This window comes from Lissotriton vulgaris, chromosome 6, assembly GCF_964263255.1.
Source record: "Lissotriton vulgaris chromosome 6, aLisVul1.2, whole genome shotgun sequence".
Classification (NCBI taxonomy): domain Eukaryota; kingdom Metazoa; phylum Chordata; class Amphibia; order Caudata; family Salamandridae; genus Lissotriton; species Lissotriton vulgaris.
This window is the reverse complement of record NC_141694.1, coordinates 1,435,042,844-1,435,114,932: the sequence shown is the minus strand read 5'-3', so window position 1 is coordinate 1,435,114,932 and position 72,089 is coordinate 1,435,042,844.

Sequence of the window (72,089 nt, the reverse complement as noted above, 5' to 3'; positions counted from 1 at the left end):
AGGAGAGGAACTAGAACGGCCTCCTTAAAAGAGCCAGGCACCGTGCCCGAGGAAAGAGACGAGTTCAGCAATGAAAGAATGCTTTCGGGAAGAGAGAGACAGATGTCTCGCAGTATAGACGGGGGGGCAACAGTCATCCGGGGAACCAGACTTGACCCGAGTAGCTAGTTTTGCTAGGGTGGTCGAGTCAAGAATAGGGAAGTGTAGAAGTGAGGAAGAGTTATGGGGGGCCGGAGTGGTAACAGCGTCAGGAGAGGGGGTGGTGATAGAGTCCTTAATCATAACAATTTTTTCAACAAAAAAGGAGCTAAGGGCATTGCAAGATTCCTGGGTAGGGGCCTGGGTAGGAAGGGTCCTGGTGTCAGTGGTTAGTTCCCCAATCACTTTGAAGATTTCTTTGGATTGAATGGATGCAGAGAGAATTCTTTCCGCGATATATGCAGATTTGGCCGCAATGATGGCTTTCTTATACTTGTTGCGCGCAACCAAGTAAGACTCCCTGCTTGAAGTGTGATAGTCCCTTCTCCACCTACGCTCCAGTTGGCGAAGTTCAAGATGTTGCTTTTTAAGATCGGGGTTATACCACTTATGGGAGTGATTGTGCCGTGACCGAGGGAATTTGGTGAGGGGGGCTAAGATGTCGCTAGCCGAGACAAGCCAGTGAGAGATGTCATGAGCTAGCTTGTCAGTGCTGAGGTCAGACGTGAGGGAAGGGCGGGATTTCGAGAGGAGGTCAAGAAGGACCTGCGTGTCTACAGCCTTCCATTTTCGTGCCATGCCGCCCTCTGAGGGAGGGGCTCTGATATGGCCAGTAATAGTGAGGGTGGCGTCGACCAGGAAATGGTCGGACCAGATCCAGGCCCTGGTCACCATGTGGAGCCACAAGCACCTCTCACTTCATGCAGGGGCCTCCAACGTCAGCGTGGACAGCCAGCTCCGGGCATGGTCATTTCAGAGACACTATACGAAGGAATTTAGCCATGCAGCCCTATAAATCAGTATTGTTCAGCCCGGCCTCAGAGAGCCGACACAGTGCTGTTGGTGGCACCAACCGCAATGAAGTATGCAGAAGGGTTTGGTATTGTTGTTTTGCTCCACGGTGCGGAAGATTACATTTGGGCTGCAGAGCTAGTATCAACTATGTGCTGTTGGCCATGTTCCCTGGCCATGCCCCCACCATATTTAGTATTTATTAAATGCCAAACTTAATGATGAAGTTGTTTTTTGATAAATATTAAAGAACATTGACTTTTATACAGTTACCTTTTACCTTCCTGAACCTGCTAGAGGCTAATTTACGTTATCATCCAACTGCTACCCAACTGGTAAATAGCCTTAATGAGGTTTGAAAACTGCTCTCAGAGCAGAGACAAAGGCCTGGTTGTAGTGAGATTTTTTTTATCCTCGGAAGGAACTTATTTACTTCAGATGTCAGGTGTTATCTGAGCAGACCCCTTCCTTTGTCTTCTCAGTAAGGCAGGCTCCACACCCAGTGGGGAGAAACCTCTGGGTGGTCACAAAGGCTCTGCACAAAGAAGAGAAGGATTTCTACATCTTGTATTTAGTGAGTGAGGGGCACTGTGGGAATGTTTAGAGTAGGGCACAAAGTAATTACAGTAAAAGTTGGTAGAGTTACTTCAGGGAACCTTTACCTTGTTGTGTAGAGAGGGGCCAGGAGTCATCCCACTCACAATCTAGTGCCAGGCATAAATGTGGTACCCAAAGACACCTTGTTCAGAACATGCTAGGCCTGTGGAAGAACAGAAGAAGGACTGCACTTGCTGTTTGAGACCTTTCAGGAGACCCGAAGGGCAGAATCTCCTCACACATGTGCCTAGTACAAAGAAGTGGACTCAAAGTTCAGTAAGCTGACCTGCGTGGCTACAGGGACAAAACAAGTTTCAAGAGGCCTTTTTCAAGTGCCCAGCAGATCAGTAACAACAGGACCTGACGACCCTGTTGGTGGCCTCTGCTTCAAGGACCCCCAAGTGCTGTTCCTGAAGTTCTGGGACCCTTGACCATGCCTCACTAGACTTCTCCTAACATCTCTGAAAACCTCGAGCTAAGAATATTTTTGGGCTTCAAGACCTCCGTAGGACCGCAACAAACTTTCCCAGCCTATTGGCCAAGATGCAACCTTGCAGACCTGAAAAAATAGGTTTCCCCCACTCTGAGCTTTTCCAAAGCAGCAAATCAGTTTAACCAGGACTTTGTCAAGAAGGTTTCTGACCTCATGGAGCCCTTGTTGGACGGAGCCCTAGGCCTTGACCCACATGTGGATTTCAAGTTTCAAACAAGAGACTAAGACTACAAGTAAAAATTCTGACTGGGTGAAGGTGAAAGGTATTCAGCTGACAAAAGGAATTCCCTCTGCACAAAATTGGAATTTTCTGCCTAGTCCAATGTCATCACCGGAACCTCATCCAGTGCTTATCCAACACCGCAGAGTCCTCCCCAGATACTGACTGCTACTTTGCCCTGCTGAAAGCTTTTGACCTGGTTAGTGTATCTGGCCTGTGCTCTATCACATTCAGCCTACAATCATGCCTGGGTCATGGTCTACAACAACCATTGACTACCGTTGGTGCTTTATGCTTTTCAACATTATTTTTACTTAAATATTTAAAAATTCATGTCTCTGATTTCCCTTTATGGAATTTTGTCATTTCTGTGTCATTATGGACATTAAATTATTCTCTATTTTCATACATTGCAAGTTTTTATTGTGCTGTGATGTCACTTTTTAACTGTTTTGGTATTACTAAATGCTTTACACATTTTCTCTAAGTTAAGCATGTCTGCTCTGTGTAAAAGCTACCAAGGGCTGCGTTCAGGTTTAAATGACTGTAACCTTTTACTAAACATAACAGGATAGTGCATTTATTAATTATAGTGGACCTCAATCCATCCCAACTAGTAAAACACGTTCTCACACTGCAAAAGAATACTAACATGTACAATTAGAGAAACCGGTGATATTGCTACTGCAACTTGAGATTTCTGCTAACCCATTCTCTTTATCTGGCTGTCCCTTGTCTGATAAAGGTTAAGCAGGTTCCCCAGAAGGATACAAGTCTGTGCCTCATAAATCATAGCTCATGTGCAGATGACACCTGTCCAGCATGCATCGCATGCAGTTCTACATAGTTTCCTTTCGAGTCCCACCAATTCCAAGTCTCGATGTTCAAATCAAAGCTAGCAGGAAACCAGCAACAACCGTCTTCATTTGCTTCTTCTTCTTCAGGGAGGGGAAGCACTGTTTGCATCAGCTGCTTTTGTGGGGTCAGGCAGGCCAAGGCGAGAGACAACACCGGGGCAGCCACCACAGGTCCTCTCCAACAACAACAAGATGATGGATGGAATGCTTATACTAATCTCAGCCACGAGCAATTGCTCTTGGCTACTTCAAAATCCATTGTTTATTGTCCACCATACCTCCTTGGTTTGGAGCCAGCCATATGCAAATCAGTCTTGACCCTGTTGCAATGGTAACTGTCAAGCTAGACCAGCCAAAACAGGTCCTCCCTGAACCACAATACAAGCAACCTAGTTGGTCTCACCATGATACGGGCTCATCAGCCAGGTATAGCTTAATTCTAATGGCACAGTAAGCATGGGACCCACGTCTGGGCATATCCATCGCACTTAGGTTATCAACTGCCATGACAAGGTGGTGGATGGACTGCTTGAATTAATCTCAGCCACTGGCAATCGCTCAGGGCTGCATCCTAATCCATATTTTTTGACCTACCGTGCCACCCCAGGTTGGACCCAGCCATATGCAAATCAGTCTTGACCCTGCTCCAGTGGGACCAGTCCAGCTAGAACTATCAAGCCAGGCCCTCCCTGAACCAGAATACAAGCAACCTTGGAACAGTTTCACCACGATAAGGGCTCAGAAGTGAGGTACAGATTGATTCCAGTGGCAAAGTGAGCACAGGAGGCTCAAGCTGCTGGTGTCTTCCCCCAGGTGTCAAAAGGCATATGTGAAAAGATACAATCAAACACTAAGACCATCTGTATCATTTAGCAAGTTGTATGTTCTTTTACAGGGTGATAACTCCATTCACTGCATATATGTACTTAAAGCAGCAGCCATCTTACCACCATCAATAGCCCACTCGAATTCACAGCATCCAGGATTGGGACGATGGAGAGCAGGATATGGGCAATATCTTCTGGTCTAGTAGACTTGTGCACCCCATCCTTAAAGGTGGAGGAGACTGGCCTCCCACATTTTAGCAAACACGAAGAGTGTAAAACTGTGCAAAGGTCAGCTTGACGTTCATGTTCGGTCAGGCAGCCATGCACTGTACATGCCCTAAATGCACAGGCACCTATCAGCTTGAGCTGAAATTTACTAGGCTGAAGATTTCACAGCTCTGTGGGTGTGACTACTTCAGTCTTGAAAAGTGAATGGAAGTCCTCCCGCTAATAAACAGGGGGCATATCACAGATGGAATCGAACCTTGGATCTGGTTTTAAGCCCAGGAGTGCTCTGGTCCAACTGTCCATTAGTGACACCTCATCAGAGAGTTGGGTGGGGTCAGCAACTCTCATTAACCCCATCCCACAATGTGATCACAAAGTCAGCCAATGAGAGGTGGTGGCAGTCTCAATCGCCAAAGAAGCACCCACGCTTCCCTCCCACTACCTGATGTCACTGCTAGCAGCCCTGTAATTTGTTTTTTAATGTTGGGTGGGTGTGTGCATGTATGAATGTATGTGTATTTGTGCATGCTTGATGTGAATGGGTGTGTGCATTTATCTATGCTTGTGAATGGTGGATGTGTGTGTGCATACTTGTGAATGTGTGGGTATGACTTAGTGTGCATGTAGATGGGTGAATGAGTGTCTAAGTGTGTGCATGTTCAGCCCACCCACCTGATGAAATTTCCAGCTGCCACTGCTAGTAAATACATCATCTCCTGCTGCGAATTCAGTAGCTATGCACTCCCTCTCCAACTTCAAAGACCAGTTTAAGGATTGTTGAACACCTATTAAATGGAACATACTTTCCATCATGTCTGTAGAACATGCCCTTCACTTCCTTTACCGTCCCTTTATCATTCATCCTTCTTTCATCTATTACATGCTCCTCACACCCTAATTTCTTGCACACTTCTTGTGTACCACAATCCAGCTTTTCTTTGCACCCTCCTGTCTCACGTCTCTTTCACACTTCTCTCATGTCCTTCTTCCTCCAAATTCCTTGTAGTTCAACACCATACTCGCTTCCCACTCACTTTTCCACACAACTTTGACTCGCACCCTTTTCTCTTAACTATCTTCTCTCAAACACTCTCCTCTCTCCCAAATACCCTGTTTGCCCACTTCACTCCCAAGCTATGCCAAATCTTTCTGCAATAAATGTTTCTCACAAGAATATTGAGTTTTAAGCATCAGTCTATAAAAATATCAACACCTTCCATAATTTTGTGAAGTTAAGTATATATAGGGACGAATAGATTTACTATGTTTAAAATATACTTATATGTCCCTCTATACTTAAATGTACACACCTTCATAATGTTTTCAAAGTCGATATGCTAATCACAATTGTTCTGTAGACTGTTATTTTTGTACTTAATTTTCTAACATACAACCACACAGCTATTCCTCACACAGCTTCACTCACACACTTTTCCCTATTACAGCCGCCTTTCAAGCCATAACTATTTCCTTATTGGCACTTTCCTGGTACTATTTCTTGTTTGTTTCTCCCTTGCACACATTGTTTTCTCTCAATGAGCTCTCTCCATCTTTTATTCTGTCTCGTTCTTTCACTAGTTTCTCCCATGTACTTTGACACTTTCACTGTGTCTGTCACTCACACTAATACATAAATGCTTTCACCTGTGATGGATGAGTTTTTAAACTTTTATCACCATGGCAATTTTAAAAAGATAATTTTATAACTTATACTAGTGAAAAAAGCTGTAGTCCACCATGATTCCGCCTCCACCGGAGACATTTGTGGGGGAATCCCTGTGCAGGATTGTAGGTTTAAATGAGTGCTTTAATGATTTCAAGATGAAATGGGATTGTCTTACGGCCATTTCGCTCTAGAGAAGAAGCAAAATAAAGTTTAGAAATCTTTAAGAAACTACTAGGATTTGTGTTGAGCTTTTATTTTAACATTGAAGAGTGTTATTCACGAAAGATCGGTACACTTGCTAACCTTTTCCAAAAGGTTTTCACCCCTCGTGGTCTGTGCACCGAAAACCATGGTTTCTCTGTCTTGTTCAAACTGTTAAAATTCTAGAGAGCTGCCAGCAGGAGAAAGGTTGGAGTCATTCCTTTGTAAGGGCCGAGCTCTTGTATAGAACTATGAATCCTAGGCCAGTAGTCATACTTGCACTACCTCCAAAAAGGAACAACAGAATTTTAAAGGACCTGCTTACTTCAGAAACACAGTCAGGGGATGATGTCATCAGTTATATCATCAGTGAAGTCATTTGAGATGTCATCAGTGATGTCACTGACCATGTCATGAATGATGTAATATGTGACTTCATCAGCAGTGCAATGCAGGGGAGCGAGTTATACTGCAGAATTTCTATGGTTTTGTAAGAGTGAAATGTCCAACTAACTGTAACGTCTCTGAAACCTATGTTTTTTTCTGTGAATTCAAGGTTTTTTTCAATGCTAATTTCTAACTATAACGTCCCTGAAACCTATGTTTTTTTCAGTGAATTTCGAAGACTTTTTAAATGCTAATTTCTAACTATAACATGCCTGAAACCTTTGTTTTTTTCAGTGAATTTCAAACGTTTTTCAAATGCTAATTTCTAATTATAATGATTTAAATTATCATTCCATTCTCAACCTAGTGAAAACAGCCGGTTTTCCAGCAATAGCTCCCGCAAAACAAATTGACACAAATGAGAGCGACAACTAACGCTAATAATATGCAAAGTAGGCGTTCCCATGCAAAAATAACACGAAAACACCACTTCACAATATTTTCAAAGCGCAGCCAAATCTGGGGGGTGATCCAAAATCAGACGATAAACTGCGCTAGCAGTAGGAATTTAACATCTGCCTTTTACTGGTGTAAAGCAGGATGCCTACATACAGTGTGAAAGGGAGCCCAGCCCAGAATCACATGTAAAGACCAACACATGTCATAGAGTTACTGATCATGCAGCTCCAACATCCTAAAAGGCCACAACACCCACTTCCACCAGCCTCCAGACCTCTCCCTGGACCACCCCCCTACCCTACTACCACAGAGGCAGTGCAGAACAGGACAGCAGACATTCCAAAAATGGCATGGTCCCTCAGCCACACAATAGCTGAATTTTGTGAGATGTGGCAACCAAGTATGTGTGAAGGACGCAGGTCAACCATCAATAATAATGCACACAATACCAAGTGTAGCGGTAATGTGCTGGTCAGACCTCACTATGCAGAGCACAAACCTCTCCATGTGGACATATACTGCTGGTACTTGTAGTGTTGTGGACAATAGAGGCAACCATGTTACCTCAGGCAGTGGGGAAGATCTCGGTCATGTAGCTGTGTCCCCCCTCCTGGAAGCAGAGTGGGCTGGTCCAACGTGCACCACTCTAGAGTAGGAGAATTAATAAATAGGCTGGGGCTCTGGGCGTGGTTCTCTTGTAGGAAGGCCTAAGCATCTGCCAAGGCAGCAGCCCTCACCCTGCCATGAGGCCTCCGCTATGAACGCCGGCCTTCTCAACATAGGCCCCTTATGAACCCAGCAGCACAGCACCACAGACTTATATCTGTACAGACTACTGCCTTTGATCTACACTGCAGGCAGCAGGGCTCACAATTCAGATCGAGTCACGATTGCAGATGACGCAGTCCAGTAGGCAAGAGACATTGCTCTCAGTGCGGCACGCCTGGACCATGCATCATCACAGGCTCCTTTCATGCTGGTTGCTTCAGGTGACACTAATTGTGCAGCTCAACTCAATGCCACGTGGCTGTGGGCCCCTGCTGACCGCTGCCTCTGGCCTACACTGTGGTCATCGGGGCTCACCTTTAAAATTTACTCTTGATTCATTAATTGCAGAGTCCAGTAGGCAACTAAGTATTATGTCCCTAAACCCTAGATAATATCCTTTTAGTATCCTTGCTTCAAAAACTTGTTTTATATCAGTTATAGCTTTAGTACAATAACCAAATTCATCTTGCAAGTCCAAAGGAACACTCAATTGCAGTCTACACTGTGGACAGCAGATCTCCCAATTTGAATTCACTCTTGATTTATTAATTGCAGACAGAATTGTACTCTATGTACTCAGATTTTGTCAAGAGGAAGTGACAAAAAGCATTCCTTGATGTCTGTGCTGACTACTGTCTTCGATCTACACTGTGGACAGCAGTGCTCACAATTCAGATCAAGTTGCGATTGCAGATGACGCAGTCAAGTAGGCAAGAGACATTGCATCATCGCTGGCTGTGGACACGCTGAGTGCCACACCTACCACTATCTCTATACAGCTCAAGTAAACGCCATGTGGCTATGGGCCCTTCCTGACCACTGCCTCTGGCCTACACTGCGGTCAACAGGGCTCGCAATTCATATCGAGTCATGATTACAGACGACGCAGTCTAGTAGGCAAGAGAGATTGCTCCCAGTGTGGCCCGCCCACACCATGCATCATCGCTGTCTGTGTGCACGCTGAGCACCACACCTACCACTAACTCTATGCAGCGCAAGTCAATGCCACGTGGCACTGGGCCCTTCCTGACCACTGCCTCTGGCGTTCACTGCAGTCAGCAGGGCTCGCAATTCAGATTGAGTCGCGATTACAGATGATGCAGTCCAGTAGGCAAGAGACGTTGCTCCCAGTGCAGCCTGCCTGCATCACGTATCACCGCTGGCTGCGCACATGATGAGCGCCACACCTACCACTAACTCTATGCAGCTCAAGTCAATGCAACGTGGCTGTGGGCCCTTCCTGACTGCTGCCTCCGGCCCACACTGCGGTCAGCAGGGCTCATAATTCAAGATTAGTACCGATGCAAATTGTGTAAGAGACTATATTCGGTAAGAAAACCAAATGCTCCCAATCTTTGCAGCTCAAATGAACTCCACGTGTCTGTGGCCTTTTGGTGACTGCTGCCTCCGGCCTACACTGTGCTCAGCAGGACTCATAATTCAAATTCAGTCTTCATTCATTAATTTCAGAGTCCAGTTGGCAACTAACTATAATGTCCCTGAAACATATTTCGACAGTGTATTCCATAAATGTTTCATCTTTTGTTCCATACACCTACACTGCGGTCAGCAGAGCTCACAATTTGAATTCAGTCTTGCTTTATTTATTGCAGAGAGAATTGTACTCTATGTCCTCGGATTTTGTCAAGAGGAAGTAACTAAAAGATTTCCTAGATGTCTGTGCTGACTACTGCCTTCGATCTACACTTCGGGTACCAGGGCTCACAATTGACATTGAGTCGCAATTGCAGGTGACGCAGTTGAGTAGGCAAACGACATTGCTCCCAGTGTGGCTGACCCGCACCACACATCATTACTGGCTGCGCACATGCTGAATGCTTCTGATGCCCCTATCTCAGTGCAGCCCAACTCCTGAACCCCTTATGATACAATGTTTTGTGTATAATTTCACATCTGCTGCCCCTACCTCAGTGTACCACAAGTCATGGATCCTTTACAATAGAATCTTTTCTGTATTATTTCACATCTGCTGCCCCTGCCTTAGTGCAGCACAAATCATTGACCCTTTAGGATTGAATCTCTGTGTCTGATCCAATGATTACTGTTGTACTTGTTGCCAGCACCAACCATTACCGGAGGGCTGGCTTACACTCACCCCACATGCATCCAGCACAGACGTCACTGGTCATGCGACTCTGGTAATAAAAAGCAGTCGAGCGCACATGCCCATACCTAGTTCCACTATCTATCTTACTGTGTCCATGTGTTCATTATGTATGCAAGATGCTGCCCCTGGGTCCTACCACATTACATCGTGCTGTGGTCAGCGTATGCAACCATGTTACCTCTGGCAGTGGGGAAAACTTTGGTTATGTAACTTTGTCTCGGTCATTGTAAAAGTACGTACATAGAGACTGGATCATTAAAGTACTGCAAGGAGAGTATATAGTGAATTTCTAAGTGCTTGGGGATTGGCGGAATGATTGTATAAGTACCTATGTTTGCGCAGCATAACCCCGTCCATGAGCCTGGCTCTAATTGGCTGCCCTCCATTTGCCAAAAACTGAAACTTGAACTTTGCATGGCCCTGTATTGTTACAGCTGCAACACTCCACTGAATGTGCAATAAACATTCATATCCACACAGATGTATCATGTCCACCTTCATTCATGTGTGGAAGTATGGATGAATGTAGGGTCAGTTATTCCCCGTACCTTGCATGTTGGCCATGTTGTGGGACTTGGCTCACAGAGTGACATATTGGTGCTTGCGACCCAGGTGATGGCAGCACTACAACAGGGACACCCGCATCAGTTGAGTCCTCATACAGCTCAGAACAGAGCCACGCCCATAGCTCTGGAGTCATTATTCACAGCCTCACACATTACTGGCATAAGGCAGCCCAGCCAATTCCGCTTACGCTTACAGGGAAGGACAACAACGCTACATGGCCCAGATTCTCATTGCAGTGATCTGCTGGTCACAGCCTAATTATCAGTATGCCACAGACACTCCCTCACGGTTGGTATACACCCACACCAAGGGCTGAGCGGGTGTTCAGTTTGCGATGGAAAGCTGGGTGCACATGATTGTCGTCTGCCATTGTGAAATCAAAACCCAGCACCAAATGTGAGAGCTGGGGGCCTGTGAAATGGGGCTGCATGATATGCAGGGTGCCCTGTCCGCGGGCCCCGGCTTGGGGCTTGCAGCGGCATGTGGTAGGCCCTCTTTTCTACACACAGGTTGCAAAAGGTGAGCAGAGAGGCTTGTTTGCGCAGCGGCGGGAAGTCATCTCCGGGCAGTGGGATTGGATTTTATGCAACATCCTGGATGCAGAGCAGTGGGCAGACACCTCTGGGCAGTGGAAGTGGATGGAATACAGCAGCCTGAATGCACAGAGGCGGGACAGCGATTTCGGTGTGCACAATTGTATGTACTGATTACTGATTCCATACTATGTTTCAGATGAGTAAGCTTGAGAGCTCCACTATGTCCCAGCACGTGGTTGGAGACACACCCTTGGCTGAAAGGTGAGCTGTGAGGAGTAAGTATGGGCGAATTTTGCAAATCAGCGGTCCGCGAATTCGCACAAAATCACATACAAATCCGCAAATTTGCGGATTTTCCCACGAAATCGCGTTTTTTTTGCGATTTGCGCCATACTTAACTGGAGTACTTTCTAATGGCTAATCAGTAAGTGCTACCTGATTACTGATTCCATACTATGTTTCAGATGAGTAAGCTTGGGGTCTCCACTATGTCCCGACACGCGGCTGGAGACACAGACATGGCTGAAAGGTGAGCTGTGAGGAGTAAGTATGGGCGAATTTTGTGAATCAGCGGTCCATGAATTCACGTGAAATCACAAACAAATCCGCAAATTCACGAATTTTCCTGCGAAATCGCTTTTTTTTGCGATTTGCACCATACTTAACTGGAGTACTTTCTACTGGCTAATTAGTAAGTGCTACCTCGTTGGGTAAATGTAGTGTGCTTTTCCTACACTACAGCTGCGTAAAGGCCCAGAAGAGTTGGCCAGTCACCACGTGTGTCTGTAACTTTGTGACCGCGCCCACAGGCGCCGAGGTCCCTCGAGTGAGCTGTCCATCACAGTGGGGGAAAGGGCGGGAAGAGGTTTCATAGCCTAGTGTGAGTGGGGCCGAGCTTCTGTGCGAGTTCACACATGCCTCTTGTTTATAAAGGGTCAGAGACCGATCAGAGCGGCAGATGAGGACAAAGCAGTAAGTGCTACCTTGTTGGATAAATGTATTGTGCTTTTCCTACACTACAGCTGCGTAAAGGCCCAGAAGAGTTGTCTTCAGTGACCACGTGTGCCTGTAACTTTGCCACCGCGCCCATAGGCGTTGAGGTCCCTCGAGTGAGCTGTCCATCACAGTGGGGGAAAGGGCAGGAAGAGGTTGCAATGCCTAGTGTGTGTGGGGCCGGGCTTCTGTGCGAGTTCACATGCCTCTTGTTTATAAAGGGTCAGAGACTGATCAGAGCAGCAGATGAGGAGAAAGCAGTAAGTGCTATCTCGTTGGGTAACTGTATCATGCTTTTCCTACACTATCGCTGCGTAAAGGCTCAGAAGAGTTGTCTTCAGTGACCACTTGTGTCTGTAACTTTGCCACCGCGCCCATAGGCGCCTAGGTCCCTCGAGTGAGCTGTCCATCACAGTGGGGGAGAGGGCGGGAAATGGTTGCATAGCCTAGTGAGTGTTGGGTTGGGCTTCTGTGCGAGTTCACATGCCTCTTCTTTATAAAGGGTCAGAGACCGATCAGAGCAGGGGATTGCCCTTGAGAAACTTGTGGATGCCTAGACCTCCATCACAGATTACAGCTATTTGTAGATGGTAGATTTGGGGAGAAAGCACACCTGCCTAGCATCGACCGTGGTCACTAGATTCTTGGGCTGATAATAATGCGTTACTGAATTTGAGCTTCAACTCGGGCACCTACTTTATTTATATCTGTGATTGCTTCCTGCTGAGGTTTAAATTTTGTGACAGGAGCCTCGTTTCCTAATTGTAACTGTTCTCTGACCCTGCTTCGAGGGTCAGAGCAGGGTCAGAGAATAGTTGCAAGTAGGCAACGAGGCGCCGCTCAGGAAGCACTTACAGGGTTACAGCAGGTACCCAAGTTGAAGTTAAATTCTTTGTAACCATTTTGTAAATGGTTACAAAGAAATTAGCTTCAACATGGGCACCTGCTGTAACCCTGTAAGTGCTTCCTGAACAAAATTCGTCCCACTCGCGGATTCGTGGATTTTGCCGCAATTTCACGCAATTCGCTGATAGCGAAATTGCGGAAAATCCACAAATTCCACGAGCGGAACTAATTTTGCGCCCATACTTAGTGAGGAGTTTGTCCACAGTGTGGGAATTCACTGCCCCTCGCCATCTCTTCCTTTCTCTCCCTTACACTTTTTCTCTCTCTCTTCCTCTCTCTCTCACTTTATCTCTTCCACTCTCTCACACTCGTTCTCTCTTTCTCTCTCTTCCTCTCTCTCACTCTTTCTCTATCCCTCTCTTTCTCTCGCACTCTTCCTGTTTCTCTCTTCCTCTCTCTCACACTGTTTCTCTCTTTCTCTCTCTCTTCCTCTCTCTCACTGTTTCTCTCTCTCTTCCTCTTTCTCTCACTCTTTCACTCTGTCTTCCTCTCACTCTTTCTTTGTCTCTGTCTTCCACTCTCTCACACTTTCTCTCTCTCTCTCTCACTCCTTTGAACGGTGCATGATGCACAATCTTATCCCACTTTTTGTCTAGCAGACTGTGATTCACAGATTGATGACCCCCCCAAAATGGACCTCCCGCCACGTGGCAATGACTTCAGTTCCACTGAGTCAGTGCCACCAGAGCTGAGCGTGTGTACAGCCTGAGATGATGGGTGGCCTTCATACACCATCCTGGCAATCAAGACCTAGTCTGAATTATGAGCTCGGCTTGACTGCATGTACGCAACGGCTGAGGAGGTTGCTTCGGCATGTGGCAGGCCCTCTTGGACACACGCCAGTGGCGGAAGGTGAGCTGAGAGGCTTGTTTCCGCAGCAGCAGGCAGTCACCTCTGTGGGGTGGGAGTGGATAGTATGCAGCAGCCTGGGTGCACAAGACCGGGCAGACACCTCCTTACAGTGAAAGTGGATGGGGTGCAGCAGCCTGGGTGCGCAGGAGCGGGCAGACACCTCTAGGCAGTGGGAGTGGATGGGGTGCAGCAGTCTGGGTGCGCAGGAATGGGTATTCACCTGCGGGCAGTGAGAGTGGATGGGAGGCAGCATCCTGGGAGCACAACAGCGGGCAGACACCTCTGGGCAGTGGGAGTCGATAGGGTGCAGCAGCCTGGGTGCACAGGGGCGGAACAGAGAATTAGGCATGTGCAGTTGTATGTACTCTGTCATTACTGATTCTATACTATGTTACAGAAGACTAAGCTTGAGGGCTGCACTATGTCCCGGCACATGGTTGGAGACACACCTGGGGCAGAAAGGTGAGCTGTGAGGATTTTCTCCACAGTGTCAACACTCACTCTCCATCTCTTCCTTTCTGTCACTCACACTCTTTCTCTCACTCTCTGTCTCTCCCTTTTCTCTCTCCCCCTCTTTCTCTCTTTCTCTGTTTCTTCCTCTCTCTCTCATTCTCTCTCTTTCTCTCTCTCTTCCTCTCTTCCTCTGTGTCTCACTCTTTCTCTCTCTCTTCCTCTCTCTCACACTGTTTCTCTCTTTTTCTTTCTCTTCCTTGTATTTCACTCTTTCTCTCTCTCTTCCCCTCTCTCTCACTCTTTCTCTCTTTGTCTGTCTTCTTCTCTCTCTCACTCTGGCTCAATTTGTGTTCCTGTTTGAGGAACACGTCCCGACAAGAAGATACTCTGTGTCCGGATCTCCGTGAATCGGAGTCTCTGCCACCCTTTGAACTCTATGGGAGTCGAACCCGACTTCATACCAGAATACTGCACCACTAATTCACTCGCCTAGATCTCTTGGATTATATTTCTCCAGTTCAAGACCATACATCTTTACTGGACGCGTTTTTAACTATTTCGGGACAACACGCACACTAGTGTATGATACTGTTTTGGAACCAGTCCTTTGATTCTCCTCTTCTCGCAACCTACGGTCACGGGCCCAGCTGGGTGGGAATTATCACCAGCAATGCGACCTTCTGGTTAAGATACAGCCATTATACCTGAGGATTCACAATAGTGGTGAAACACGTGTCGGCTGGCTGTTTGACATAATAAAGGACTCCGACGGACAACTCTCCCTCTGGAGCTTCCGATTTACTTCTGTTGTTTTGCTTCATTGTACTTTGTGTATACCTGCTCGCATATTATATGTGTTACTTTTTTGAGTGCATTGGGTAAACCCTTAATATGGGCTGTTTGCTCCAGTTTGTGAATGGTGTATTAAATTTATCACCCTTTTGGTTGCGATAAAGTGCAGTTAGCTCCGCGATGTGTCCTTGAGAATATACCCCTCGGTGTTTGAAAGACTGAAGAAGTACTCGAGTGGCACGTTGAGAGCCGTGCACCCATGGCTTTCACACGGGGCCACGCTGAGAGCTGCACTAGAGTCGCGACTCCATTTTATATATATTTGTTAAAACGTCCACTTTCACTAATTTACATTTGCCTCAGGGACTCCATCCCCCGGAGCATGTCGACATGTTCAAGAAGAGGGCCACGTCGGCCCCCTCCTGTGGCCGATTCCGGCCCGGGGACCCTATCACCCGGGCATGGCCACATATATATATTTTTTAAGGAGGTTGAGCTGAGTAGCCCCCCTCCTGAGGCCTCTATTGACCCTGGGGACCCCAACCCCCGAGGCCAGCCATTATTTATTTAATTTTTTATTTCTGGGAGCCTCCCAGGCAACTTCTAGCCCAGGGGACCCCATCCCCCGGGGCCGGCCCTATCTGTTGGGTACCTTGGGGTGAGCCCCAATGCACCCACGGTCCGGCCGGCTCCCTGCCTCCTAGGGGAGCCAACATTGCTTTTCCACTTGGGGAACTGCTGACATGCAGCTCTCCGTTTGGAAAAGCAATAGACTTTGGATTTTGGAAGAGAAAGCAGGCTCCAAAATCAAAAGCAAGTTTGCTATAAGAGTGCGGGTGCCGCGAGGCTCCCGCCCTGTTATAGCAAACGGCAGTGTCCTGGGGGTGGGCACCCTGGATCACCGCAGGAGCAGGCCCTGGGGGGTGGCAGTCCCCAGGGCCATCACAGGCTCCAGGCGGGGAGGCCGTGTGGACCCCCTCCCAACATGACTGAAGCCGCGGGGAGGTGGTGGCCCCCGGGGCTGCGGGGTTCCGCTATTATTTTCAAGAAATACCACGGGACCTAGGCCACTCAGGGGCCTCATTAAAATAAAACACGGGAACCCGCGCTATATTGTTTTAAAAAACATTTCTGCGGAATTCGCGACCCCAGCGCGAATTGCTCCGAAATAAAAAAAATGCTTTTTTTGGCCCTGGGGCTCCTTCTGGGACCCACTGAGCCGGCCTAGTGGGTCAGGGCGTTTCTACCCTGCCCCTTCTCTTGTTTAATATCTTTGTTTCTCTGTTTTCTCGTGACTCACTTCTACTGAGTCACAAGTTTACTTGCATTTTTAGGATAAGAGGCAAAGTGTACTTTTATGGTTGTAACAAACTAAATAAAGTTTTGTTTGACTGACTGACTGAGTCACAAGATGGCTGCCAACACTTCCTGGTTTGGAGTGTTGACAGCCAATTAGAATGAAGATCCTGGTCGGGAGGGGTCGCGACTCCACCGCTGCCATAGATATCAATATGTTTATTTTTTAATTTTCACAACAATTACTGAACGGATTTGCACCATTTTACAAAAGGCCGCTTTCTGAACTTAGAACTACTTTTTTGCCAAATTTGGGGTGATTCTGTTCAGTAGTTTCGCCTCTAGCCTTGTCCAAAGTTTCCTATGGGAAATTAATTTTTTTGATTTTTATTATTTGAATTTCTCAGCAACTACTGAACGGATATACAACATTTAAAAAAAGGTCACTTTTTGAACCAAGCTCCACCTTTTTGCCAAATTTGGGGTTATTCCGTTCAGCAGTTCGGGCAGTAGCCTGTCTCATATTTTCCTATGGAAATTAACATGGGGAAAACGTGTTTTGGGACCCCTTTTTTTCTCAGCCCCCGCTTGGCGAATCACCCCCAAATTTTCAGGATAGGAGCTGACCTGGAACATTTTGCGAAGATTCATCAAACGACGCCAATGTTATTAGCAAATCAAAAAATGCTTTTCCTGTGGAAACTAGGTTCTAACTATAACTACCTACATATTTATATGTAAAATGTAAAAAAATATTTTTTTTACTTTCTGTAAATGTAACGGAATTTGAAATTGGAGGCTACAAATTTACAGCCTGATTCATCAACGGGCCGTTTTGCGAGCCCCTAATAGCGAATCATAGCGATTCGCTATTAAGGACTCGCAAAACGGTAATCATGTAGGAATCGCATAATAAAATGCGATTCCTACTGATTCCTTATTTGCGATTAGCAAATTGCTAATCGCAAATAAGGAATAACTCGCCATTCATTCCTATGGGCCAAAAGGCCCATAGGAATGAATGGGGAGTATTCCTTATTTGCGATTAGCAATTAGCTAATCGTAAATAAGATTGCGATTTGAAGGGTGCCAGGGGTGTCCACAGGACACCCTGTAGCACCCCTCAAATGAAATTTCACACAGGTGTTGCACACACACATGTCCAAAGGACATGTGTGTGTGTAACATGCAACTCAGAAAAATGCATTTAAATGCATTTTTCTGAGTTTTTGCAATTTACCGCGAGGTCTGACCTCACGGTAAATTGCGGCAAGAAATTGCGAATTCGCTAATTTAAATTGGATGTTGAATTGCATTTAAGGAATCTCTAATAGAGATTCCTTAAATGTAATTCCTCGCACATTTGAGACATCGCAATTAGCGATTTTTGCATTTGGGATGCTGAATCCCAGATGCAAAAATCGCTCTCGCAAAGGGCCGGATTCTCAGAATCCGGCCCCTTGCGAGCGTAATTTAGGTTCATGAATCGGGCGGTTAATTAGTTTTTATTCTGAGACTGATTGCTGGGTGCACTTCAAGTGCATCAAACAGAATATAGTATGGACCGCATGTGCCCTCAATTGAATTTATAAAAGCTTCAACCTTCCCATTAACATTTTTCTTTTTTAATATTTGTTTGTGAATATATCGTCAAATATATATTTGTTTGATGAATGCTTGTTTCTGTTTTTTTAGTGTATTGATTTAAGATTCGAATAATTGAAATTGGTTAGGCCGGAATCTCAGGCTTCCAGTAATGACTCACTGAAGGGTTGCTGGCTTCCAGTAATGACACATTTGTGGTCTCTGTATTCCAATACTGAATCACTGGGTGCAAATAATAATTAAGATGGGGTCCACAGAAGTAAAAACGTTATTAACAACTGACCTATTGCATTACACTGAATCGCACAACTGACTACTGTAACATGGAATGCTTACTACTCCATCCTAATTCCTCCCCCATCCTCGCTACTTGTGTAATACCGATGTCTACCTCCCCTCCACACCCTCCTACTCCTAACACACCTGCCTTCCTCCCTCCCCTTCTCAAATTCCTCCCTTTGTCCCACTGGCTCCCCCCATTTCCACTCTCTCCCTCTCCCCCTTCTGCACCCCACACCTCATCCCTCCTAGCTCCTCTCACACCCTTTTCTCCTCCCTCACCAACCCCCTTATTTTCACCTTTTTGTCTCTTTCTTTCTCCCCCACTACCCCATCTCATCTAATACCCCCGGATCCACTAAACAACAAGACCCCTCCCCCGTACCAAGGATAACAGATGTTGCCCCAACTCCATTGGCTCTGTCTTTTATATCTTCTACCACAACACCAAACACTCTCTCAACTTTGTGTTTTGTGTACACCTGAGGCGGAAAGCCGGGTGTTAGGCTACTTGCACCATTTTGTTTTTAAAAACCTGAAATCTTCGTTAAACCTTTGATTTGCGCCGTATTTTAAAGGCAATTCCTGCATTCCTGCATTCCCCACACTCCCGGACACATTGGTCACAGACCCTGACTTAATAGTGGTTTTGTGGCGGCCATATTGAGGGAAGTAGGCAGTCCCAGCGCTCTAGCGCCGAGACTACAAAAGGAGGCATCGCAAGACTTTGTGTTTTGTGTACACCTGAGGCGGAAAGCCGGGTGTTAGGCTACTTGCACCATTTCGTTTTTAAAAACTGAAAATCTTCGTTAAACCTTTGATTTGCGCCGTATTTTAAAGGCAATTCCTGCATTCCTGCATTCCCCACACTCCCGGACACATTGGTCACAGACCCTGACTTAATAGTGGTTTTGTGGCGGCCATATTGAGGGAAGTAGGCAGTCCCAGCGCTCTAGCGCCGAGACTACAAAAGGAGGCATCGCGAGAACTCGCGAGACTTTGTGTTTTGTGTACACCTGAGGCGGAAAGCCGGGTGTTAGGCTACTTGCACCATTTTGTTTTTAAAAACTGAAAATCTTCGTTAAACCTTTGATTTGCACCGTATTTTAAAGGCAATTTCTGCATTCCTGCATTCCCCACACTCCCGGACACATTGGTCACAGACCCTGACTTAATAGTGGTTTTGTGGCGGCCATATTGAGGGAAGTAGGCAGTCCCAGCGCTCTAGCGCCGAGACTACAAAAGGAGGCATCGCGAGAACTCGCAAGACTTTGTGTTTTGTGTACACCTGAGGCGGAAAGCCGGGTGTTAGGCTACTTGCACCATTTCGTTTTTAAAAACTGAAAATCTTCGTTAAACCTTTGATTTGCACCGTATTTTAAAGGCAATTCCTGCATTCCTGCATTCCCCACACTCCCGGACACATTGGTCACAGACCCTGACTTAATAGTGGTTTTGTGGCTGCCATATTGAGGAAAGTAGGCAGTCCCAGCGCTCTAGCGCCGAGACTATAAAAGGAGACACTGCGAGAACTCGCGAGACTTTGTGTTTTGTGTACACCTGAGGCGGAAAGCCGGGTGTTAGGCTACGTGCACCATTTCGTTTTTAAAAACTGAAAATCTTCATTAAACCTTTGATTTGCGCCGTATTTTAAAGTCAATTCCTGCATTCCTGCATTCCCCACACTCCCGGACACATTGGTCACAGACCCTGACTTAATATTGGTTTTGTGGCGGCCATATTGAGGGAAGTAGGCAGTCCCAGCCCTCTAGCGCCGAGATTACAAAAGGAGATGGGCACTCCTCCGCGCAGCGGACGCGGACAGCGGCGCCGTAGTGGCGCCGAAGTCAAGCCAAAGTCCTGCCCGTCTGCGCTCATCCGCGCAGAGTCCGGGCCTAGGGCCAGAAACTCTGTACCGGTCATCTCCTACATGTCACCTACTAAACAACATCTATTACCGCTGAATACCCATACTTCGCACTGTCCTCAAACCATCGCGGTAGATAAGTGGATAGGACCTTTTAACTGCCCACATTGTAAACAAAATATTGTACCCATTATGACAAAATGCCCCAAAAACGCTGATAGGACTCATAAGGGAGGCCTCATAAATGCACGTTCCATGTGCAAGAACGCCCAACATGTATATGACCTTATTGCTGAAAAGGACCTCGATTGTCTAATGGTAACTGAGACGTGGCTCAAAGACTGGTCCAATCCGGATATAGTCAAAGCTCTACCCCCGGGCTTCCTAATTCAGAGATTGGACCGACCTCTTCAACGGGGAGGAGGACTAGCAATCATACATCGGGATTCCCTTAAATGTTCCACCATGGAAATACCCGAAATAAAAGAAGCAGAATGCCTGAGTTTTAGTCTGCAAGCTCATGATTCTTTTACCTTTTCCGGTCTATTAGTATACCGACCCTCCGGACAAGCAACCCGCTTCTTGGAAAGCCTTGGGGAAGCACTTGCTAACTTAATTCTAAGATTTGCTAACTTCACCCTACTAGGAGACACAAACCTACATCTGGACAATCCCAAGGACCCTAACGTCGTCTGCTTTAAAGATATCCTGAACATACTGGGCCTGACAATCAAAACAGAGGAGCCAACTCATAATGCTGGGCACATATTAGACTGCATTTGCTCGAATATCAACACAATTACAGTAGAACCATCACTGACCCAAATATGGTCAGATCACAAGTTCATCAGCTTCAATTTAAAAATAGATAACATTAAAGAAACTAATTCAACTCTCTGCAATACTAGCTCAACCCACTGCTGGAAAAAAATCACCGAACACCCGGATCTAACGAACTGGGTAGCGGCAGAAAAACCCTCACCAGTGGGAAATGTGATCACTGATAATGAACACTATAAGAATTGAATGAAAACTATTGGAGAAAGACTGACAACAGGAGGAACCAAATCAAAAAAGATACAAAGGAAAAAATCCGCTCCTTGGTACACCAAATCCTTAAAAGTCACACTAGGAGAAGTGAAACTTCTAGAAAGAAAATGGCGACGCCAATACAAGAAGGAAGACAGGGAAAACTATAAAAAGGCCAGAAGGAATTACCATACCTCTATCAAGCTGGCGAAAACCAACTATTATACCAACCTGATCGAGTCGACCAACAATAACCAAAAAGAGATATTCCAAATAGTCAACGGCTTTAGAAAACCCAAGATATTATCTCAGGAAATCCCACCGTCCCAAGCCCTCTGTGACAAAATTGCGGAATATTTCGAACAGAAAATCACAAACTTTACCAAAGAGTTCCCACAGATCAGTCAGCTAGCATTAAACATAGCTGACCCTACCACTCTAAAAGATACACTTGGAACCACAACATGGGACAGCTTCACCATGATCAACTCAGCTGAGTCCTCCCAAGCCATCTCAAAATTGAACTCAGGCTCTCCTCTCGATCCCTGTCCTCCTCTACTACTTAAGGCCATAAAAGACGAGGTCAACCCAATGATCAATTCAATATTGAACTCTTCCCTGCAAACAGGAGACATCCCCACATGCTGGAAGGTCGCAGTAGTCAAACCTCTTCAAAAAAAATCTATCCAGGACCCTACGACATTGTGAAACCTTCGACCTATATCACTTCTCCCAGCCCAGCATTATGCAAACTTACAGAGACATGCGTAAACAAACAGCTCACCGCATATTTAGAGAACAATAACCTTCTCCATCCAAATCAAGCGGGTTTCCGCTCTCACCACTCCACTGAATCTGCCCTCATCTTCTCGACGGAAACAATCAGGGCCGCTTTGGATCAGGGCAAAAGAGCAGTCCTGATCCTACTGGATTTATCCGCAGCATTCGACACGGTGTCCCACGATATTCTACTTCATCGCCTGAGTAGTGCAGGCATAGGGGGCACCGTGTTGAAATGGTTCACCAACTTCCTGAGACAAAGAAAACAGACCGTCATCCTAGGGCCATATCACTCTGAGGCAAGGGAAGTCCAGTCTGGGGTACCTCAGGGCTCTAGCCTAAGCCCTACATTATTCAACCTATACATGGTCCCATTAATGAAACTCATCTCCTCCTTTGCTATTAGTTCAATAGCCTATGCCGACGACACTCAACTAGTTTTAATTCTAGATGAGGACGCGGCAATTGCCGAACGCTCCCTTAGGGATTGTCTGAAAGCCACTTTTGAGTGGATGAACACAAATCATCTGAGATGTAACACTGCAAAGAACGAAATCCTACCCTTCGGGAAAAATAATCTGTTTTCTCCCCAGACCTGCTGGCCATCCAACGTAGAAGCCCCGCCGAGCACTATAAAGAGTGCCCGAAACCTAGGAATCAAATTTGATGAGGCATTATCCTTTAAGCAACAGACCAGTGAAGTGGCAGGCTCCTGTTTCAATGTCATCAAGAGTCTCCGGAAATTCTTTGACTTCCTCCCCCTATCAGCTAGGAAAACGGTAGCGGTGGCATTAATCACATCCAGGCTAGACTATTGTAATGGTTTATATTTAGGGGTCAACAAAGCCTCCCTACATAAGCTGCAAATGGTACAACACGCCGCAGCAAGATTAGTGCTAAAAATGCCAAGAAAGTCCTCGGCATCTGCAGCACTTGACATTCTTCACTGGCTCCCCATTCAAAAGAGAATCCTGTTCAAACTACTGATAATTACCTTTAGGGCATTTCATAAAAGAGGCCCAACATACCTGCTCAGCAATTTCAATCGTTACTACCCCGGACGTCATCTGAGATCTGCTACGGCCAACCTAATGATTATCCCAAAGTTCCGACTGGCCACTAGAGGGGGAAAGTCTCTAGCGGTCAAAGGCTCTAAAGCATGGAACAAACTTCCACCTCAAATTCGGGAAATCTCTTGCGAGAGCAAATTCAGGAAAACCATCAAAACCTGGATCTACAACCAAGCAGCCACCACCTGTAAAACCCTGGTTTACAACTGAAACGCCTTTAGGGGTCACTACATCTCCCACCTCCTTTTCTGGATTACACAAACCACATATAAGCGCCAAGATGCTCCTCGGAGTGATAGAGCGCTATATAAATTCCCAATCAAATCAATCAAATCAAATCAATAAATCATGGTTGAATCACTGGAAGCAAGGGGGGAGGACCGCTCTTCTTTACTCCTTGTACGCTGACACAACCCAGGCCTCTGCCCCATCAGCTGCCTGCCCCATCTGACCCCAGGCAACCTACTTAATTGCCCCACCATTCCTCAATAAAGGTGATGCCTCCTACCCAGGGTGCTCACACCAACACAATCTCACCCAAGAGATCTTGACCCAATAGTCCTCATTGTGTGTGAAATGTAGGGGCCAGAACTATGCAGGCCAATGGGCCACCCACCCCTCCCCTCCCCTCCAAGGATCATCACTATTGGACTGTCAGGACCATCAGGTTTCCACTGGTGCATAGCTGTCAAGGTTTCAGATTGCTTATGTGTCACATTTTCACAATTTCAGTGCAGTTAGGAGTGGCATTCAACAATCATGTGACATTAAGAGTGGCACATTCTCGCAAGCAAAATCAAATAATGAAGTCCAGGGTAACAGATAAATGTCAGAAATTACACCCATATGAGCAACAGGAAACTCTAAGAAGATTTTGAAACTACTGCAAAGCACCAGAAATGGAAGGACACTACACAAGTGTCCTTATAACCTGATCATACAGTAACACAAATGTGTAACCATATTAAACATTTAACAATGCTTACAGAGGTAGTACTTTATTAAAGTTCTGTGCACATGGGCAGACACATGCACAGTTAAATACAAAAATAAATACTTACTGGGTGCAACAGACTGTCACTTGCATTATAAAATAAGCAATGTACTCTTAAACTCCATACATACATACAGTCTAGAACGAACACAACACCTGCCCGACTGCACAAAACAGCAAATATGAAAGCACACCAAGACCAGACCTAACAGCTCAGTCAGATCATTTACAGTGTTATAGTAAGAATACCAGAGGCTGATGGTGCCATGTTCCATACATTAACCTGTAGAAGGGGGTTGGGCATTCAAATCTGAGACGAAATTAGCACACAGTTTTATTTTGTAGCTCCATGTAACTTGTTGTAGTCCCACTTCACCGTTCTTGCCTTCTTTTGGACATTTTCAGATGGAGAATATCTATAACATGCTTCACATTGAGGCCTGTTTATTTGAAACATTAATACAGAAAAAAGGTTCTATCGAGTGAGGAACAGGGTTGGAATTTGCTTTTATTCTTTGTTATTCTTTAGGCCTGTTAATTTGAAACATTAATACAGTAGAACTTGTTCTATCCAGTGATAAACTTTTAGAACACCCTTTCTTCATCAACATTGCTGTTGGGCAATGTAAAAAGAAGTTTATCTACTTTTGAAAGAAGGAAGAACATGCTTCTCTAGGTGCCAACAATAGTACATTCTATGTCAAGGGAATTCCAAATCACATCCATTCAGTAGGACACAACCTTATGAATACCACAGTTTATTTTATTAGCACACCTTTTGCTTTCATTTCTGGATATGTCCTTAAAATCAGTGACTTGGTGTCAGGCAAATTAATTTTCTAAGCAAACTATGTCATGCTCTGAAAACTTGAGGTAGGTCCCAAACCATTTCACCAAGAACAGCACACTATCAAAGCCATGTTTTTTGTTTAAAAAAAAAGTTGAAGACCCATACATGCTTGTCATGAACTAGAAATACTTTCAAAGCATACTTTACTCCATTGTTGTGAACGCTGCAAACTGCTTCATGTAACATTTCTGCGTTCCTGGATCAATTTTCCCACTTTCAAGCATGTTTCTTAACTTTCCACACACTCAATGATGCCAACACACAGACTTGAATCTTGCATTCTTCTGATGTAAAAGCAGGTAAACTGACATCTGGGCTCCTCATGAACGACTGCCTGACATTAACATGAAACACTACTCAAGACCGTAACAATTAGTTTAGTCTTTTTGATTTGATTGAAAAGCTTTATTCGAGTTGTACACTCATAAAAGCACACACATATAAATTACATACATTTCTTAAAAACATCAAACAATCTATAACAGTTAGTTTATAGTTAAAAATACATAATACACAGACATAAAAAATTATTTGTCAATTGGGATTAATATAAGCTTTTTCATACAAAGCAGAAACTACATGCATGTTACAGTATAGAAACCTCCGCGTTACGGACCATTCCCGGATTTATACAATAAAACTCATAGCATACATGTTATCCGCATTTTAAATTTAAAATTCATATATATCTCCCAGTTGCTATCTACAAATCAAAACCGTACACAGGAAATTGGGAGGATGTAGAATTCAGAAGGTACTGGTAGCTAGAGCCCTCCTCCTTAAGGACCACGCCCACCCCAAATATTTGGCAGTTCCGACTACAATGAACATTTCAGTGGAAGAACAAATAATTCTTAGCCCCTCAACACCACTTAGGACACCGAGATTCCTACAAACTGGGGCCAGCCAAGATTTCCTTGGATTTACATAAGCCACACATGAGAATAGAAAATGTGCGATGCTTTCATTGGGGGCCCCGCATGACGGGCAACACGCACTACCTCCAGTCTTCCAACTGGACGTCATACACCTCAAGGGGAGAGAGCCTGCCCTTAACTGGAAAAATAATTTCCTGTCTGTTGGGAGAGTTATAGTATCCCAATATTTTTCTAAGGATGGCTGATGTTTAATTTCCATGAATCTACCCCCCAAGGATTCCGAGGTTACGCTTCTCCAAAGTTTTTGATCAATGTGGTTCCAATATAGTTCTTTAATACTGGATTTACTGGGGAATACTTCCCCTAAGGGGTTTTCCCACAGTTTGGAGAGCCCAAGCTCAAAAAGTGCATCTCTTAACGTTTTTAGCCATGCGATTTTATGGAAAACATCAAGTTTGGCTAATGCTAAGAACCCCTCGGCGTAGTGTCTTATTTCCACGGTTGACCATAAACGTCTCCAATAAAGGATAGGCCTCAATCGAGCACGGTCAGTAAGCGATCTTCTACCTAAGTCTAAACCAAGCGGTATAAGTGGGGTGCTTTGAGGGAGACTAGTTATCCCTCTCAGGAACCTGTTCTCAGATCTCTGAAGGGTGGTGAGACTCTCAAAGCCCCAGACTTCAGCCCCATAAAGGGCTGCGCCCAGGGCCTTTGCGTCATAAACCATGAGAACAGGTTTTATGGGCCTGGTTTTAGATTTTATTTGCTCAACCCTGAGTACACCAGAAATCTGCTGATGTTTCAACACCGCCTTCTCTATGTGTCGTGACCAACCCGGTTTACTTGATATCTCTACCCCGAGATACGTGAAAACATCTACCGACTCAAGCTTGATATTGTTCAAAGAAACATTGGGTCGAGAATGGCACTTTTGCCCAAAGGCCATCAACTTAGTCTTATTTACATTAACCTCTAGGCCCCGTTCCTTGCAAAATGAGTCGAAAATGTTCAAAGCTCTCTGGAGGCCCGACGGGGTTTTAGACACGATCAGGGTGTCGTCAGCGAACATCAGAATGGGGACTCTGATGCCCGCTAACGAAGGTGCATCGACCATTGCGTCCATAATCCTGTCCACAATGCCATTAATGAACAGGGAGAACAGCAGGGGTGCCATAGCACATCCCTGCCGGACCCCCCGCTCAACTGGGAAGTTAGCAGTGGATTCCCCATTCCTCCCCCACTGGACCTTTGCGTAGTTACTTTCATGCAGACGCATTATCAGCGTGAGCAAATCAGGTGGGACCCCTAATTTAAACAAAACCTCCCACAGCGTGCGCCTGGGCACCAGATCAAAGGCGGCCCTGAGATCTACAAATGCTACATAGAGCCTTCCTTTGCCCAGGAGTACAGTCCCCCACCGCAACATGGTGAAGCGAAAAATTTGGTCGACCGTACTGGTTGCACGTCTGAATCCTGCCTGAAAGGGGGATAACGCATTATTATCATCTACCCAGGCCATAAGTTTGTCGACCAGCATCTTCCCCACCACTTTTTGCATGGTGGCCAACAAACTTATTGGTCTATAATTTGCTGGTAGTGACCGATCGCCTTTCTTAAAGATCGGTATTATTATTGCCCCCTTCCATATATTTGGGATTTTAGCCCCTTTCGCTAGGCCATTTCCCAACAAGGTCGCGTATTTTGCCCACTGGGCCTTGTCGTGTTTAAAGATATCTGAGGGGATTCCATCCAGCCCAGGGGCTTTCCCCCCCTGCAAACTTGCTATTACGTGTTCCGCATCCTTGCATGAAAATAAATCACCCTTACAGAATATCATGGGGATTGGTTCTATGGCCATTAGATCCCTACTCTCAGCATACTGGGGTTTAAAATACTCGACCCACAATGCCTCGTCGACATTGTTGTCGGGTTGATTAGAGACGCCCCCTCTTCCCCATTTCACGGTTTTCCAGAAAAGCCTGGAATCCTTCTGCCCTGAAGCAGCGAGTAACTCCTCCCAATACTCCTCATCCCACAACTTCTTGGCCAGGCGGATACTATCATTATAATGTTTCCTACTGGCGCTAATCGTAGCCCTAACCCTGCTTTTAAGTGCTCTGCCCAACTCCAGTCTGGCTACCCTGCACTGCTTGTTGAACCAGGACGCCATAGTGATTGGCGCTTTTCTGTTATACCTTGCTGGCTTGGTAAAGTGCGGTTTTATCACAGAAAAGAAGGTGTCATGTATATCAGTTAATTCAACCGAGTCTGGTATTACAGGGTCTGCTTTTGTCATGGCAGCAATAGCATTGACTGTCTCCAATTTAATGGACTCCAAAGTGGACAAATTGGCCAGGACATACGGCCATCTCACCCGTCTTAAGTCATTAGTCATGACAGGTACATTCCCATTACCTGAAACTAAATTAGTTTGTGCGGACCTCCACCATGAGTGGGAGACACAAAGGGGGTTATGATCACTTTCAACTCTCCCCACAATTTCCATGTCACCCACACCACACCATAACTCAAAACTACAGATGACGTAGTCGATCCTACTTTTGTTATACCCATTATCGAATGTGCAATTGCCACCTTGGTCGCTTTTTGTCCTGCCATTAAGAGCCCTCAAACCATACTCTAGACATAGCGCGTTCAACAAAAGAATGTCTTTTGACCACCGCTTCACAGGTACGAGGTTTAGATTTGGGACGCCCCAGAGGGCATCCTCCTCCATTCCTATTGGGTGTGCAGTATTTTCTAAAGGCTCAAATGTCCTATTCAAATCACCAGCCAAAATTACTCTGTTTCCAAGTGACTGGGAATCTAGGGAGGCGGATAAGACCTCTAAGGTGGCAGAATTCCCAAGACTCGTGCCCCTGGCATATATATTGTAAATATCTATCACGCCACCCTTTCCTACAGATAACCTTAATAATTGTATGTCCTTGCACCCTAGATCAATCACTTTTATTTTAACCTTTGAATTTTGCTTGATCCAAATTGCGAGGCCACCCATGGGTCTGCCCCTGGGGCCTCTCGTGGCTGGTATACAAAAATTTAAGTAACCTGGGAAATATATTGGGTCACAAGCCCACGTCTCTTGGAATAGGCACATTTCGAATCCACTTACAAAGTCAATCCATTGCTGTGACAATAATCTAGCCCCCAGCCCCGCTATGTTCCACGACAAAAAGTTCTCCAGGGTGTTTTCTATACAAGTCCCCTTTTCAATAGATACCATGGGCAACAAATCAACTCGCGTCCTACAATCACAGTTCTCTCCCACGACAATATCTGTACAATTAGCAACTATTCCCTCCTTGATGCTAATAGTAGTTGGGATAGCTAGTTCACCCACATAGCCCACAGGACTTGCAATATTACTCCCATCACACATATTCTCTATTTCCGAGGTTAAACTCGTTTCATCTTCATTATTTGACATTTTTCCGCCAGTGTTACTTCCCCCAACCCATTCCCCCACCGGAGGCGATTGGACATCTGGGCTCTGTCAATATCCCCACCTCATCTGTCCCTGCCCATTCTGTGGGATACATGCCGGTAAATAATACATGTTTGTACTTGCGGTGGGCACAGCCATGGGACCAGCCTCTACCCCAATCGGAATAACAGATCTCGGGTACTCCCAACAACCCCCTGACTGGGTGACAGGTCTCGGGTAGAAGAAAGTTAGGTCCACAACCCCAATCCCTCCAATACTAATATTCCATCCTGGTCCCGTTATCAGCCCCACAACCCTAGGATCCTGAAAATTAATTATGATACACTCACCCCCCTGCTTAGTTTAGTCATGGTATCGTACAGGAGGTGAATTTCTGGGTCTTCTTTTTGCAGCATGAGGTTAAAATTAACAAAAGCAGGTAACACAGCTTGAAAAAATAGACAATAGATCTCAGTCATAGGGATCTAAAAACTCTGAACAAGTCTCCTTAGCCTAACCTTGCTAATTTTGTCACTGTCTGGCGTAGATAGGAAGTATGAAAGCAGAGCATCAAACTGAATACCCAGTCTATCCAAACGTGGACATTCCTAGCCACCTCACAGAAATGTATTTTAACATATGGTGGTAATAAAAAAAAGTGACAGAATTCAGCATACACTTTCTTAAGTTTTGAAAATTAGTACAACCAGAATTAGACATTTACAAACAAATCTTCTACATCAAAATATTTACAGTAGGAACAGAAAGCAGAAGCAGCAGGGGATGCTTCATTGTGAGCCATGTGGCATAGAAAAGCCATGAAATAGACATTAGGATTTAGAAACAGTTCTCTAGTTTATATGGACTTATGCCTCCCAACATTCACTGAGGCACTATCTACACCAAAGCGGACACAATTTTCCCAAGGAATGGGATGGTCTCCAATAACATTAGATACAGCTGTGAATATACCTTCAGCTGTGCTTTCTTTGCCTAAACACTTCAAGAAACTTGCACCATACCAACGCCTTCTTCAAATCAAAAATACGTCCAGTTATGGGGTTAATTTTTTAATACCTTCATATCAAAAATACGTCCAGTTATGGGGTTAATTTTTTAATACCTTCATAATTTCTACTATCAATACATAGATAAAAGGCTGAGACTGTCATATCAGACACTAAATCAGTAAACAAGTCTGGGACATTGGCATCATTTAATACTCAGGTTGCTTTTGTTCTAGCGCAAGCATAAACCTATGCCATTTTAGAGACTCAGAAACATCCTAATGAGGCTGGCCAAATTATATAAAGCAGCGAAGGGCACATTGTGCTCTGCCAAAAATCTTGTAAATGTTATTTCTGCCGCTTTGACAGGAGAGTCTTCACTGCAATATGTCTTTGTCATTTAGCCTGAGATGGGCTTAATTTTAATCTTTGTGCCCCGAAGGCATGTATGAACTTTACCAGTCATATGGTGTTTCCGATCAAACTCTCTCTGATACCCACAAGAGACATTTTTATCACAAATCAAGCAGTGGAAGGCATATGGAACTCTCTTAACAGCAACAATTATCACTAGAGTTAAAAAGAAGTTCCACAATATGATTGTCCCCTGTGAGTTTTAGCCTATGCAGATTTTAAATTAAAGAATTAGTGCATACAGTGGATAGGCTGTCCACAAGAACCCCCTGACCACTTATGCATTGCTGTAGTACAATACAAAAGGTCTATGCTATGCATTATGACATTTGTTGAGGGGTGAACTAGACACTATTTAGGAAAGGACACCAAGCAAGAACTGAGCATACCAGAACATCCATCACACTGACATAAAATATAGAATAGAATCATTGTGTAGCACTCCCACATGATTGACTGAAAAGTAAACTTTACATAGAGAGAAACTGTAATGCCCAGGAACGCACAATGTGTGGAACCTTTTTAAAAATGTTGGTGTCCTGAATCTCTAATGGACATAGTAGAGAATATACATCTCTTCCTATAATGTGCTGCAAACAAACATCAGTAAAAACTGTTGGCATTGTGCATTCACTTGTAAAACATATCAGTCAACTCCAAACTGATAACATAAAACCAAGGTGGCAGCATAGAGATAGCAAAAAGAACAAACAAGGTAATCAACATGCTGTTGCTAATGGACCTTTGAGTATATAACCAAATTTAACTACCTTTGTATTGCTCTGCTTGCATCCAGGACAGGTCAATTTTATTTCAATAGTACCATGCCCTAGATTTCTTCACACTGGATTTCTTTTGACTAGCACCAGCCTTTCCTTTTTTGGAACTCATAGCTGAAGTGCAGGGCTCACTGTCATCAGTATCAGACATTATTCTGCCAAAACAGAGAAGGGAAATAAACTAAAATATGTCCAACATTCTGCATGAATGACTAACAGGGATAAAGCATGCTTTAGTCAATCCATGATGTTTATAGTGAAGCTGCAGTCCACCAGGTGTTGCCTTCTAACTGATAGAGCTCAGCACCTCTTCTTGTCAATCTGTTATGCTCCTGCACTGCCTCTATTTTTATTGTAAGCCATAACACTATTGTGACTGATCACAACTATCTGGCACTGAAAATATCCCTAATTTCTTATAAGTCAAACTTGTTTTCAATTCAAACCACTGATCTCTTTTACCCTTTGTAAATGATGAATATTAGTGCCCTTTCGCCGATACCAATCTGTCTGTAACTGTTGTACATAGTAAAAGCCCAAAGTTAAGTAAGTCAGTACTCACAGCCCTTATGGAAACTCATTGATTCTGTTCTGCTATGCGGAGTGCAGTGGCTAGTCCTGTTTAGTGTAGTGCTACAAAGATCCCTTGAGTCCACACCTACTCTGCATAAGTGGTGTAGGACAAATATCTATAAAGAAAACACACACATTTTAAATTACCTGTTCAAGGTTTTAAGCATACTTAAAGGATTCATGATCATACTTAATGCAGCATTATATTTAAGAATGCACTAGAAAATGTTAAATAACATATCAATGTGGTGTCAGCAAATGGAATTCAACCACAAGATCATAGTTGACATGGAAGAAAGTGTTAAAATCACTGGGTTGAAGTCTGAGCTATATTGTTAAGCCTGTGCATTGTTCCCAGCCATTGCTCCTCCACTTCTCAGCTCCCACTGTGCCATTGTCAGGCAATTTTGCTAAAAGTCAAAGCGAGAAAGAGATCAGTTAGTATGACACACCTTGGGAAGTAACACCACAGTGTAGTGATTCATCTAGCCAGTGTCCCTGTTAATTTGCAGACAATGTACTTAAAGAAAGTTACTGCAGGATTGCTGTGTTAATAACCCTTTCGATGCTTATGACGAGCTCAGCTCGTCATGATGCACGGTTGAGCTGTGCTGATGACGAGCTGAGCTCGTCATAAATCAGTAGTAATGATGAAAACTCAGCACAGGAGGGGAAAACGCCTAGCAGCCATGTGGTTAAAGTGATGAGCATTGTGGAGTCAGGCTAACAATCATTGATGCCTTCACCTAGGACTGGTTTTGTTTAGATAACAACACATTGCATTCTGGGATTTTTGGGTTTGTTCGCCATATAGAAACAAATAATATTAAATGTTAAGAATCCAGCCAGCATAGGGGTCGCAGGCAGGTACTCAAAATATTGAAACATCTATCTGTGTTTCAACAACATAGAACAAAAAGCATTTCTTGTGGACGCACTCTCTTCTCAGAATTCACCATTTTTATCAAAATCTATGGTACCTTTATCAAACAACAATAGTATAAAACATTATTGTTTTAGCACTAAAGCTTCAAGCGGAGATGTTTAAGGAGGGTGATTTATAGGGTGTAATTGCAGGGTAGTCTGTAACAATAACCACAGCCTCAGAACAGTCGCTGGACCATGGCAGCTTTTACTTTTGGCTTGCTTGCAGGATGAATAGCCTGAGTATACTTATACAAAGAACCCCCACCCCCTTAGCACAGTGCCCAGTGCCCTGTGCAGAAGTTCCACAATTAAGGAAAGGATTTCTGTGAGGAAAGCAGTAACTCACAGCTATCCTCATAAAATACAGTTTCTGCGAATATGCATGTTCATGTTCTTTGAAGCAGGCCTATTAACCCTCTGCACTACTTTGATGATTGAAAACTGCCACTAGTCCCAACGCTGATCTTTCATCATCACTCCATTATTCAACATTTTTATTGTTGCACAAAACTGCTGAACATAAGAAATTGGGCTCCACTACCAGCTGGTTTAAAACCAATGTTGTTTATGAAAAGCACCCTCTACCCCCTCAGCTCAGCGCCAGGTGCAGTGTGCAGAAGTTCCACGAGTAACAAAAGAATTTATGTGAGTAAAAAAGTAACTCACAGCTATCCTCATAAAATACAGTTCTACGAATATGAGTGTTTGTGTTCTTTGAGCAGGCACATTAGTCCTCTGCACTACTTTATGATGAGTGGAAACTGCCACTAAACTATTTGCTAATCGCACTCCGCAAGGAACAATATTCAGTTATCTTGACATTTGTATTGATGCATGAAAACTCCTGAACACACAAGGAATTCAGCACCTCAAGTGATTTTTAAACCATTTATTTATATTTATATAAAGAAGAGGAAACAATAATTCCTACCGAGAGTCAAACTGCATTGGGGAGTGAACCTCTTCCCAAAATTTGTCAAACCCCTTTCAAACCTAAATCAAAGTATTGTCCCCTCATGATCAAGGACAACATAGACATTTTCCATGAGCGAGTGAATTCCCAACTAAAGGAGTTGCAAATCAATATCTCTCTCACTCTACCAAACGGTACAACTATAAAGACAGTGAATATCACAAGCTGGTAAAGAAATTAAAGGCAAACAAACAACTAGTCATAAGACAATCAGACAAGGGGGGCAATGTCGTCTTGTGGCCAAGAAAAATGTATCTAGAAGAAGCTCACAAGCAATTGAATGATAAAGACTGCTACAAGCGGATAACTTTGGAAGATGCTAATATAGCAAAGAATGGTATTTACTTGAAGTTGTCTGCCTGGCGCAGTAAAGGTTTGTTGACCATGGAGGAGTACACATTTCTAAAAAATGAACATCCTGTAACTCCAGTAATTTACTTCATTCCCAAGGTCCACAAAAACCGTGAACAACCGCCGGGCAGACCTATTATCTCTGCATGTAACAGTCTTTTAGAGAATGTGAGCAAGTACATTGATTTCTTCCTCCAAGAACATGTAAGAAGCTTGCCCTCGTTTATCTTGGATACGACTGATTTGTTGAAAAAACTCATCGATTTCAGATGGAACTCCACCTACATGCTGGTGTCTATGGACGTCATCTCTCTCTACACCAGCATATTCCATCAAGATGGCCTAAGAGCCATTAAACACTTCCTAGGGAAGAGGGATGGATGCTTTAATGAACATTCAAAAATGGCGGTAGAGATGATATCGATGTGTCTAGATAACAATATGTTTTTGTTTGCAAAACAGCTTTTTCTACAGACCAGAGGAGTAGCTATGGGGGCCTGCTTCTCTCCCAGTTACGCATGTCTGCACATGGGGTACTGGGAGGAGCAGGTCCTGATGGTAGAACATTCTGTCACTATGAACACAAAGGTGAAACTCTGGTCTCGATATATAGATGATTTGTTTTTTGTTTGGGAGGGGACTGAGACAGAAGTGAGAGAATTTATTGACAAACTCAATGATAATAATCTCAATATCCAACTAACTAGTACTATTAGTTCCCAGTCCGTTGTGTTCCTTGACGTCGAAATCTATGTTCAGGAAGGCACCCTCCAAACGAAGTTGTACCGAAAGCCCACGGCGGGTAACACGCTGCTGCATGCGGATAGCCATCATCCCGCCCATTTAATTCGCAGCATCCCTTACGGGGAGATGCTGCACGTTAGAAGAATTTGCAGCAGTGAGAATCAATGCCGTGTAGCACAATTACAGTGTAGGGATCGCTTTTTGCAACGAGGCTACAAACCAGCTATCTTAGATGATGCCATGGCTAGGGCCAACAGGGCAAATAGTTTGGAACTCCTAGGCTTAGGAGGTGATGGCCAACCAACTGTCCACGCAAGTGTGTGTGATAATGAAACCAGATTGATCGTTGGGTATAGTAACCAGCACAGATCAATTGAAAAATAATCAGAAACAATTGGTCCTTAATCTCAACGGATCCCATACTAGGCACAATAATGCCTAAGTACCCTAGCATCACATACCGGAAAGCAAGAGCTATGAAAGATAGCCTGGTATCAAGTAGCCCAGAGGTTATAACTGGCTCCTGGTTAGACGACAGCAAAGGGTTTTTACGCTGTTCCACCGGCAAAGCATGCAGGCATGGTGTGAGCAAAACCGAGGTAGTTACACCTTTATCTCCAACACCAATCAAGATTCAACAAAAACTAAACTGCAAAACAGAGTTTGCGGTCTATGTTTTAGAATGCCCATGCGGGCTCCGGTATGTAGGCAGCACTCGACCCCAGGTCCATAAGCAGATATTACAACATCTTCGTGCAATTGCACATGCTGACCCTGCATACCCAGTAGCCAGGCATTTTGAACTAGCGCATGGTAAAGATGCATCAACATTGCGCTATTTTGTTATAGATTGCATCCCCCCACAAAGGAGAGGTGGTGATAGGGAGGCCCAACTTAGAAAGCTGGAGACCCGCTATATAATCTCCCTCGATACTAAGACACCCCAGGGTCTCAATATGGGAGAGGACTGCTACACTCATCTATAACATGTATATACCCATGCTGCCACTGTCTTCCAGTCTAACCTCAATCAATTATATGTGTCCTGTATATCTAACCTGAAATGAAATAATTATTGCGGCTATTGCTCAACATGAACCCTGGACCCTCACACTGTTTGACCTATGTTTTTAACTAAACTTTCTGAAAACTTAATGAATTAACATTACTGATTGCACAATTTCACTTTATGGTAGCACTTTTGTCATCGTTACATGTGACAGTTTTTGATATAGCTATGTTGCACAATTGATTGAAAAGCGGTTAAAATTCTATCTTGTAGCAGCCCACTTGGGCAGTATACCTACTTGAATTATCCGTTCTGTTCGACATTTCAATTAAATATGATTTGTGGCCTGTACTACATATACTGCAGTACTTGTTATATAATTCAATGGTGAAATTAGTTTTACCAACAAGTACATACTATGCCAGGGGACGATTTTAATGGCAGCATAATTATTTATAATTATTTATAGGCTTTTAACATTTGTATTATCAAGAAGTTTATTTATTAGCCATGCCATGAATCCCAATATTGTAAATCAGATGAATGTGGATATTTTCTTGTGTGCGACTTATGCATTTATGCAGTTATTTTACAACAATTTTGTAATTCAATGGAAAGTTGAATATGTTTTCGCTTTCTATCACATGTGATGACACTTCTTGCACTTTAAAAGGGGTGGTCATCCCCCGTGACGTTGTCATGTGATCAAGGCTATCTCGCGTCATGGCGGATTGGTGCTGGGCTGAACTTTAAATAAATCTATTTGCACCACGATTGGGTCTTGCCTGTTCCTGACTGACGGTGTGGCTGACTGCGCTGCGCTGCGTTGTACTGGGAACTGGACGTACCTCATTTATATATATATATATGTATATATATATATATATATATATATATATACTAACAGCCCGTCCCGACGTTGTCCGGGTATGAATTGCTGCCGGCCAGTAGTATATTGTTTTGTAGGATTTCGTTTTGATAGCATTTCTTATCTGTGACAGGCCTGTGAAACGCTGCAATTCACAGTGCACTGCTGATGCACTTAAGAGTGCGCGTTCAGTTGTGTGTGAACTCGAGTTTCCCTACTTTATTTTTCCTTGCAATATTATACAGCGCGAACTCGACAACATGGCATGAGCACAATTTACATTACATAAGAACACATTCATTTGTGGTAGGCACGGGGAGACAAAGCGATTTCCCTGGAATCACAGGATGTTGAGCTGATGCCGAGATTCGACCGTAGCTCCCCAGCTCTAAAGTTTGCAATTCTAGAACTTGTGGCGGGAGGTGTGTCTAAAAGTGTATGTCGGTGCTGGCCATCAATGAGAGAGACCTGTGCATTGTTCAAATGGGTGGTGAAAAAATATGAGTATGTTGCTGGAGATGTGGGCCGTCAAGCAACCAATGTACTTACCAGGGGAGGGTAAACACCATTATTCCGCAACTTTCTTTCCGCATACCATCACTCCGCATACTTTCATTACGAAAGTACCATGACTCCGCAATGACATTATAACGCATGGCATTACATTTTATATGCTTTTACCACGCATACATTTACAACGAAATTCGTTGTAAATGCATAAATGGTAAAAGCATGTTTTTTTAAATGTTTGGATCAGGTACGTATGGTTCTAGGGATATATGTTTTGGGGTACTGAGGTATATGTTTTGGGGTGTTTGGGTATTTTAAGGGTTCAGATATAGTTTTGGGTTATGGTGTACAGGGGTAGTTTTAGGGTTTAGGGATAGGTATGGGTTTTGGGGTACAAGGGTAGTTTTAGGGTTTAGGGATAGGCATGGGTTTTGGGGTAAGGGGTATTTTTAGGGTTCAGGGCTAGGTTTGGGTTTTGGGGGTAAACAGACAAAATATCGACTACAAAATATCGAATGTACATATTATCGAGTACACAATATAGGCTGGACAGAATATCGAATGGACAGAATATAGACATCAAAAATATCGTTTTGAAGGTAAGTAATGTAATATCGAATTTTAAAATATAGATAGTCAAAATATCGAAGTACATAATATAGGTTAATAAAAATATCGAATATTTAATAATATCGAATTTTTTATAGTGTATTTTATGAGTTAAAAGTGTTTATTTATGTTATAATGTAATTAAATAAAAATAATTTAATGTTATTTACATTTTGCGTAATTTAATTCTGTAGCGGGTTGTGGGTTTATAGGAGAATAGGGTGGGAAATAATTTCATTATAATTAATTAAATATGTAAATTTATTTATTGGTATTTGTTTATAATGAATTGGTAATTAAGTTTTTATTTTGTAATTAATTTCATTTTAATTGCCAATTAATTTTATTTAATTGATAATTATGTTAATTTAACTAATTTAATTTCTGTAGCGGGTTGTGGGTTTATAGGGGAGTAGGGTGGGGAGTAATTTAATTATAATTAATAAAATATGTGAATTTATTTATTGGTATTTGTTTATAATTAATTGTTAATTCATTTTATTTTGTAATTAATTACATTTTAATTGCCAAATAATTTTATTTAATTGATTAATTGATAATCATGTTAATTTAACTAATTTAATTTCTGTAGCAGGTTGTGGGTTTATAGGGGAGTAGGGTAGGAAGTAATTTAATTATAATTAATTAAATATGTAAATGTATTTATTGGTATTTGTTTATAATTAATTGTTAATTAATTTTTATTTTGTAATTATTTACATTTTAACTGACAATGAATTTTATTTAATTGATTAATTGATAATTATGTTAATTTAACTAATTTATTTTCTGTAGTGGGTTGTGGGTTTATAGGGGAATAGGGTGGGAAGTAATTTAATTATATCTAATTACATATGTTAATTTTTTGGGGTATCTATTAGATTTTATTGTTAAGTACATTTTAAATTACAAATTAATTAATTGTTAATTTGTAATTATTTAGTATAACTAGATAACTAATTGTAATGATTAAAATAAATTAGTATTTGTAATTAATTATTTTTATATTATATTAAATTGGTAATTACTTGTAATTAATTTTTTATATATATATATATATATATATATATATATATATATATATATATATATATATATATATATATATATATATATATATATATATATATATATATATATATATATATATATATATATATATAAATAATATATGAAGTATCTACTTTCCCTTCTGTTGCACTTTTTGGAGTGGGAATAGTAATTTTTACCCCTATGCTAACCAACGCTTTCCCTATTTTTGCACTCTCTGGAGTGGGAATTGTAATTTTTACCCCTACGCTATCCAACGCTTTCCCTACTGTTGCACTCTCTGGAATGGGAATAGTAATTTTTACCCCTACGCTATCCAACGCTTTCCCTAGTGTTGCACTCTCTGGAGTGGGAATAGTAATTTTTACCCCTACGCTATCCAACGCTTTCCCTACTGTTGCACTCTCTGGAGTGGGAATAGTAATTTTTACCCCTACGCTATCCAACGCTTTCCCTACTGTTGCACTCTCAGGAGTGGGAATAGTAATTTTTACCCCTACGCTATCCAACTCTTTCCCTACTGTTGCACTCTTTGGAGTGAGAATAGTAATTTTTACCCCTACGCTATCCAACGCTTTCCCTACTGTTGCACTCTCTGGAGTGGGAATAGTAATTTTTACCCCTACGCTATCCAACGCTTTCCCTACTGTTGCACTCTCTAGAGTGGGAATAGTAATTTTTACCCCTACGCTATCCGACGCTTTCCTTAATGTTGCACTCTCTGGAGTGGGAATAGTAATTTTTACCCCTACGCTATCCAACACTTTCCCTACTTTTGCACTCTCTGGAGTGGGAATAGTCATTTTTACCCCTACGCTATCCAACCCTTTCCCTACTGTTGCACTCTCTGGAGTACGAATAGTAATTTTTACCCTTACGCTATCCAACGCTTTCCCTACTATTGCACTCTCTGGAGTGGGAATAGTAATTTTTACCTCTACGCTATCCAACACCTTAACTACTGTTGCCCTCTCTGGAGTGGGAATAGTAATTTTACACTTCCTCTATCCTACGGTAATATTATTGGATATGTTTTAATTATATTATGTTACTATATATATATGTTTTACCAAATATGATTGTAAACATTTTTTTTATAACTTTCATTAATATTTAATTATTAATCAATCAATCAATCAATCAAAGCATTTATATAGCGCACTTCTCACCCGGAGGGTCTCAAGGTGCTAGGGGAGGGGGGGTCCGCTACTGCTCGAACAGCCAGGTCTTGAGCTGCTTCCTGAAGGCAAGGTGGTCCTGGGTCAGGCGGAGGTGGGTCGGGAGGGAGCTCCAAGTCTTGGCGGCCAGGTAGGAGAAGGACCTTCCTCCTGTGGTGGTTCTTTGGATGTGGGGGACGGCGGCGAGGGCATGGCCGGTCAATCGAAGCTGGCGTGTGGGAGCGTAGAAGTTGAGGCGGCTGTTGAGGTATCCTGGGCCTTGGTTGTGTAGGGCTTTGTGTGCGTGGGTGAGGAGACGGAAGGTGATTCTCTTGTTGACCGGGAGCCAGTGCAGATCTCTCAGGTGTCCGGAGATGTGGCTGCAACGGGGGATGTCCAGGATGAGTCGTGCTGAGGTGTTCTAAATCTGCTGGAGTCTCTTCTGGAGTTTGGCGGTGGTTCCGGCGTAAAGGGAGTTGCCGTAGTCCAGACGGCTGGTGACGAGTGCCTGGGTGACCGTCTTCCTGGTCTCGGTGGGGATCCACCGGAAGATCTTACGTAGCATGCGCAGGATGTTGAAGCACGCCGAGGAGACGGCGTTGACTTGTCTGGTCATGGAGAGGGAGGAGTCCAGGATGAAGCCCAGGTTGCGTGCGTGGTCTGTTGGTTTGGGTGCGCTGCCCAGGGCGGGGGGCCACCAGGAGTCGTCCCAGGCGGAGGGTGACGATCCCAGGATAAGGACTAATATAAGGTAATATAAGTATTTTTAAGTATATTTTAGTAAACAATTTTTATTATTAATTTAATTTAACCTTGGTTTTAATAAAGTCGATATTTAAAAAAAAAACATATTTTTGTAAACAATATTTTGTACTCGATATTTTTGTACTTACCTGTTTGTAGATACAAAGTCGATATTCTGTCAGTTAATATTTTGTCGCCGATATTTTTGGTAGTCGATATTATGTCCCTCGATATTATGTCAGTGATCCAGTTTTGGGGTATAGGGGTATTTTTAGGAATCAGGGGTAGGTTTGGGTTTTGGGGTACAGGGGTATTTTAAGGGTTCCGGGCTAGGTTTGGGTTTTGGGGTACAGGGCTATTTTTAGGGTTCAGGGCTAGGTTTGGGTTTTGGGGTACAAGGGTATTTTAGGGTTCAGGGCTAGGTTTGGGTTTTGGGGTACAGGGGTATTTTTAGGGTACAGGGGTAGGTTTGAGTTTTGGGGTACAGGGGTATTTTAAGGGTTCTGGGCTATGTTTTGGTTTTGGGGTACAGGGGTATTTTAGGGTTCAGGGGTAGGTTTGGGTTTTGGGGTACAGTGGTATTTTTAGGGTTCAGGGCTAGGTTTGGATTTTGGGGTACAGGGGTATTTTTAGGGTTCAGGGGTAGGTTTGGGTTTTGAGGTATAGGGGTATTTATAGGGTTCAGGGCTAGGTTTGGGTTTTGAGGTACAGGGGTATTTTTAGGGTTTAGGGATATGTTTGGGTTTTGGGGTACAGGTTATATTTATAGGGTTAAGATGGGTTAGTGTTTAAGGGTGTTGGAGTATTTTAAGGAGTAAGGGTAGGTTATGATTATGGGGTGCAGGGGTATTTAAAGGGAGCAGGGTGGGATTAGCACACGATATGAGACATGGCATGAAGGGCGGAACGGACCATACGCCCCCAGCGTTTGTCATGCCCCCAGCACACGCCCACAGCACAACACAGACACGCCCACAAGGGACTACTTTTCTGGCACAGTTCTTTTACCTTTTAAATGTATATGGTGGGCGTCTGCATAGCCTATGCCCTTCTGCTGCAACTGCCCTTTCCAACGCTGTATTGGGTGTTGTGATTGGTGCTGTGGTTCCTGAGATTACCCGCCTCAAAGGTTTGGGCTCTCTCTTTATTATATTAGTATATACATACTCATTCGGGATGCGGGGGGAACAGCTGTTTTGATCCTGTTGGATCTATCGGCGGCCTTCGACACGATCGACCATGCCACCTTGGTCGACCGTGTCGAGAGCGTAGGCATCCGAGGCAGTGCTAAAAATCTCCTTGCCTAATTCCTGGCAAACAGGACCCAGGTCGTCACTGTCGGACCTTTTGAATCCTCTCCCCTGTCACTGCCATGTGGAGTTCCCCAAGGCTCATCCCTAAGTCTGACACTATTCAACATTTATGTGTCGGACCTTGCCAAAGTCATCAGGGCACACGGGATGAGCCTCACTTCCTACGCAGATGACACTCAATTGGTCCTCGCCGTCAAGAATGACGGGCTTTAAATAGCCAACAATTTCAATCAGGGCATGCTGGCAATTGGGAGCTGGATGGCTCACAATTGCCTGAAATTAAACTCCGATAAATCGGAAGTTGTAATTTTTGACAACCTATCCCCGGAGTGGTCCCCCCTTTGGTGGCCTTCATCCATGGGCCAGCCCCCAGACCCGGTCAACAAGGTGAGGAACCTGGGAGTCATGTTCGACAACCGTCTGAACTTTTTACCACACGTAAACCAGATTTCCTCCTCAGCCTTTCACAAACTAAGGCTTATCAAGAAAATTCTGCCCTTCCTACCCGAGAATGCCGGCAAAACATTGGTGAGCTCCCTGGTCTTGTCTACCCTAGACTATTGTAACGCTTTGTTTCTAGGTGCCCAGGAGAGAGTGCTATTGAAAATGCAGGCTATTCAGAATGCAGCCGCCAGGCTCCTAGGGTGAATTCCCAAATACCAACCGGTGTCACCCACTATAAGACAGCTTCACGGGCTACCGGTGAAGATGAGGATCAAGTTCAAGTCTCTGTGCCTGGTATACAAGGCTCTACATAATGCTGGACCCGTGTTCTTCACCCAGAATCTAATCCCCTACTGCCCATCCAGAACACTGCGCTCATCCAGCTCCTATGAACTGGTGGTCCCCCGAACCAAATCTGTCAACTGGGGTGACAGAAGATTTCTCGTAGCCGCACCAAAATTGTGGAACACACTGCCACATTCAATCAAAACCAGCACCTCCCTCTGGTCTTTTCGCAAACAAATCAAAACCTGGCTTTTCAATCAATGAACATCAGCTCCCCTTGTTGGTTAAACACTGCAGTAACTCAGCGCAGAGATGCCCAAGGGCCTTCGTTCGCGCTTTGCAAATGTTGTTATAAAATAAATAAATATATATTGGTTACCAAGCCGCATTTCCTTCCGATCAAGGATGGCACTGATACCGTGAATTCGACTCAAGTTTCAGTTTATTTAAAAAAAGCTGCTTACAGACGCGTTTCGGCGGAAGCCTCCGGCTTGCTCACTTCATCCACATCAATGACAGTGCAAATTATATATACCCCAGCACATAAACACAAAAACAGTTACATCACTGTGATAGGTTGCTGGTTGTCATGGTTATCCTGGTTCACTTACTTGTTTATAAAACAAGGGACATAGAAGAGTTCCTTAACAAAATTTCAGAAAGTGATTTACGCACCGTCATTGTCCTAATCAATGAACATATTGTCCAAATTGCTTTCTCTTAAACATGATCAGAGAAAAAATACAATAACAAAAGCCAAACAAACAGGCCCCATGAATAATTGTATTGCGTGCCATACATAGTACTTATAAAATACGGGGATGTAGTTTACAGCCAGGCTTCATCGAGCGGCTCAGGACGGGTGGAGACATAAACAAAAGACCTCATTGATTTCAAGCGCATGAAAAGGTTTACGCATACTTGGGAGGATTAACCACATCTAAACTGTCTCACAATGTTGTGTGTCATTAGCTGTAGCATGCGAAGCATAGTGATGACATGAACATAAATTGAAATGTGAGAGTCAGTGACTCTCTTATGCAAATAATAAATGCATATACTTGAAACACATACTCAGTGTTACATATAAACCATACGATATGTAAAGAAACACTATTACTGGTCATATATAATTCACAAAACCGGAAACTCAACTGAGCCTCTTCTCCAAGTGGAGTAATTAATGTGTATTACATTGTATCCGCTAAGTATGTTGCGAAAGTTAAATAAAATGTCAAACAACATGCAGGCTCAAGTCTATCCTCCCCAATACTACTTGGGTTGCACGTCTACTTTCCACCCGTGTTTACCTGTACTTTGGGTTGTATACCATGGAACCATTAAAAAGGGATATGCAGTGATTATACAATGGTGCTAAAAGTAAACCAGACAAAAGAAAGTATTTACATAAGTGATGATGCAGATGTTAAAGGAGTGGGAAAGGGGGGGTTCGGGAGTACTACTATGCTGATTTATAGATGTACGGTCAATGCTTCATCGGCATTGAGCCCATTAGGGATCTTGGAATCTAGTAAGATGATATATCTAGATTCCAAGCGCCTTAAGGCAAGTCTTCGATTACCTCCTCTGATGCTTTTGGCAATACTGTCAATGACAAAATATTTGATGTCATTGCTGTTGCCAGAGTGCGCTTTGTTTATGTGCCTGGCCACGGGATAGGTCTCATCATTATTGCTTATGGCTCGCAAATGTTCCAGGATTCAGACATGTGCCGGGTGGATGGTGCTTCCTACATACCGCTTGCCACATTTACAAACCAGAACGTACACTGCGTACTCGGTTTTGCAAGTGTACGGACCTCTGATGGTATAGGGCTTATTTCTAAAGGGAACAATTACTTCCTTGGTGTTAATACCTTGTTTGCATGCTTTGCATTTTGAGCACTTGATGAAACCTCTCTGAGTATTTAACCAATTCGGTGGCTTGGTTACGGTCGGTGCGCTGACAACCAACTGGTTGCGCATCGATTTGACCTTCCTAAAAGTGATTTCGGGGCTTCTGCCACACCATTGTCCTATTACAGGATCATTCTGTATCAGTGGCCAATGCCTCTGTAGGATTTTTCTCACGTGGCTATGGTAGGCATTGTACCCCGTTATATATATATATATATCACCTACTGGCGGACGCCAGTAGGTAGTTATAGTTAGGATTTTTTTCAATGTTAAATCTCAAAATTCTATTTGGAATAACTTTGGCGCCGGTTAACGAATCTGCCTGAAAATTTCCTCAAAATGGCCTCGTCGAGCTCCGGTCCTTCCCTGAAAGTTTGGGGGGGATGCATCAAGCGGGGGCTGAGATAAAAGGGGGGTCCCAAAACGCGTTTTCCCAATGTTAATTTCAACAGGGTGGCCGACCTCACTTTTAGCCCGAACGGCTGAATGGATTTACACCAAACTTGGCAAAATTGTAGGGACTGGTAGCCCAATGTGCCTTTGCTATGTCTCAAGATATGTGCTCTAGTGGATTTTAAGTAATTTAGGTTAAAAAAAAATATATATATATAAGCGCGCCCCGGGACGCGCTCCGGGCGCGACACGCGACTTGCGCGCAGAAAGCTGATTGGTTCTTGGGTGTCTGTAAACATTCAAAACAGTCCGGAGCGGCCGCCATCTTGTGTCTCGGTAGGATCGAGACACAAGAGGTGGCCAAAACAAAGTGGGAATTGACCATAAGGGGGCAGTGTAGACCCCCCCCATACCCCCTAGGTGTGATGTGGGGGCTATAAAAGGGTCCGGGGAGCACACCGGGGAGAAAAGAGAATGGAGAGTTTAAAAAATGTTGGCAATATTTTATAAATGGGAGGTAGTTCTGAAAAGAACTTTTTTTAAATTCTTTTTGTTGTTTTATATTTTTTTATTATTTTTCTGAACATTTTTTTATTTTTTTGTGTTTTTGAACAATTTTATATTTTTTTTGGTTTTTTGAAGGGAACTAACAAAAAACAGGGAATTGGAAATAGCTCAACAGGAGCAAAAAAAAGAAAAGAATTACTGTTTTGTTTCCTGGCTGCATTTGTGGTTGTCTATAGCATTATTTATTAAGGTGACGCTAAATTCACCATAGCATAACGTTTTGCCACAGAAAATGCAAAGAAATTTTACGCGCTTTACTTTACGCACTCCGGGCCTCCCCGCGGAGCGCTTCTGGGCGCATTTATGCAGCGCGTCATAAGACGCATCACGCGGCTACGCGATACATCACGCTTACGCGACGCATCACAATATTGTTTTCGATCGTGACATTGGCGCTAACGGGACGCTTCCCGGTTCGTGCACCGGGGTGCTTCAAAATACTACGCTTTCCGGGGCGCTAACCGGGGCGCGCACCGGGAGCGCTCCAAGACAAAAAAATAAATAAAAAAATATATAAAAAAAAATTGAAAAATTGTAAGGACTGGTAGCCCGATGTGCATTTGCTATGTCTCAAGATATATGCTCCAGTTGTTTTTAAGAAAATTAACTTTAAAAAAATATATATTGGCCTACTTTGGGCTTTATATATGTTAGAGCCCAAATGTAGCCCAAATGTAGCCCAAAGATGGCCACCAGAGACAAAAAAATACAAATGTAGCCCAAATATCAGCCCGATGTAGAGCAAGTATAGCCCAATGATAGTATGTACCAGAGTGTTCTAAAGAACAACTAGAGCGCTAACAGTCTTACTTATAAAGTGAGACTTTTAGTTAGGAATTAGCATTAAAAAAAACTTTGAAATTCACTGAAAAAACCATAGGTTTCACACCAGTTATAGTCAGCTGGAAATTTTACTGACATAAAACCATTGAAATTCCCACGTTATAGATAGTTGGACTCACTATAACTTGCGCGTGTAATGCACTGCTGATGACATCACATATTACATCACTCATGACATGGTCAGTGACATCACTCATGACATCACTGATGACACCATCCTTGTGACAGAGTGACTGACCTCCTTTCACTGTAAAGTAACCCTTGAAACACATATTCAAAAATAGAAACTAACATTTACAAAAAAGTGGATATACCTATACCAGTTACAACAACCAATTCAGTAATTCCACCATCTATATACACATCCACTCATTCACCAACAGTTCTATATAGTCATTCATACATATACTCACTTATCATATGTAGTGAGACACCTTTACATCCGTTAACACATCAACAGTCTTCCAAAACTTGCTCACACACATACTCACACATGCAAATAAACTATTGAACATCCGTTTTTTTGCATATACAGCTATACACACACTACCACCTTACTTCTAAGGAAACTTACACATACTTACTCTCTTAAACAATCACTTATAGAAACACATACTTATTAAAACAAGAACTCTTTCAATCTCTCACTCTCACATATACTCACTTATATACATCAATACTCACATATACTAGATTAAAACATATGTAGTTACTGAGAAAGACACTAGTGAGACAGTCATTCACTTACTATCACATACATATACACACTCATTCACCCTTATAGTCCGACACATATGCTGTCTTCAAAATACATACAAATAGTGAGTCAGTCATTGATGCATCTATGTGCTAAGTAACACCCCCACCAAATCAAACAGACAATTATAAAGATACTAAAAAAAATCAAATAACCCATATAAACACACATGTAGCTACTCACCAACCCATGCAACCACTTATACACAAAGTGAAACACTGATACATATATTTAAATATTTAAACATTACTCGCTAATATATGTATTCACTAAGATACACTTAATAAGCAAGTTAACCAATCATTTAAAAAAAAACATCCATTAAGACACTTATTGAAACATTTATTCTTCCATCGACCTTTACATATACATATATAAAACATGTTTATTTTTCAGAAAGACACACATTCACTGGTTGGTGTCATCAGTGATGTCATGAGTGATGTCACTGACCATGTCATGAGTGATGTAATATGTGATGTCATTAGCAGTGCATTACACACGCAAGTTATAGTGAGTCCAACTAACTATAACGTGGGAATTTCAATGGTTTTATGTCAGTAAAATTTCCAGCTAACTATAACTGGTGTGAAACCTATGGTTTTTTCAGTGAATTTAATAGGTTTTTTAAATGCTAATTCCTAACTATAACTAGTGTGAAACCTATGGTTTTTTTAGTGAAAAAAAAAATAAAAAAAATTAAAAAAAAATTAAAAAAAAATATATATATATATATATATATATATATATATATATATATATATATATATATATATATATATTCAAGCAAATGTCCCTTGCTGGAGGAGGAGCGGCCATTCAGCTGGTGCCGGTGCCGAGTCAAGGACAAGACTCGTTCAGACTTTTCAAAGCAATTTGAAATAAATCACCGCACTCTTCTAGGATTTGATTAAGCTTTTTAATCCATCAAGGAAAAAACTTCCTCACCTACGCGTTTCAAACAGATTACTGTTCTTGCTCACGGTAGTTACAAGTCCATTTTTTCTTTTTACTATTTATACCCTTCTGCCCATGTTGCCATTAGGATGCATTATGGGAGGGGTAGTTTTAGGTGAAAACAAACCATGTCAGGTCACTTTTACAAGTTATCAAAGTCTTTTTTGGTGACTTTTTAGGATGGTATTTGGCGGCTGAGTGCCTGGCTTTAATTATATTAAAACCAATTCAAAGCAAAACGAGTTGTTATCTCGCTTGCTGCATCTATGTGCTATTATTGCACCTAGTGGATAATAGCTGAGTGCTGATTGTGAAAGTCATTGACTTGTAACTTGTTCCAGGACACTGACAAAATTTAAAATAAACGCTGTTAATAACAAACACAAAGTTTTTTTCCATATTTTTCATATGGTTTCAGTTAAACCCTATATATTTCCAAATTGTGAGCATTATGTACTAAAAGGAATCAATACGTTTGGTTCAAGTGTCAAGCTAACATTTCATACGATTATTATACTTTGGATTCAAACAGTTTTTATACGAAAAATATGTCATAGTTCAGTGGAGATCTTCCTACTTAATGTCATGTGATTGTTCAGAATATTGGTATCAGTCATAAATGTACATAAAGTTCCTCGTCCCCGTTCAATCCTTGCGGGGTCTTGGTTTTGAATTTTATTATAAGTTTTGATTCCAAGCGTCTGAGTTTTTGCAGGCGATTTCCTCCTCTCTCATTGTCAGGTATCATTGCCAGTCCTGAATATCTCACATTCAGCCAGGTTTTATTTTTGTGAGTTATGAGGTGTTTTGCCATGGCGTACGTTTGGTCCTTGTTTTGCATGGCCCTAATATGTTCTAACATCCTTTTCTTTAGGGCACAAATAGTTGATCCAATATATCTCTTGCCACAATCACACTCCAAGAGGTAGACAACAAAATGGGATTCACAAGTGATCTTTGTCCGTATTTCAAAGGGTTGGCCTTTTGGATCTGTTATTGATTTGAGATTTTTACCAATTTTGCACGCTTTGCATGATGTGCACTTAGTAAACCCCTTCTGTCTTTTTTCTAGCCATGTTTCCTCTCTTTTGTTTATGAAATGGCTATTTACCAGAATGTCACCGATTGATGGTGCTTTCCTGAAAGAAATTAAGGGGGCATCTCCTATGGTTTTTCCAATATCAGGGTCCTTTTTTAATACACTCCAGTATTTGGTGACCGCTTTTCTTATGTTTACACTTTCTTTTGAGTATGTCAAGATGAGGCATGGTTTTTCTTCTTTTGTTGTTTCAATAGCCTCTTTTTTCTTCCTGACTATCAGTGTCTCTGTTCTGGTTTTCTCTCGAGCTCTCATTTCTCCTCTTTTTATTGTTTTCATATTGTATCCCCTTTGGGAAAAACGGTTAGCTGTTTCTGCAAATTTCTTTTCCATTTCCAATGGTTCAGAACAATTCCGTTTCATCCTTAAAAACTCTCAATATGGTACATTTAATTTCAAGGATGTTGGGTGAAAACTAGTCCCGTGCAGGATGCTGTTTGTTGAGGTTTTTTTGCGAAAAAGGGTCGTGTGTATTGTATTGTTTTTGATGTATACTTTTGTATCCAAGAAGTCTATTTCCTTCTCTTGGATGTTAAAAGTAAATTGTAGGCCCACATTGTTCTGATTCAAGATACTTATGTACTCTACCAACTCCTCCCTGGTTCCATTCCACACAAGGAAGAGATCATCGATAAATCTCAGCCAGAGAATAGTCTTGGCAGTATATGGTTCGTTTTCTTCTCTCCAAGCTATGTGTTTCTCCCACCATCCCATGGTGAGATTAGCATAGCTTGGAGAGAAGGAAACTCCCATGGCGGGTCCGCAGTTTTGGGAATATATTCCATTATTAAAGAGGAACACATTGTTTGTTAGGCATATACGTATCATGTCCAATAGCATAGCAGAGTGTTTGAGTTCCCCTATTGGTCTTTGTCTTAGAAAATAAGCAATTGCTTCAAGGCCCATTTGGTGGTTTATCGATGTGTAAAGTGAAACTACATCAATTGTAGCTAAAAGATAAGTCGGTTGCCATTGTGTGTCCATTATTATTCGAAGAAAATCTCCAGTGTCCTTAATGAAGGAGTTGAGTGTGGGTACTATGGGAGCTAAAAAATGATCCACATATGAGGCAATATTTTCATACAATGATCCGCAGCTGGAAATGATCGGTCGAGCTGGGGGTTTGAACAGTGTCTTGTGAACTTTCGGCAGAAAGTAGATAGTTGGTGTTATAGGATTTTCTACTGTCAGAAATTTGGTTTCTTCCTGACTTAACAACCCGCTTTTTTGCCAAGTTCTTATTTGACGATGTATTTCCGTTGTCATTGTCGCCATTGGGTTGGCTTCCAATTTTGTATAGTTTTTGGTATCTTGCAGTTGTCGATTGGCCTCTTCTATGTAGTCAGTTTTATTTAAAACCACAATATTCCCACCTTTGTCAGCTGGTTTTATTTCAATTTTGAGGTTTGATTTTAGAGAATTCTAATATATATGTATATTACCTACTGGCGGTCACCAGTAGGTGCATATAGTTAGGACCTAGTTACCATAGAATATTCCGAACATTCTATTGGGGGTCTGCCTGTAATTTTCCTTAAATTTGCCTCGCTTTGCTCTGCTCCTTCCCTGAAATACTTACTCTCTTATACAATCACTGATACAAGTACACCAGGATCCATACAGCCACTCGCACATTCACTGGCTCTCATGTATAGTCATTTATATATGCAACTCTCACATGCACCGTGTTTTACATATGTACTTACTTGGACATGTAGCACTGAGATATCCATTCACTCACCAACACACGCATGCACACAGTCAACCGCCCATATAGCTGTTTCCACATGCACTCTTGAACTCATACACCTAGTGAATCACTGCTCACACATCTATGCACAGAGTCACACACCTCCCAGCCACCCACACACACACTCGGTCTCCCATTCAAATACTTGGGCAACCAATCAATAACCCATATAGCCACTCATATAACTACTGATCAACACATGCAGCAGCTTTCACAACAACAGACATACTGATGCACACATTCAGACAGTTTAGTCACTAACCCATGCATTTAGTAAGACACATTTAATCACTCACTCATACAGTCAGTCACGCACCTACTAAATCCTTCATCCAGACAATTATACATCCACTCATTCTTCAACATATTTAAACTTTACAGAAACACACAGTCACTGGATGATGTTATCAGTGATGTCAAATGAGATGTCATCAGTGATGTCATCAGTGATGTCATTTGAGATGTCATCAGTGATGTCACTGACCATGTCATGAATGATGTAATATGTGACATCATCAGCAGTGGATTGCGGGAGCGCAAAATATAGTTAGTACAACTAACTATATAGGAGCAATTTCAATGGTTTCAATGTTTTTTTAAATGCTAATTCCTAACTATATAAGGCCTGAAACCTATGTTTTTTTAAGTGAATATATATATATGTATATATATATATATATATATATATATATATATTCCAAGGAAGTTCTTTGGCGCTAAGCTGATCTGGCCCCTTGCAGCGGCGGGCTTCGGACGGGATCGCCAATCCCACAATACTCCAACTTTTCGTCCACAGGTTGAAAGAACGATGTCCAAGCCTCAATTGTATGCAAAATGGATTTTAATTCACATCCCACTCGACGCGTTTCGGGAAAGCCTTCCCTTTGTCACGAGTACATTGGTCAGTTACATCCATACTTTTAAAGCAAAATCACATGACTTAATTGCATGATAAACATAGCCAACAGACTACCAACGCGTCCTATGTCTGGAGCTATGCATTGCGCCTTCAATTTCATTATTAAAGCTAAAGTATGCTAATAACATGTAAATTCAATTAAATGCTTGAATCCATCATTGTGATCCATAATCTGTAACGGATGATTAATATTCAGGCAGTATATGTCACGTATAATATCCAGTCATACTTGTATCCTGTATTGCGCACCTCAAAATTACTCCATTGAGCATTCTGCGGAATTAATCATAGCGCTGCTTTGTTTAAATAAACATTATACTTAAACACATATCATTTAGAAGAAATTCATACATGAAATAAAATGAATGAAGATTAATAAAATGAATGAAAAATTGACATGGCAGCTTAGCAGCCTCGAACCCGTGGTCAGGCATGCGAGGTTTACTTGTATTTAGTGAAAGCTTTTAATACAAGTAAACCTCGTGTAGGAGCACTAATGCAACTGTATCCTATAAAATGTGGCAGAGAGCTGTGAGTCACGTTAGCTCAACCCATAGCGCGTTATCTTGCATGCAAATAGTGAAAGCTTTTAATACAAGTAAACCTCGTGTAGGAGCACTAATGCAACTGTATCCTATAAAATGTGGCAGAGAGCTGTGAGTCACGTTAGCTCAACCCATAGCGCGTTCGCTCGGCAACCGGGAGCGCATGCCTGACCACGGGTTCGAGGCTGCTAAGCTGCCATGTCAATTTTTCATTCATTTTATTAATCTTCATTCATTTTATTTCATGTATGAATTTCTTCTAAATGATATGTGTTTAAGTATAATGTTTATTTAAACAAAGCAGCGCTATGATTAATTCCGCAGAATGCTCAATGGAGTAATTTTGAGGTGCGCAATACAGGATACAAGTATGACTGGATATTATACGTGACATATACTGCCTGAATATTAATCATCCGTTACAGATTATGGATCACAATGATGGATTCAAGCATTTAATTGAATTTACATGTTATTAGCATACTTTAGCTTTAATAATGAAATTGAAGGCGCAATGCATAGCTCCAGACATAGGACGCGTTGGTAGTCTGTTGGCTATGTTTATCATGCAATTAAGTCATGTGATTTTGCTTTAAAAGTATGGATGTAACTGACCAATGTACTCGTGACAAAGGGAAGGCTTTCCCGAAACGCGTCGAGTGGGATGTGAATTAAAATCCATTTTGCATACAATTGAGGCTTGGACATCGTTCTTTCAACCTGTGGACGAAAAGTTGGAATATATATATATATATATATATATATATATATATGCCGAATCCTCCTTCCTCCAAGAAGACCGGGACACTTCGCCGGCGGTGCGACCCGTGATCAAGGCGATTATCCGCCGAAACGCGTAGTGTTTTTTAAAGGCTTATGGTTTATGAATAAACCATGAATTTGACCACACAGACGGAGTACTAATCTTTATTTCCTGTGCGGAGTGCGTGGTACTGTTGAAGTACCTGAAACTGTATATATATATATATATACATATTTGGAAGGTCCCATCACCTTCCTTTACTGCACCCGCCATCGAAGAGTGTACAGCGCCTTGATGGGGATCGAGCGTCGCAGAGGAGCTGCATTGCGCTGAGCACCGCCACACGACGGGATGTTGAGAGTCCAGAAACGGCGAGCATACAGCTTGTTGGGACACGCTCATATACGTTTCCCTTGCTCGAACAACATGACGCCGCCTGGCAGGCGAGGGGTCTCCTGGCTGGGGCTTGTTTCCCACAAATGAAAACACAGGACTCGGACGCACTTGCGATACAAATCACAGCAGGAATACAAGGACCACAAGGCACAGCGCTCATCCAGGGGCGTGTCACAGACATAAAGAAAGGTTCTTCCTGCTACCTATCTGATAATCAACTCGTCATCCTCTGAAGAAGAAGGCTGCCGCCTTCGAAACGCGTCAGGAAAACAGACGAATCAGGACTGCATCACTTACCGTTGTTCCGTGTTTTCATGCTATGCAGCTACTTGTTGAAAATAAAGCCCTCAACAGAAGCCCCGCGAGTGTGGTTAGTGTTTCTTTAAACACACGAGCCTGCATATTTGGAAGGTCCCATCACCTTCCTTTACTGCACCCGCCATCGAAGAGTGTACAGCGCCTTGATGGGGATCGAGCGTCGCAGAGGAGCTGCATTGCGCTGAGCACCGCCACACGACGGGATGTTGAGAGTCCAGAAACGGCGAGCATACAGCTTGTTGGGACACGCTCATATACGTTTCCCTTGCTCGAACAACATGACGCCGCCTGGCAGGCGAGAGGTCTCCTGGCTGGGGCTTGTTTCCCACAAATGAAAACACAGGACTCGGACGCACTTGCGATACAAATCACAGCAGGAATACAAGGACCACAAGGCACAGCGCCCATCCAGGGGCGTGTCACAGACATAAAGAAAGGTTCTTCCTGCTACCTATCTGATAATCAACTCGTCATCCTCTGAAGAAGAAGGCTGCTGCCTTCGAAACGCGTCAGGAAAACAGACGAATCAGGACTGCATCACTTACCGTTGTTCCGTGTTTTCATGCTATGCAGCTACTTGTTGAAAATAAAGCCCTCAACAGAAGCACCACGAGTGTGGTTAGTGTTTCTTTAAACACACGAGCCTGCATATTTGGAAGGTCCCATCACCTTCCTTTACTGCACCCGCCATCGAAGAGTGTACAGCGCCTTGATGGGGATCGAGCGTCGCAGAGGAGCTGCATTGCGCTGAGCACCGCCACACGACGGGATGTTGAGAGTCCAGAAACGGCGAGCATACAGCTTGTTGGGACACGCTCATATACGTTTCCCTTGCTCGAACAACATGACGCCGCCTGGCAGGCGAGGGGTCTCCTGGCTGGGGCTTGTTTCCCACAAATGAAAACACAGGACTCGGACGCACTTGCGATACAAATCACAGCAGGAATACAAGGACCACAAGGCACAGCGCCCATCCAGGGGCGTGTCACAGACATAAAGAAAGGTTCTTCCTGCTACCTATCTGATAATCAACTCGTCATCCTCTGAAGAAGAAGGCTGCCGCCTTCGAAACGCGTCAGGAAAACAGACGAATCAGGACTGCATCACTTACCGTTGTTCCGTGTTTTCATGCTATGCAGCTACTTGTTGAAAATAAAGCCCTCAACAGAAGCCCCGCGAGTGTGGTTAATGTTTCTTTAAACACACGAGCCTGCATATTTGGAAGGTCCCATCACCTTCCTTTACTGCACCCGCCATCGAAGAGTGTACAGCGCCTTGATGGGGATCGAGCGTCGCAGAGGAGCTGCATTGCGCTGAGCACCGCCACACGACGGGATGTTGAGAGTCCAGAAACGGCGAGCATACAGCTTGTTGGGACACGCTCATATACGTTTCCCTTGCTCGAACAACATGACGCCGCCTGGCAGGCGAGGGGTCTCCTGGCTGGGGCTTGTTTCCCACAAATGAAAACACAGGACTCGGACGCACTTGCGATACAAATCACAGCAGGAATACAAGGACCACAAGGCACAGCGCCCATCCAGGGGCGTGTCACAGACATAAAGAAAGGTTCTTCCTGCTACCTATCTGATAATCAACTCATCATCCTCTGAAGAAGAAGGCTGCCGCCTTCGAAACGCGCCAGGAAAACAGACGAATCAGGACTGCATCACTTACCGTTGTTCCGTGTTTTCATGCTATGCAGCTACTTGTTGAAAATAAAGCCCTCAACAGAAGCCCCGCGAGTGTGGTTAGTGTTTCCTTAAACACACGAGCCTGCATATTTGGAAGGTCCCATCACCTTCCTTTACTGCACCCGCCATCGAAGAGTGTATAGCGCCTTGATGGGGATCGAGCGTCGCAGGGGGAGCTGCATTGCGCTGAGCACCGCCACACGACGGGATGTTGAGAGTCCAGAAACGGCGAGCATACAGCTTGTTGGGACACGCTCATATACGTTTCCCTTGCTCGAACAACATGACGCCGCCTGGCAGGCGAGGGGTCTCCTGGCTGGGGCTTGTTTCCCACAAATGAAAACACAGGACTCGGACGCACTTGCGATACAAATCACAGCAGGAATACAAGGACCACAAGGCACAGCGCCCATCCAGGGGCGTGTCACAGACATAAAGAAAGGTTCTTCCTGCTACCTATCTGATAATCAACTCGTCATCCTCTGAAGAAGAAGGCTGCCGCCTTCGAAACGCGTCAGGAAAACAGACGAATCAGGACTGCATCACTTACCGTTGTTCCGTGTTTTCATGCTATGCAGCTACTTGTTGAAAATAAAGCCCTCAACAGAAGCCCCGCGAGTGTGGTTAGTGTTTCTTTAAACACACGAGCCTGCATATTTGGAAGGTCCCATCACCTTCCTTTACTGCACCCGCCATCGAAGAGTGTACAGCGCCTTGATGGGGATCGAGCGTCGCAGAGGAGCTGCATTGCGCTGAGCACCGCCACACGACGGGATGTTGGGAGTCCAGAAACGGGGAGCATACAGCTTGTTGGGACACGCTCATATACGTTTCCCTTGCTCGAACAACATGACGCCGCCTGGCAGGCGAGGGGTCTCCTGGCTGGGGCTTGTTTCCCACAAATGAAAACACAGGACTCGGACACACTTGCGATACAAATCACAGCAGGAATACAAGGACCACAAGGCACAGCGCCCATCCAGGGGCGTGTCACAGACATAAAGAAAGGTTCTTCCTGCTACCTATCTGATAATCAACTCGTCATCCTCTGAAGAAGAAGGCTGCCGCCTTCGAAACGCGTCAGGAAAACAGACGAATCAGGACTGCATCACTTACCGTTGTTCCGTGTTTTCATGCTATGCAGCTACTTGATGAAAATAAAGCCCTCAACAGAAGCCCCGCGAGTGTGGTTAGTGTTTCTTTAAACACACGAGCCTGCATATTTGGAAGGTCCCATCACCTTCCTTTACTGCACCCGCCATCGAAGAGTGTACAGCGCCTTGATGGGGATCGAGCGTCGCAGAGGAGCTGCATTGCGCTGAGCACCGCCACACGACGGGATGTTGAGAGTCCAGAAACGGCGAGTATACAGCTTGTTGGGACACGCTCATATACGTTTCCCTTGCTCGAACAACATGACGCCGCCTGGCAGGCGAGGGGTCTCCTGGCTGGGGCTTGTTTCCCACAAATTAAAACACAGGACTCGGACGCACTTGCGATACAAATCACAGCAGGACTACAAGGACCACAAGGCACAGCACCCATCCAGGGGCGTGTCACAGACATAAAGAAAGGTTCTTCCTGCTACCTATCTGATAATCAACTCGTCATCCTCTGAAGAAGAAGGCTGCCGCCTTCGAAACGCGTCAGGAAAACAGACGAATCAGGACTGCATCACTTACCGTTGTTCCGTGTTTTCATGCTATGCAGCTACTTGTTGAAAATAAAGCCCTCAACAGAAGCCCCGCGAGTGTGGTTAGTGTTTCTTTAAACACACGAGCCTGCATATATATATATACATATATACATATATATATATATATATATATATATATATATATATATATATATATATACTATATATAGTTTGCATGTTAATTGCAGCTCCCGACATGCTAATACACATGGCTGCATTGAACACGAAAACTTTTCAAAAAGGCACGCAATCTGCAGCGCGCTATTAACAAAAAGCATGCAGCAAGCCTAAAAGCACGACGTGTGCTTTCACAATCACTAATATATATTGGCACCGTAGTGCCAAGGTTACAAATCCAGCAAATATCATCAATTAAATCTATGCTAGTCTGAGGAGGCAAAACTTTCGTAGGCCAAGTAGACCACATAAAAAAACCAACTATAGGTCATGAGGGAGCAAGAAATATTAACAGTCAGCGGACGATTAAAAGGGAGCAATTTTGATGATTAGGAGAAAGTACGTGGTGTAGCACAAAAATGCAACATATATATTCATGAAAGCACAATATATAAGAAAACAGGCCTGGGAAGGCCATGTGAGGCAGTAATAAATATTAAAATTCATGGGAGAATTAGGGGGGAGCAAATACGATGAACCACAAAGCATGTACCCCACAAAAACAAAGCAAAACAGAGCTAGGAGGGTCACGAGACGCAGAAAAAAATACCATCAAGCACATCATTTTTTTTAAAACAGAGACGAAAGCACCTGACACACTTCAAAAATACGACATAGAAATTCATGCACGCACATTTTATTAAAGAAAGGTGTAGGAGGGCCCCGTGACGCAGAAGGAAAAATATATTATGATCAATAAAAATACAGGCCTAGGAAGGCCACGTGAGGCTGTAATAAATATTAAAAGTCATGGGAGAATTAGGAGAGAGCAAATACGATGAACCACAAAGCATGTACACCACAAAAATAAAGCAAAACAGAGCTGGGAGGGCCACGTGACGCAGAAAAAAATACCATCAAGCACGTAAAATTAATAAGAACAGACACAAAAGCATGTGACACACTTCAAAAATACGACCCAGAAATTCACGTACGCATAATTTACTAAAGAAAGGGTTAGGAGGGCCTCGTGACGCAGAAGGAATTAAATATTAGGATCATCCAAGTACGATCAATAAGAACAGAGGCCTGGGAAGGCGACGTGAGGCAGTAATAAATAATAAAAGTCATGGTAGAATTAGGAAGGAACAATACAATGAATCACAAAGCATGCACCTCACAAAAATAAAGCAAAACAGAGCTGGGAGTGCCACGTGACGCAGAAAAAATACCATCAAACACGTAAAATGTAAAAGAGCAGACACGAAAGCACGTGACACTTCAAAAATATGACATAGAAATTCATGCACGCATAATTTATTAAAGAAATGCCTAGGAGGACCCCATGACGCAGAAGGAATTAAATAATAGGATCATGTAAGTACGATCAATAAGAATGGAGGCCTGGAAAGGGCATGTGGGGCAGTAATAAATATTAAAAGTCATGGGAGAATTAGGAGGGAACAAATACAATGAATCACAAAGCATGTACCCCACAAAAATAAAGCAAAACAGAGCTGGGAGGGCCACATGACTTAAAACAAAATACCATCAAGCACGTAAAATTTCTAAGAACACTGCGCATGTGCAAGTGTGAGTGTATGCACCAACAATTAACAATAGAGAGAGACAGGCGGGGTTATCATGTGCACAGAGGCAGGCCCAGAATCGGATCTGCAATGAGTGACCACTTCTAATCATTCTCGTTAGCACGCCCTGTGCTCTGATTTAACACTGAGAGGGTGATCGCACCATACTTTGTACTGCTAATCATACTCAGCATGTACCCGCACATACGGTACGAATATGCTTTTATGTTACGCGTCGCATCAAAGCTTACGTGTGACGTCATGTACGGTGTCCTGTACGCGAAAGGCGCCAATTTTTCTAGCTGTTTAAAAACATATATTTATGTATTTAATGTACATACTAAGGGAAGATATTATCTGGGATAGTTATTAAAATAGTTTTTTATTACTTAAAAACAATTACACAAATCGCGGTAGGACGTCATGCGTACTCGTATCGTAAGAGCACCGTAAGCACACCATAAGCGTACCAAAGCTTTGTGACTTTAAAAGAAGAGATTTGATTGGTTCATAACACTTCCAGTTGCAACTGTCGAAAGTTCCGTACCATTTTAATAATTCTACTTTGACTTTCTAAGAAGAAGCATCTCTTCTGAGAATCTTGTCAAATAGAAGGAAGATCACCATATAACAGCAATGGACTTATCTTCCAGCCATTCTTCAGAGGAAGATTTCATTCCTGAAGAACCTCCAAAGAAGAGGAAAGAAGCTGTAATTTGGAAGTTTTTTACTTTTCCAGAAGGGTAAAAAGATGTTAATGCTCCAAAAGTAACCTGTAAAGTTTCTAAACAACTCTTTCAAGGGGTGGTCCATCTAAAAAATACTCCTTTGGCACAGCAAATATGGTGCGACACGTGAAGAACTTGCACCCCAACAACTTTGCTTGAGCTGCAAAATGGGGGTTGCAGGACCACCCACCTGCTGCACCAAGCACATCATCTGCTGCAGCAGCATTTTCAGCAAGCAGTCCAAATCCACATATTGATCCTGATTTTGGTGAAGTTAAAATTCTATGCATTTATTGCGATAAACTTTAGTGTTATGGGGAACAGTCTATCTACCTGATAAAATGCAGGAAGCAGGAGCATCACTGTCCTTGACATTAGTTTTTTTCTTTTCATTCTTTTGTTCCTGTTGGACACTTTTTGGGTTTCAGTTCCATTTTTTTGGTTTAAAAAAAAACTTGTTGACAAAACACAAAAAAAACTGAAAACTAAAAACAGAGAAAAACTGTTATTTTTAGAACTACCTTCACTGGTCAAAGAAAGAACTATATTTCTATGTTAGTGTATAAAAGTTTCTCAGAATGAATGTGTAGTTCATAAATGAATGAATGAATACATTACTAGTGTATGGAGAATGTAAAAGTGCAGAACTATAAGGAACTGCTACAGCATACATCTATAAGCAGTTTACCAACAGTATACTGTAGTACCTCCGAAGCACTTGAATGTAACATCTGCAAATAAATATGTTACAAGTCTACGCTTCAATTTGCACTACTGGTGAAAATGTCTGGATGAATTTCTAAGTGTTATGGGTGGATTTACAACCCCCTTGTGCCTCTTTTAACACAGTTGTTGAGTCACTTTTGTGATGCACTGGTGGTGCAAAAGATGTATAAATTATGCAAAAAACAAGGAGAGAACTCTGGTAGTTCTCGAGTTTAGGTAAAAAGCAGTTCTTGTTAGAGCACTCTCAACGCCACTGTGTCAGGGGTTGCTTTTACTCATTTTGGGTTTGCTTGAGTTGGTATTTTACCATTTCAAAGCTGTAATACTGTGCCTGGAGTGATAAATGGCTTTTGTCATTTTACAGCTTGGCAAGGACAACACTGTGCTAGTCCTATGCTTAAAGACTTTGCTGTAGAAATTGCAAAAAACTGTGTCTTTTTCTATCTCAGCGTGGATGACAATTTGCTAATCCTATGCTTAAACACTTCAATAGAAAAACAGTCATATTTATAATACAAATTTAACAAATTAGTATAAAAACAAAGAAATACAAAAATGTATACATTTATAATAATTTTCATTTACAAAACCTTAGAAATTAACTGAAAAAACCATAGGTTTCACACACTTTTTAGTTAGGAATTAGCATTTAAAAAAACGTTGAAATTCACAGAAAAAAACATAGGTTTCACACACGTTATAATTAGGAATTAGCATTTAAAAAACCTTGCAAATTCATTAAAAAAACAGGTTTCACACATGTTATAGTTAGCTGGACATTTCACTCATACAAAAACTTTGAAATTCCCCTGTTATAGTTAGTTCAGCTAACTATAACTTGCCCGCCAGCAATGCTGTGCTGATGATGTCACATCTTACATCACTCATGGCATGGTCAGTGACATCACTCATGACATCACTGATGATATCACTGATGACATCATCCTTGTGACAGAGTGGCAGACATCCTCTCAGCGTAATATAGCCTTTGATACACACATTCAAAAATAGAAACTAAAATTTTCAAAACAATGGAGATACCAATACCAGTTACAACAACCTATTCAGTAATTCCAAAATCTACATACACATCCACTCATTCCCCAACAGTTCTATATAGTCACTCATACATGTACTCACTCATCATATGTACTCATACACCTATGCATCCTGTTACAAACCAATACTCATCCATAGAGTTACTCACACACATACTCAAAAATGCAAATAAACAGCCATTTACTTGCATATACAGGCATACACCCACCACTACACTTACTTCTACAGAAACGTACAAATACTTACTCTCTTAAACAATCACTTATAGAAATAGAAACACATACTTATTTATACAGGAACTCTTCCACTCACTCACTCTCACATATACTCTTTTATATACATCATTACTCACATATACTAGTTTAAAAGATATGTACTTACTCATAAAGACACTATTGAGACAGTCATTCATTCACTAACACACCCACACACACACACACTCATCCATCCATACAGTCCTGCACACATGTGTCTTCAAAAAACATACAGTGAGTCACTCATTCATGCATCCATACGCTAAGTAATATCCCCCACCTAACCATACAGACACTCATACTGATATTCAAAAAACAAACTAATAACCCATATACACACTCTTGTAGCTACTCACCAACCCATGCAGCCACTTATACACAAAGTGAGACACTGATACAGATATTTACATGTTATATTATATGCTGTTTTGTAACGCGCACAACTACTACCAGAGTATCCTGGTGCGGTATACCGCTGGGGAACCCGTCCTGGCTTTCCCTGTGGGATGGTCCCTACTGGGAGTCCCCAAGGTGTGGCCAGGCATCCCCGGCGTTGATGGGGCCATTGTGAAGATTAGGCAAGCTAATGCCCAGAGTTGCGAGTGGGACCCCTGGTTGGAGTAGGCACCGAGGTGAAAATTATCGAGTCCGCTGACCCTGGTCCACGACCCAGCCGCGTCAGGAACTGAACCCTGGTCCCGGGCCGACTCCTGCTTCCGGGGTGCCACCTCTAACCAGTGAGCCACACCATGCCACTCATATTTAAACATTACTCATTAATACATGTATTCACTAAGATACAATTAATAATCAGTTATACAATCAATTTTGCAAAAAAACCCCACCCATTTAGACACTTATTTACCCATTTATTCTTCCATCGACCTTTAGATATACATATATAAAAAATATTTCTTTTTCAGAAAGACACATTTTCACTGGATGATGTCATCGGTGATTTCATTTAAGATGTCATCAGTGATGTCATGAGTGATGTAATATGTGACGTCATCAGCATATATATATATGACCATGTCATGAGTGATGTAATATGTGACATCATCAGCAGTGCATTGCAGGCGCGCAAGTTATAGTGAGTCCAACTAACTATAACGTGGGAATTTCAATGGTTTTATGTCAGTAAAATTTCCAGCTAACTATAACTGGTGTGAAACCTATGATTTTTTCAGTGAATTTCAAAGGTTTTTTAAATGCTAATTCCTAACTATATATAGGGCCTCAAACCTATGAAATGTAATATTTTTTATAATAAATCCTATATTGTATATTTATATAATACTATATTTTATTTTATTTTTTTTTGCCCTGGAGCGCTCCCGGTGCGCGCACCGGTGAGCGCACCGGAAAGCGCAGCGTCCCATTAGCGCTATTGCCGCGAACAAAAACATAATCGTGATGTATCGCGTACCCGCATCCGCGTGATATGCACAGCGTAAGCGCACCCGTAAGCAATCGAGCAAATATGATCGCGCAACGTAAGCATCCGACGCGCTTACGCGACGCACCCTGGGGCGCGCCCTGGGGCACGTAGCGTAAGCGCGTCGGGTCAGGTGACCTAAAAATAACACTTTTTATTGGTTCAGGACAGTTTTGGTTTCCAAATGATGAAAGACCCCACCTTTTTTCCTTACTCTGACTTTGTCCTTTGACTGAGGAAGACCTGTTTGGAGATCTCTGAATAATATTTTGTACTTTAAAATGGCTACAGTAGCAGCAGCAGCTGGAGCATCTGCACCACCACCCCCACCACCACCACCAAGAGGACCACCACAACACCACAGTGGTGGAGATGAAGAAGAGGAGGAGGAGGGGAGTAGGACATTCGTACCAGAAGACAATACCCCATATAGGCCAAAGCAGCACATTGTATGGGAGTTTGTTTCCATCCCAGAGGGCAAGAAGAAAGTGAATGCGCCAAAGGTGACTTGCCTAATCTGTAACATGGAACTTTCAAGGGGGAACCCTAATAAAAAATACTCATTTGGCAACAACACCATGATTCGGCACATGCAGCGCAAGCATCCCAACAACTATGCTGCGGCGAGGTGAGAGAACTGGCCAGCAACCCTCCCCAATCTTCACCCAGCACCTCCAAACGAAAGCAACCCACTCCATCGGGACCAGAGACAAGGGAGATGGCCCCAAACATACAACCACAGGTTGGGGAATACAAGATCTCTTGTATATTTTGTGGTAAGACCATCACCTATGGTGAGCAAAGCATAAAGCTCATCAACCGTGCTGGTGACAACCACAATTGCCCCAAAAAACAATAATGTTTTCCTTATTTTTTTTTGCTCCAGTTGAGCCGTTTACAATTCCCTGTTTTTTGTTTCTCCCCATAAAAATAACAAAAAAATATAAAATAGTTCATAAAATCCAAAAAAAGTACAAAATGTTCCAAAAAACATTAAAAAAAATATAAAACAACAAAAAGAAGAAAAAAACTGTTCTTTTTAGAACTACCTCCAATTTATAAAAAAAGGCTACATTTTTTAAAAAGTCTGTCATTCTTTTTTCCCCAAGGTACGCTCCCTGGTCCGCTCCCCGGTGAGCATATCGGGCGCTCCCCCCGCGCAAATCGAAAAAAAATAAAATACATTTTTGTTTGTCCCGCGGGCCCTTTTATAGCCCCCAAATCATACCTAGGGGGTCAGGGGGGTCTACCCTGCCCCCTTTTGGTCATTTCCCCTATTGTTTTTGCCACCTCTTGTGTCTCGATCCTACCGAGACACAAGATGGTGGCCGCTCCGGACTGTTTGGAATGTTAAAAGGCACCTGAGAGCCAATCAGCTTTCCGCGCGCGAACTCACGTAGCGCGCTGGTTCGCGCCCCGGTGCGTGTACCGGAGCGCGCTTATAGATATATATATTTTTTTGAACCTAAATTACTCAAAATCCACTGGAGCACATATCTTGAGACTTAGCAAAGGCACATTGGGCTACCAGTCCCTACAATTTTGCCACGTTTGGTGGAAATCCATTCAGCCGTTTGGGCTAAAAGTGAGGTCGACCGCCCTATGGAAATTAACATGGGGAAAACACGTTTTGGGACCCCCCTTTTTTCTCGGCCCCCGCCTGACAAATCCCCCCCAAACTTTCAGGCAAGGACCGGAGCGCCGCGAGGCAAATTTGAGGATATTTTCAGGCAGATTCCTCAACCGGCGCCAAAGTTATTCACAATAGAATGTTGAGATTTTCTATTGAAAATAATCCTAACTATAACTACCTTCTGGCGACCCCCAGTAGGTAATATATATATATATATATATATATATATTACCTACTGGCTATCGCCAGTAGGTATATATAGTTAGGATTTTTTCCCTATGGCATTTTTGAAAATTCTATGTCTAATAACTTTGGCGTTTGTGGACGGAATTGGCTGAAATTTTCAGGAAAATGGCACATTTTGTTTCTGAGCAGCCCTTGAAAATTTGGGGGGGTTTTGTCGAGGGGGGGCCGAGAAAAAAGGGGGGTCCCAAAACACGTTTTTCCCATGTTCATTTCCATAGGGCGGTTGGACTCACTTTTAGCTCGAACGGCTGAATGGATTTGCACGAAACTTGGCAAAATTGTAGGGACTGTTAGCCCGATGTGCCTTTGCTAGGTCTCAATATATGTGCTCCAGTAGTTTTTGAGAAATTAACGTTTAAATCAAGATATATATCTGTAACAGCGCTCCAGGCTGCGCTCCGGTTCGCTTACTTTTCGCGAAACGGAACTTTGAGCGCAGAAAGCTGATTGGCTCTCCGGTGTCTGTCAACATTCTAAACAGTCCGAAGCAGCCGCCATCTTATCTCTCGGTAGGATCGAGAGAGAAGAAGAGGTGAGAAACGAAGGGGGAATTTAATGAAAGGGGGCAAGGTATACCCCTCTTGACCCCCTAGGAATGTTGTTGGGGTTATTAAAGGGTCCCGTGGGGAAAATAAAAAAAAAATGATTTTTCACGGTAGAAGCGCTTCACGGGCCGCGAACTGGGCCGCAAACTGGTAGCAAAACGGGAATTCGCCATTTTGTGCTTCGTTAATTAAATTACTAGGTATAAGGGGGTGCGGGAGACGTATCCTAATCCCCTATGTTTCATGAGGGTGGCTGAGGAGGCTCATATATGTTGATACATCTCTTCCAGCGGCTGTGCGTGAGCTTTTTATTTTTTTTGCTGCGTGACAGTCCGGAGCGGCCGCCATCTTATCTCTCGGTAGGATCGAGAGAGAAGAAGAGGTGAAAAACGAAGGGGGAATTTAATGAAAGGGGGCAAGGTATACCCCTCTTGACCTCCTAGGAATGTTGTTGGGGTTATTAAAGGGTCCCGTGGGGAAAATAAAAAAAAAATGATTTTTCACGGTAGAAGCGCTTCACGGGCCGCGAACTGGGCCGCAAACTGGTAGCGAAATGGGAATTCGCCATTTTGTGCTTCGTTTTAATTAAATTACTAGGTATAAGGGGGTGCGGGAGACGTATCCTAATCCCCTATGTTTCATGAGGGTGGCTGAGGAGGCTCATATATGTTGATACATCTTTTCCAGCGGCTGTGCGTGAGCTTTTTTTTTTTTTTGCTGCGTGGCGTCTGTTAACGTTCGATTCGATGGAAATCAGGAAGTGTTGACCGCCAATTTGTCACTGCGATAAAATATTTTGTTATAAATGAATCCTTATTGATAAACATTGTCTGCGCCATCTTGCCTTTTTTCCAATGCCACAATTTTGTCGTGCACGGCAGCCATTTTAGATGCCAGGCTGGTCCCAGGCTATCACCTACCCCTGCGGATGTAGTTTATGGCCCCAGCTAAAGAGAATCCAGACATGCCAACCCTCCCGATTCAGGCGTGAGACTACTGATTTCAGTGCTAGTCTCCCGCCTCCCGATTTCTGCAAGCAAAAACCCGGGGGCATATTACGAACAACTAGCGATAATTTTTGTCTCTAACTTGTTTAGAGACAAAAATTTTCGCCGCACATCGGCGATTTTTATCGCAGATAAACCTTGCTATTATCGCAGAAAAGTCAGCGATATTCATGTATTATCGAGCAAATGCTCTTAGCCATGTTATCCACCTCCCATTGGATAACATGGCTAAGAACTGCTCAGGGCAGGTGTTAGCTTTTGGAGATATTCGCGTTTAGCGCGAATATCTCCAAAAGTTGGTAATAGGAGATAGCGATGTTAGGGACTGTTTCCAGTCGCTAACATCTTGGCACGCCCACTTTGCATGTCATTAGTGATAAGTATCACTGACATGCAAAGCGGGGCCCAAGATGGTCGCTATCTCCTTTTAGCTGTCACTAACTGGTGTTAGCGACAGCTTGGTAATAGGGAGATAATTTTATCTCCGCTTTCATGGCTTTTAAAGCCAAAAAAGCGGAGATAAACCCCCTTGATAATATGCCCCACGATTCCTCGGGGGTTTCAGCTGATAGGGCTTGGTATTGTGTTACGTGGTAATTTTTCCAGGAAACGTCAGAGGGTCGATGCAGGTGTTCTAGAAGAGGTGATAAACCATTTAAGCCTCATGAACAAGCGCATGGTCTTTTAAAGATTTGTGAAGTACTCGGGGCGGCGGTGTGTGTGTGCCCTCTTTCAGGAGCGGGGGGGGGGCACTGCCAGCAACTTGCCAGGTCAGGTAGTGTTCAACACGTGCATCACCCTTTCTCTGCCTGCTATTGCGCTCCATGCTTCGGAAAGGTAAGAAAAAGAACGTGCATTTGAGTTTGAAATGTCCGATCCTGTAGCAGTACACTTGCAAAGCCCACACATGACAATAACCCGATTCAAGGCCCCATTCACCCGTTTAAAATTTTTTTTATAACACTCCAACAAAGTAACATTATAAAACTTTATTAACTTTTAAATATAATGAACGGAACAAAAACTGTAAAAACATTGAAACATTTTTCACCCAAAAAAGCAACAATGGTCAGAAGCTGTCTTTTGTGCGAATAGTCCCAAGGCAGCACAACGTGCAGAGTTCTGGACGGCACCAAGGTGATGTCGCCTGGGTGCCGCACTGGTTTTGGGATCCTACAATGCTGCTCCGAAAATTGGCGTGGGGCGTCCCGGGTGGTGCGGGGGGAGGCCTCGTCAGTAGCGGTCTGTTGTGCGAATAGTCCCAAGGCAGCAGAACGCGCTGAGATGTTGATGACACCCAGGTGATGTCCAGTAAACTGCCGCACTGGTTTTGGTATCCTACAATGCTGCTCCGAAAATTGGCGTGGGGCGGCCCGGGGGGGGGGGGGCGTGGGGGAGGCGGCGTGAACGGGCCTCCCCAGGTGGCGGCCATCCAGCTGAGTTGCGCCCGCTCTTGCGGCTACAGCGTCTCGCTCACCATGTTGTTGAGTTGCTCCCACTCTTGCAGTGCAGCGATAGGCGGCTGCCACATGACTCTTAAAATGGCGGCCGGCTCTTCGGTTTTGGGCCTGGTCCACTGAAATGGCCCTGGGACACCTTGGAACTCGGACGCTTGCCTGCTAGGGCTTGGGCTCCATTCTCGAAAAGCGTCCCCTCAGCCGTGAAGATTCTACAAAAGTCTTGGGGGCCCCCGACTCCCGCAGGCTTCCGGTGGAGAGCGGCTGCCATGATTGCTCGTGGAATGACCACGACGGAGCCACGAGATGGTGGTGCTCTCATGCTGACGCCAGCTTCAGTCTGAATGATCCAGAAACAAGGTGGGGCTTTCATCGTTTGGGAAAAAAAAATGTTCTAAACCAATGAAAAGTGTTATTTTAGGTCATATGACCAAGCCTTCCATCTTTAGGAAACCAAAAGTAAAATGAACCAATGAAAAGTTTTATAAACAAGTCACATGACCTGTTATGCGGCATAGGGCTACAAAAAGCGTAGAAAATCCGTTGGCACGTGAGGCGGCGTCAGTAGCGGACCGATGTGCGAATAGGCCGAAGGCAGCACAACGCGTCGAGATCCGGATGGCACCGAGGTGGTGTCCAGCAAATTGCCGCACTGGTGTGGCCATCCTACAATGCTGCGGCGAAAGACGGCGTGTCCAGCTGAGTTGCGGTCACTCTTGCGGTACAGTGAATCGAACGCGCCGAGATCCGGATGGCACCGAGGTGGTGTCCAGCAAATTGCCGCACTGGTGTGGCCATCCTACAATGCTGCGCCGAAAGACGGCGTGTCCAGCTGAGTTGCGGTCACTCTTGCGGTACAGTGACTCGAACGCGCCGAGATCCGGATGGCACCGAGGTGGTGTCCAGCAAATTGCCGCACTGGTGTGGCCATCCTACAATGCTGCGCCGAAAGTCGGCGTGGGGTGCCCCGTTGGCTTATGAGGTGATGTCAGTAGTGGACCGATGTGTAAATAGGTCGGAGCCAGCACAAGGCGCCAAGATCCGAATGGCAAGTTCTGGATGTTGAGTGCCATAGTTGAGAGTTCTGAGCAGTGCTTGTAAGACTATCTGAAGTTTATTATAAGAATCAGACTAAGTTGAAGACTGTCTGAAGCTTATTTGCACCTTTTGCAGCTTCACTATTGCCCAAGGTGGTGTCCAGCAAATTGCTGCACTGGTGTGGCCATCCTACAATGCTGCGCCGAAAGACGGCGTGTTCAGCTGAGTTCCGGTCACTCTTGCGGTACAGTGACTCGAACGCGCCGAGATCCGGATGGCACCGAGGTGGTGTCCAGCAAGTTGCCGCACTGGTATGGCCATCCTACAATGCTGCGCCGAAAGACGGCGTGACCAGCTGAGTTCCGGTCACTCTTGCGGTACAGTGATTCGAACGCGCCGAGATCCGGATGGCACCGAGGTCGTGTCCAGCAAGTTGCCGCACTGGTGTGGCCATCCTACAATGCTGCGCCGGAAGTCAGTGTGGGGTGCCCCGTTGGCTTATGAGGTGATGTCAGTAGTGGACCGATGTGTGAATAGGTCGGAACCAGCACAAGGCGCCCTGCACTGTTGAGCTTTTTTCAATGCCTGTTTTTTGTTGTTTCCCCTCCATCAAAAACAAAAAAAAAATATAAAACTGGGCAAAAATACAAAGAAATGTTTAGAAAAGCAGTGCTTGTAAGACTGTCTGAAGCTCTTTTGCACCTGCTGCAGCTTCACTATTGCCCTGGTGTGGCCAAAGATCGCCCATGACATAGGCGGCCGGCTCCCGAGGTCCGGCGGAACTTTTTTCCTTTTCCTTTCTGCTTGTCCCACAATCCGTTTCACCTGAAGACACGACCAGGTTCCTGAATGTGTGCAGGGAGACGCTATTGATTGAATGAAAATGGCGACTTGACACAAAGCTGACTCAAGCGTTGCTGTTGATGCTATACAGACAAAAATTGGTTTTCAGTTTGTACATTCTTCAGGATTTTTTTTTCCATCCAAGGCTGATTGAGAGTTTGTAGAAAAATGGCTTCAGATTTTCCACATATTACTCTTCAACATTCTTCCTAAATGTAACAATGTGAGACTCACTAGGAGAACGGCTGTTTATCTTTCCTTTCAAAATGCTGCCAACAATATTTTCTGAATGGAAGACACCATCTTGTAGCATAAAGGGCCGAAAGGGGTTCTGGTCTGGCCGATTGTTGGTGGAGACATTTTGACTATATCTTGGACCTGCCCGGCCTCGCCCAAAATGGCGCCGGTATAAATGGGACTCGTAACTCCTTGCCCGCAAATGTATATCTAGAAAATTTTATTGTAAGTTGCCCTGTGTTATTTTAATTACAAAATGTACGTCCACCGATTCCGCAACTGTTAGACACCTTAGTTCTTGTAACCTAATGGCCCGCTCGTTACGTTCCTCTACAGTGTAAATGTCTCCTCATCATATACGATTTCAGTTTGCTCCGTGGCCGGCCCACGTGGTTATAGGCCCGTATTTGTATACTGACATTTTCACAATAAAGGTTTTTAAAACAAAACACGGTAGTAGTATTTAGATTGGTAAAGTTTTTACTTTTAGTCACTGTTTTCGAATCAGTAAAAGGCAAGTGAAATAAAGCAGTCCAATTACATGACGGATAAAAGGTATAATACGTAGGAACGCAGTAAAGATAAATGGTCAAGGGCAGTTGTGTTTTCCACTCCTGCAACATAAAGTGATCGATAAGAATCTGATAATCAGGCGTATCGACGACTAAGACAGCAGGCCGAGTCTCTTTTACTCAACGGCTCCGTCATGGAACGAAGAAACGCCCTTTTTCTCGAAAAAGGAATATATTTTACTTGCAGGAGAGTTGTAAATTTTCGGGGAAAGTACATTAGCCTGGAATATTATAACATATATGTTTTTTTTTAAAAAGTTCGAAATCAATAAAAAGCGTATTTTTTAGGTCATATGACCAAGCTTTTCATTATTAAAATAACAAAAGTAAAATGAACCAATAAAAAGTTTTATTAACAAGTCACATGACCTGCTATGCTTACGTTACGCGCTGCGCGCCGCGCCCCGGATCACTTCCGGGTGCGCTAACGCGGCGTGTCATATAACGCATTACGCGACAACGTAGGTCAAGAATATAGTCAAAATGTCTCCACCAACCAGCGTTCGGAACACAACCCCTTTCAGCAGTCCAAAAAGTTCTGTAAAATGACAACAGAGGGGACAGGCAACAAGAACCATCAGTCAAAGAGGGGAGGGCAAGTTCTTCTCTACCGGGTCATGTTGGGGCGCTACCGGAACTGATCGAATTGGTAGTCTACAGTGTTTCTGCATGTTTCAGACTAAAGCTGGCGTCAGCATGAGAGCACTACCATCTCGTAGCTCCGTCGTGGCCATTTCACGAGGAGACATGGCAGCCGCTCCCCACCAGAAGCCTGCGGGAGTCGGGGGCCCCCAAGACTTTTGTAGAATCTTCAAGGCTGAGGGGACGCTTTCGAGAATGGGACCCAAGCCCTATCAGGGAAGCGTCCGAGTTCCAAGGTGTCCCAGGGCCATTTTAGTGGACCAGGCCTAAAACCGAAGAGCCGGCCGCCATTTTGAGAGTCCTGTGGCAGCCGCCTATCGCTGCACCGCAAGAGCGGGAGCAACTTAACTACATGGTGAGCGAGACGCTGTAGTCGCAAGAGCGGGCGGTAAACAGCTGAATGGCGGAAGAGGCACAGTGTAGCAAAAGCGGGCGGAATGGCAACTAAAACGGTAAAGGGGCGCCCCACTACAGTGTGTCTTCAGGTCAAACGGATTGTGGGACAAAGTCCAGAATAGAAGAGTCATCAAAAGGCAAAAAGTTCCGCCGGACCCCGGGAGCCGGCCGCCTATGTC